Source organism: Strongylocentrotus purpuratus, unplaced genomic scaffold, assembly GCF_000002235.5.
Source record: "Strongylocentrotus purpuratus isolate Spur 01 unplaced genomic scaffold, Spur_5.0 spur5_scaffold_19, whole genome shotgun sequence".
NCBI classification, from domain to species: domain Eukaryota; kingdom Metazoa; phylum Echinodermata; class Echinoidea; order Camarodonta; family Strongylocentrotidae; genus Strongylocentrotus; species Strongylocentrotus purpuratus.
This window is the reverse complement of record NW_022145604.1, coordinates 15,035,695-15,107,783: the sequence shown is the minus strand read 5'-3', so window position 1 is coordinate 15,107,783 and position 72,089 is coordinate 15,035,695. Positions and strand designations below refer to the sequence as shown.

Sequence of the window (72,089 nt, the reverse complement as noted above, 5' to 3'; positions counted from 1 at the left end):
GTGATCCGGGATGGTCCGGGATGTTTTGTTCAAAAAATCGCAACCGCCGACCGTCTCCCCGGACCCAACACGGTACCACTACGGACCGCCCCGGACCGTCCGGGCATAGCCCCGGCAGCAGTACAGATCATTTCAGACCCAGCACGGAGCCGCCACGGACCGTCCCGGATCACCCCGGTGCCAACACGGTGCCAACACGGATCATCCCGGAACGCCCCGGTGCCAACACGGATCGCCCCGGCAGAGCCCCGGATCACCCTGGACCAGCACCGGGGCGTTCCGGGATGATCCGTGTTGGCACCGGGATGGTCCGAAGTCATCCGTGTTCGCACCGTGTTGGCACCGGGGTGGTCCGGGACGGTCCTTGGCGGCTCCGTGCTGGGTCTGGAATGATCTGTACTGCTGCCGGGGCTATGCCCGGACGGTCCGGGGCGGTCCGTAGTGGTACCGTCTTGGGTCCGGACAGACGGTCGGCGGTTGCGATTTTTTTAACAAAACATCCCGGACCATCCCGGATCACCCCAGACCATGGTCCGGGATGGTCCGGAGTGGTCCGTGATCGTCCGTGCTGGTCCGGCTTTAAGCTACAGTCCCATATACGTCCCGGACCGTCCCGGACCATCCCGGACCCCATCCGGGGTGATCCGGGATTCGGTCCGTGTTGACACCGTGTTGGCACCGGGGTGGTCCTGGATGGTCCTGGATGGTCCTGGATGGTCATGGATGGTCCTGGGCGGTCCGGGAGTCGACCCCGGATGTTTTTGACGGTCAAAAACTGCCGGGGTGGTCCGGGACGGTCCGGGACAATAGTTTGATCCGGGGTGATCCGTGTAGCCACCGTGCTGGGCCCGGGGTCATCCGTAGTGGCGCCGGGGCGGTCCGTGTTGATCCGTGGCAGTCCGGGAGTGAGTTGTTGACCGCCCAGGACCATCCAGGACCATCCAGGACCATCCAGGACCATCCAGGACCACCCCGGTGCCAACACGGTGTCAACACGGACCGAATCCCGGATCACCCCGGATGGGGTCCGGGATGGTCCGGGACGGTCCGGGACGTATATGGGACTGTAGCTTAAAAGCATCACACTTTTTTGAACAAAACATCCCGGACCATCCCGGATCACCCCAGACCATGGTCCGGGATGGTCCGGAGTGGTCCGTGCTCGTCCGTGCTGGTCCGGCTTTATATGGGACTGGGGCTTTATATGGGACTGGGGCTTTATTTCTATCAAGTTACAAGCTAAATAATTAATTTTGATTACCCTCTGACCATTTGTTAAATCGCTTTATACCTGGATCTCGTCTGAGTCAACCCTTGCTAGATTCGCTCCGTAACCTCGACAGCGAGCCTGCGCCTCATCCCACCCTTCTAGGGTGGTGTTATCCACTAGATAGACTGCGTCATCCAGTAGGTGCCATTCTTGCTGACTTGTTACTGTATTATGATATGAAAGTGAAAGTTTCGCAATTTGAAGGCGGCTGCATCCTCCGAGCATTTCTATATATGAGAATACCTGACGCAGCAGGATGTTGAAACACCACATTAACACTGCTGCTAATAAAGTTCGAATATTTTCTTAACCCCAATTTATGGAATTATTTTGACAATGATTTATTTCTAATAGATCTAGATAATAGTATACATTCTCAGATTTTATTGAATAATAATTTGCCAGTATTTGTTTTGCGTGACTGCTAAAGCATGTGTATGCTACAGTGCTTATCAACCAGGGGACCTACGCCCTTAAGTAATAAATGACAGCTATGATGATCAATGCCCCACAAAAGGGCACTAATATAGCACGTTGACACGGTTTTGATCCTGGGACCTCACAGTTACGAGGCCATTGCTTTGCCACTGAACCATGACTGTACGCAGCGGGGGCTAGGGTAGGGGACAGTTCCCACAAATAAAAAACCTCAAAGAAAATGCAATAAATTATCAATTATTCATTGAATTCCCCCCTCCCCCCGGTCCCCAACAGAAACAAAAAAATCTTCAGTGTGTCCTTGCCTTGAGCAATAATGCATGGTCGTACAGAGGATTTTTTTTAAATGTTGGGGACCGGGGTAATATGCAATGAATTATTGAGAATTTATTGCATTTTTCTTTGTTTTTTTGTATGTGTGGGAACTGCCCAGTTAACAGCACCCCAAGGTAGGTTAAGCTGAAAGTGATAAACTAGAATTAAATTAAACTGAGAATAAAGAATTTGTTTTCATTTTAAAAAAATACCAGAACAAAAACGCGATAAGTTTTTTTGACGAACATGGATATTTTTCTAAGTATTCTTACCCCCTTGTAAAGACACGATGGCTGCAATGATGAAAGCGACGAACAATGTCTCGTCGGAGGCGAACTTCATGTTAAATTCAAAAATTGATCCGAGTTGATGTCACAAACTATTCACTTATGATTGTATTTCAGAATGTATGCTCATATATATAGACTGGAAAAAATGAATGTTGACGTGTCTCGCGCTGAAATTACCTTAAATAAACTTGGAATCTCCTGTTTTGTTTTCTGGGCTTGTTGACAAGAACTTTCTCTTTCATTTTCAGATAACAAATTTGCTACATCACCCCGTTTTATTTTAGAATAGACGTAACCGTTGCCGTCCATGGTAATGCTTCCGTATTTGGCAATAAAAGACGGAAAGCCTATTTGTAAGGAAAAGAATACCTTCTCAGTTTAATAATTTGTTTTCTGTGTATTTTCTTGAATGCACTGTAGAGGTAAATAATCATCATAATGATGACGACCATTTTGATAAATTATACTAACGTTCATGTTTATCGTCACTTCAGATACCTTTGGTTATCATATTCATATTGTAGTCTGCGTAATGTAAAATCAAGTATATCATGACAAACAGCCGGCCCTTGACACCCCCCCCCCCCTCTTTTGGGCGGTTAAAAAAAAAGAGAAAAAGGAATAAATAATCATGCATATTTATCATTGTTATATTTCAAAATGTATGTATATAGACTGGAAAAAAATGAACGTTAACGTGTCTCGCGCTGAAATGATGTAAAACAAACGTGGAATCTTTCGTTTTAATTCCTGGGCTTGTTGACAAGAACTCTCTCTTTCAGTTTCGAATAAAAAGTTTGCTACTTCACCATGACTTTTTTAATAATAAAAGTAACCGTTTCCTTTCACGTTCATGATTCCATATTTGGCAATGAAATAATTTAATTAATGTATTTCAAAGATGGAAAGCCTATTTGTAAGTGAATAATAACTTCTCAGTTTAATTACTTGTTGTCTGTGTATTTTCCTGAAAGCCCTGTGGAGGAAAATAATCATGACGATGACGATGATGTTGATGAATGATAATAATAATAATATTCATGATGATAATAATAATAATAATAAGAAGAAGAAGAAGAAGAAGAAAAAGAAGAAGAAGAAGAAGAAGAAGAAGAATAGTAGTGATAATTATAATAATGATAATAATGATAACAAATAATTTAAAAAATGTTTTTAACTTTCACATTTTTATTGCTGAAGTATCAACAAAGTGATGTATAGTAGTAGTATTCTTTCACACTTAATGTTGGAATATACAAGAGGCATGGATTTAAGTTCACAAGCACTTTTTTATGACCTGATGAGAATAAATCGAAAGCGCTTGTTCAGTTCAATCCATGCCTTTTGTATATGCCATCAAGCGTTGTGAATTGATTTTGTTTTACTATTTTTACTCTGCATCTTGTTGGATATAGTTTCTCTTAGCATTTCCATAACACAAACACACACGCACACACACGCACACACCACAACTCACACAACACACTTCCAAACTCATACACGAGGCCGCATAAACACACTTTCATTTTACATTTATAATAGTATGTTATAGAAATCAAGTTTTGTTATTATATGTAGATATGTACAAACATTTTGACATGAAGTTATATTTTTTTTTGTATATTGTGTATTACACCTTTCGTTTATATGTTCTTTTTATACAGTTATTTTATTTGGAAAATGCAGAAATAAAATAAAATCAAACCAAATGTGCCTGACATAAGCGCTATACAAGACCACTGTCATAATAATAATATAATATTTGAATTGAGTTGAATTAAGTGATTTCACATGCTTGAATGTATACAGAAGAAAAAAAAACAATGTACAAAAAAGGAGGACATACTACATTTGGAGACTATATTATAAAAATTGCAATCGTTTTGTTAAATTAGTGACAATTAAACAAATTTGATATTTCTAACAGAATTGAAGGTGAGAATATTTCTATGTGACGTGTAAAAAAGGGCCTTATTAAAAAGCGTGGTTTATAATATAGGATTTCTCAGTCACTTTCGTAAGTTGGCCACACAAATTCATTATATGTTCATTCAATTTCGCCGATTCTGTCAACACAGCTGTTATTTTTCGTTCAAATTCGTTTTTTTAGCATTTAACTTCCTAAAGCGTTCATTCAAAAACATTTCATTTTCATTCGAATTAAAACGTGTTTCTTTTTCGTAAAATTTTCATTCAATTTAAAGCGAGACGATTCGCGATTACGTAATAGCGTCTTCCGTGAATTCAAATTCGTTTCTTTGCATACAGTTTCACACGTTTTGCAGACAAATTAAACATGTAAATCTTACCCAGTATGATTATATAAAACCCCGCAAGCTTAGTTCCATGCTAAATCCATTTCAAATTGTATGGGTTGGTAAGCAACAAACATGGTATTTGTCCTCACTATGGGAGTATAATGTATACCTACTAAATCATCACTATTTAGCAACTGAATGATCATGTGTTAAGTATATAAAACCTAGCGACATCAATATAGAATTAGCATGGAACTAACCAAGAGTGTCTTTTTATGAATATGCAATGATATAAGTGCATGCAAAGTGTGTGTTTACAGACTACGGTTGTATTTATTGTAGTGGCGTACCATAATGGTGGGGGGGGGGGGGGGGTTCAATACTCTATACATTGATTTATTTTTAATGTTTTGTTTGGTTTTGTTTTTGATAATTTATTCGATGTTCTTAATCTCTTTCAAGCCATTTATATTTGTGTAAATTATAGTTATAAAGTCTGTATTGAACAGGTTAAGAACAATTTATAAGTATCGGTTCAATCACAATCATAATCACGTCAAAATCTTAATCACCATCACACTGAATCACAATCACGATCACGCTACACAATCATTAATGAGTTTGATACATTGTTTTCTCACTGCGCACACATCTCAATAACTCATGTCATGTGGACATAAACTAAAGAATACACGTATACAATCTAAAATCTTGTTTTGGTTATATACATTTTAATGATCATAATTACATCATGCATGACATTATCATGTTCGTCTACGTATTATCACTTCCAAAAGATGACCGAGTACGATAAAGTCCGCGATGAGAACATCAGTAAGATGATGTCCAATCTTATATCTAGAGTTGTTTAACCCTTTACATGTTGACGGGCAAGACATCTAGGCATGTTATATAACTCATTTGTTTAATTTAGATGAGAAACATGTGCATATACCATGTATACCATAGGTTTGTAAAGATATGCGAATATGAATGAAAACTTTGTTATTTAGAACGACCCAAAGTGAAATTAAATGGTACAGACGTCCGATTTGCCATTGTTGACGAAAATTAATGCAAACTGCGCATTTGTAAGCGGTTGTTAAATTGAATGAAACAAGTGCTAAATCCATTGACCGAAAAAGTAAATCAAATGAAAAAAAGTGTTACTTTGAACGAAATTTACACGCCGGAAGCTTTATTTTGCGAATTTGAATGAACTTTGTACCAAAACGAATGAAAAGTTTACGAAAGTAACCGAGAAATCCTATAGTAAGCCTCTCTTAAAACTTAAGCGCGTCTTAACAGAATTTTGCCGATGTACTATTAAGCGCATTATTAAGCAGAAATATTTTTATGGGAAATATTATAGGTGTATATGTATATTGAACTAACAAAGGAGAAATAAAAAACACACACAACAGCTAAGAACTTTAAAGGCACAAGAACTAGTTATCAAATAAGATTCAAACCGTGAACGGCAAGATAAGTCAGTTCAAAATCAGGTATTGATAAGAACAATTTTTTAAATTTTAGAAATGGCAAGGAAGGGTTAAGATTTTATTTCATTGCTTAGAGAATTCCATAAAATGGGTCTAGGGTAATGAATGGTAGATCTCGAGAATTCATACTCAAAATCTTCTGATTGTCTAGTGTTCTAACTAATAAGAAGTTTTGTTTTTTAAATGAAAACATTATTTTTAAATTGGGTCAATAAATTACTAACAAGTGAATATCTAAAATTGACAACTTAACATTTGTTTGTATCATTCACAGTTAATTGATTGAGTTTTATGAGCAAAAGATTGGTACTTCGGTTATAATTCTTATTGCACGTTTTTGTAAAAAAAAGACAGGATTCGGTTCAAATGCATCTGTGCACAATTACCCCATAAAATATTACAGAAATTAATGTATGGCAAGATCATAGCTTGATTTAACATTCAAAGCACGTTTGATGGAATTATTGTATTCAACCTATTTATTGCACGAATAGAATTACTTAATTTACACGATATATCATTGATACCTTAGAATCGGGTTGAATGAATGATTGGAATTTTGAAGTTTTGAATACGTAATTCAATATCATCAGGACATTTTTTTTTATTTTGGGAATATTATACAACATGTCTTATCAATATTCAATTTCAATTTATTGGCACGAAACCGTTCAAATATCTTTTGTAATTCACTATCTAAGTTTTTATAAAAATTGTTTAAATCATTGTAGAAAATAAAAAAAAGGGTTGTACCGGAGTGTTGGCTCAGTCAGTAGAGCGTCCGCCTCACAACCGGGAGGTCGTGGGTTCGAACACCGGACGCGTCATACCAAAAGTCGTTAAAAGATTGGAGTTGTTGCTACCTTGTTTGGCGTTCAGCAATAAGGGATAGAGCAACGTCGATCTGGCGCTGCTCAGTAGCTGCCGGGCTCACGATCAATTGGGCAAAAAGAATTTCCGTTTCGGTTTAATAAAATTTGGAGTGGACTATTAGGCTATTATTATTATTATTGTTATTATTATTATTATTATTATTTGCAAAAATTATTCAATGTACGGTATTGCTTCCATGCCGAAGATCATTAACATAGATTTAAAGAAACAATGGTCTGAGAACGGAACCTTGTGGGTTTTGTTTGTGGCACTCCATTATTAACATTTTTCATTTGTGAAGAAATATTATCAATGAAAATATATTTCACTCTGGGCTACTCCTCTTTAACTTTTTAAACTAAAATAGAATGGCTGATACATGTAAAAGCCTTTGATAAATCTGCGAAAGTACCAGTTGTAAGGTGTATGTTCTCAAATGATTTTGCTATTGTATTGGTGAATTGAAGTCATGCCTTGTAAGAGGAATGGCCGTTTCTAAACCCAAACTGTCTAGAACATTGTTACACAAGAAAAGGTATCAGGCGTTTAGATACTAACTAGAAACTGATACTGGTCGGTAATTTAGTACTAACTGCTTGTCTCCTTTTTGGTATATATGGATAAACTTTGTTATATTAATGATCTTTCCAATTGCTCATCTCTTCTTAAACTTGTACTTTTTGCTGATGATACCAACATTTTGGTTAGTCATAATGATATTACACAGTTACAAATTATGCTTAATACTGAACTACAAAATGTATCTACATGGTTTAATTTAAAATAAGCTATCTATTAATGTAGACAAAGCAGTTATATATGAACTTCTATAATTTAAAAAGTAACAAAACCAATGCACATGATCTGGTAGTTAACATCAACAAACTTGATATAAAACGAGTAATTTCTACCGTACTTTTAGGTGTAGTAATTGATAGAGACTTATCTTGGAATAGCCAAATTCTTGTCATAACTAATACGACTTCAAAAGGTGTTGGTATCATTAGCAAACTACGTTATCTCTTACCTAAACAAATTCTTCTTCTACTATATAATACATTAGTCTTGCCTCATCTTAGTTATGAAAATATTGTATGGGGAATTACATATCCATCAGAGTCAGATAAACTTTTAACATTACAAAAGAGAGTAGTTAGATGCTGTACTTTATCTGATTTCCATGCACATTCTAAATCTTGATTTCTCAAATTGAAAGTACTTGATATATATCAGTTTAATAAGTATTTAGTAGGATTAATGCTCTTTAGACATGTTTATACATCACTGCTTGAAAATCTGCAAGTGCTATTAACTTTTAACAATGAAATCCACAACTATAACACTCGTCATAGAGAGAAATGTTATTTATTCAAATGTACTTGGTTGGCAGAGATGTTTGTGGTATGCATATAGATACCCAAAAATGTGTCGCAAACATTTTAAGAGCGATTTGCGATGTGGTTTTACAACTCCGTTACTTTGCGCATTTTCTTTTTTCTTTGAAATAAATTTTGAAAAATATCTGCAAGTATATGATTTTACACAGCAACAAAAAAGGAAAAAGAAAAACACGAACAAGAATTTCAGTTAGAAATCAAAGATAACGGTTAGATTTGTGTCTGTATATAAATTATAAATTCAGTACACAATAACGCCCATGTATATCGCCAATGTACTGAATGTCATAGATAATCACTATAGTCGAGTTAGTCCTGAATTTTAACTGCTTCTTAACTGCTTCTAATTTTACTAAAACACACTCACATTTATAAAATGGCGTCGGGGGGGGGGGGGGGGTCATTTGTACTATGATGTGCTACCTACGAACTGGTATATTAAGCTAGAATTTGATGACACAATGTAAACGCGTCACCTTAATATGCTCCCCAAGCCGTTCCTTCAACTCATTGAAGTCTAAATAGCCATTTTCTTCTTACAAAAGGATGCACGCTGATTCTTGGCTTTCGGCATGCTGTAACGCTCTATCAGCCACCCAGGTACACTGGTTGAGAACTTCCAGCAAAGCCACATGTTTTGCCACGTCATAGAAGTGATCCTTCTCTGTGTAGTTCTCGATCTCGAAAACGTATTGGATTTCCAGACTGAGAAGATCTTTTTTGAAATGATTTACCGAACCACACGCCGACGCCTTATGCGTCATGATAAAAATGGGAAGTACTCCTGAACAAAAGAAATCACAAACGAAAAATGCATGTGAAAGATGAAAATGATGCTTTAGAAATTAAAATATCGTGACGTCACTGCAGCTATAGCTTAACTCCACAGATGCTCCCACATGCATGAAGTAGTAAGAACTAACAACAAAACAAGCGTTGCACAAACTGCAATATTCACTCGCTTAATGATGGGGACTGTGCACCCTAAAATGAATATAAAAAGGAAAAAAAAAAAAAAAACACTCTCAGAAATTGGGGGAAAGGGTGAAAAGGAGGGGGGGGAGAGAAAAGATAGAGATAGTTATTCAGAAAAAAGGGTCCATTCCAGGTCTTTTTATCTGATTTTAACTTTTGGTGTTGATTCCGTTAAAGCTCCTTTAATGTGTTGGGAGCCCCTAATTTGCCAAAAATTTGATAGCAAAATTTCACTTAAATTTTTTCATTATGTAAAAGAGGATGTTCTTAAAACAAGCTTCTGCAAAGATTCCCCCCCCCCCCCAAAAAAAAAAAAATAAATAAATAAATAAATAAAATAAAAAAACAAATAATAATAATAATAATAATAATAATAATAATAATATGTTTGATGACAAATATTGAAAAAAGAATACATCATTTTGGCTTTCTGTTGTATGCGGAAAACCTAAATTTTGAATCCTTTCATCAATATTTGTCTTCAAATACATTTGTTTTGAAAAGCCTTGCACAAATGTGTCTTAAATGACATCTTCTTTCACATTATGATACAATTTAAGTGAAATTTTGCCATCAAACTATTGAGGCTCCCAAAACTTTAGGGGGGCTTTAAGCCAACTTGGAGTAGCATGCTCCGCGGTTCTATATAACACAATATGTGAAAGGAAATGTTAGGAATTTCCCGAGTGATAATATTTATTCACTGTGATGCCAACTTTGCTTTGATGTTCATGATTTTATTTTTGCGAGGAATAAATTTTCATTTAATACAATACTTCTGAGAGGAAAAATATTATCACAAACTAAGGTTTATAATCATCATACCTGTCATTTCTTTGATAGTCCGGACAAGGTCGGCTAAATCAGCCGCTTTAACAAGAAGTTTCTCTCCACTATAAACAAAAAAAAAGAAAAGACAATGATAAGGTAATAAAACAAAAAAGTGAAATATATTTTATTTTTAACAAGAAAGTGTTGTGAAAGTTCAAAAATGTAAGCATTTCATGGAAGAATATGCAACGATATTTAAGGAAACACTAATAAGTTCAAACCATTCAACTAATGACAGGGCAGATAGCTACAACTTAATGGAGGTCAATACAAGGACAATTGTGATTTCTGTTTCATTTCTTTTCTTGTTAATATAAATCTTTTTCATTACCCTTTTCAGGTGGGAACAAAGTGTTGAAAAAAACCATTGGCAATTTGAATAACAAAACATGATACTAATACAAACAAATTATGCAAATTATCTGTCATTACACTCTCCGTTACATACAGGGCGTTGCTAGTAGAATGGGGGAGGGGTTTACGAAATTATTGCTTCTTGCCCCACTCGTACTTTAAAAAATAAAAAAATGAATTACAAATGGGGATGCAAAACACCCTTACCTCCCCATCCTCTAACTGCGCCTATAATTTCGGTATATATTGCAAATTAAAATCGTGTACCTGACAACTATTACGGCACAATGAATCTCGAACAGCTTTTTGTCAGATTTTGACATCCGCTTACTCTTCAAGTAAGCAACTAGCCGATCTATTCTGCCTTTATCCCAAACAACTTGTTCACCATCTCGCCGGACTCCTCCTGTGTCGTATGAAAATAACAATTATACTCATTTACACGCATTTTAGCTAAAGACACATATTTGCTTCACTTTATAATATAATGCATTTATTCGTGTTTACTGGAATAATAAGATATGCGGCTCGAAGATGATCTGTTTTGCAGAGAATAAGATGATCATCAACGTGAAACAAAATCAAGGAACATAATATATGGTAAAATCACAGAGACTTTTTCTGAATATAATATGTCACCAATATTGTTTATGAAATAACAATTTATATGGAAGACAGTGTAAACATACGTCGCAGGACCTGTAATTTCTTTGACATCTACGAAGTTTATTTCATCTGTTTCATCTCTTAGATTACAATATTTTTTATCGTAATAATATTTATATACAACTCTGTATAATTGTATATCATATATAAATATATATTGAAAAATGTTAAGAGGAACAATGTCCGACGAGATGCAGAATGAAAATGGTATAAAATACATTAATTCACAACGCAAGGTGGAATACATAAGACACATGGATTGAACTTCACGAGCGCTTTCGTCAGGTGAAGTGAGCATTTCATGGTTTTACATGGATATACATAATATATATAGAGAGAGAGACAGGTACCAACTACACGGTTATATTCAATTGGGAATCAGGATATTAAGCAGTCGTATGGATTAACAGTTGATTTTAGGACTTTGATTGTCCTGTGTTTCCTCTTTTCTTCTTAGGATTGAGTGTAAATATATATATATATATATATATATATATATATAACTTCCATAAGGTTGGAGAGGCTTTCTGTCTGTGATTTCATCTGATGTAGCTGAAAACCACTTAATCCGTCTCTGTGGTCTAGTGGTTAAGGCATAGGGTGTATAGAGCCAAGGACGCGGGTTTAATTTTTCGACGGAGACAGTTTTTTGCAACCTTTGTAGTTACTTCCACACAAAAAAGAGAGAGGGAATAAGGAGAAACAATGGAAAAGCAACGCAAATATATTTATTTCTTTTGATTTATATATACATGTATAAATATCTATATATATTATATACCCATCAATAAAGCGTCCCAAATATAAATCAAAAGTTATTATACTCGCCTATCTGGTATTTAACTTCGCCCATGAACTTTTGGCTGAATTCTGCCATGCCCCGATTGTCACAGACTACCAGATGATCCGTCAAGTCGAAAGCGTCTCGGATCATGGTGGTAGATTGCTGTATCGCGTACCCTTCTGGAGCCGCATGATTCCACGATTCCCCAGTAACATAGAGAAGAGAATTGATGAAGGCCGATTTGCCTACACAAAGTGCCCCAAAAATCCCGATCCTCGTCTTGGTTGGAGGGTTCCTGGGTCGCTTTTCCTCTGATCGAATAGTTTGCCCAGGGCTGTATTTTTTCAACGCAGCTTGCAATTCCGCGACTCGAGTTTCTTGAGGAATATTTCTTCCTGCCATTTTCCTGTAAATTTGTTTCTAATCAGAAAATTTTGCAGACTTTATTTTTCATCTGACTGCCTTATCTACGTAGACCTTTATCGTGCTCTATACTGTATTGGCACCTGCTAAAATACAGCGGATTGCGAAATGACAGTCTAGCCCGCACAGGCATGGGGAATTCCAGGCCAACTTTGAACTTCATGAGTAACATTCATGAGTACCTTTCAGTGTAGAAACATTACTGTCAGAACAGACGATGGCATAGCCTTTCCTGTCCCTTTTTATGGATTGAGAAGGGGGAGGGACACTGATCTTCCTACATAGGAGTTTAATGAGACATCATGTTGTTTATGCGGGGACTTGGCATTCAATGTGAACTGCCTCCCTATTGGTGGCCGGTCTATGCTGCCTACCCTACCCCCTCCCGACAGTAACATTTACATTATTTCTTTACCTTCTAATTTTCTTCTGTTATTTACATTAGCTTAGTCATATTTCTATAATATTTTTTTTAATACAACATTTAGTACTGAGAGCACACGGCATGTTTAAATACTCAACTATGTAATCAATTATATCAAGTCAAGTAGCTGTTATAATTTATATTCAGGAAGTATGAAGTTTTGCATGTTTCACTTCCTCTATGGGTCAAAGGAAATGTCAAGTTCCGAAAGCCGTCCCGTTTTTCTCTTTTGACCTTTCTTTAATACGTTGTGAAACTAAAGTCCCCCTGCTTTCTAATTACATGTATGTTCGAATGTTTAATAGTAAGGAGTTCAAAATATCGCCCATACCCTTTTAATCATGCACAAACTGCAAAAAAGAAACAAGTATTAAATGCTAATTAAGTAAATCACGGCAAGTTGTGCTACCAACAAAAAGAAAACTTAGGTAAATAAGATGTTTTACAATTCTACTGCAATTCGACCTTCAGAGCACTAACCCGACAAAAGTTGAACAGTATCTCTATATTTGCCATTCGACATTATTGTACAAAGTCATTTAATGCCTGCAATACTTGATTGTTAGATTCTCGAAGATGCTTTTGGGGGGGAGGGGGGGGGGGAGCTTCCCCACATTTCCATTCCAGTTTGATTGATCAGTGGGGGGAGGCACATCATGGGTGGCGATTTTTCCGTAACGTCAGCGCGAGAGGCTGCCGTTATGAAAACACGTGACAACATGGAAAGAGTGGAGTGATACAATTCGTGAAAAAAATGTTTAGCGGCGAGTTAACCAGCCGGTGGATAAGCGGGGGGGGGGGGGGGGAAGGAGCACTAAGCACTTTTTTCTTCTTCCAAATTTGTGAGAATATATTTAGCGCCGAATGAACACCCACCCTGACCCCGCGCCCCATTGATTTGCCACTGGGGTGTAAATTGTCTTGATTGCTTATGTAATGATTTGTTTTTGTACGATGTCAGATGACGTCAGAGGTGAGAAGCTCCTTTGTGATATTTTTTTAGTTTACCAATTGTTGTAAGTTTACAATTATTACTCGAAATTTATGTTTTACTTTCACATGTATGGCAATGGCATTTAATGATAGCTTCCTGTAGCCTCTTTGTAAATGTTGGGCACGAAAAGTACGGTCCACAAATTGTAGCGTATGTTCGTTAGGCTAGTTATGCATTGACGTAGCCTTGTACTGTGTACATTCACAGAAAGTGGGAGATTCGAAGCCAATTCAAAATTGCATATCTTATAGAAATATGATTTGTGTATACATTTGTACGAACGTAATTGATTTATAAGCCAGTTTAAAAATGCTGGACGTTTTATATGAATTATAAAAAGTAACATAGGTATAAGATTATGTAAAGGTTTATGATATTTTAGTGGCAAGTTATGTTAATTAGGTGACGGAGTATGAACATTAGGTCAGTTTGACCTGCTGGCTTTGTGTTTTAAGCATTATTTTATCAAACCTGGGCCCTGTTCCATAAAATTTGTTATCAATAACAAATGCTAAATTTCTATGACAAATTTGCTCTCAGCCAATCAGATGCCACGATTTCAGTAGCTTATAACAGTAGCTTGTAACTTGTTATTGATATCAAGTTTTATTAAACGGGGTCCAGCAGGACCTTGTATCAGGCCTTGAGCATAAGATACAAACTTTTATCATAATATATAGGGGTTATGATGAAAGGGGAATTCTGAGTCAAATATGGGACTGGATATAAGGAGAAGAAAATAATCATGCAGAAATGATTTAGAGGATTACTTACACATGTTTAATCGAACTGTACGGCAGAAATTGCCGGCATTATGTGTAAACCATTATTATCTAAGATTAGGCACACACACACACACACGCACACGCACACACAAATACACATACACACAATGCTCGATACCCCACTCTGTCTCATGTGAAGCATGATTTCGGCAAGGTGTCTTTTTTATATTCTGTATTTCCCTCTTTTTCTTCCCTTTATGCGTCATCAATATCTTATCACATTATTTCATTCCATCCTTTGATTTCTGTGTTCGTATCTTACTTTGCAATGCGACAGTCCATGAAACATTATATCCTCCCAATGATCGGCCTCTGTCTTGATGAAGTAACACGATTTCAACATTCAAGTTTTACTGATCGATGTATTCAAAATTACCTTTTTATTAATGCAAACAAAATCCAAGGACATTCTTTAGACGTCTCATTACTTTGATAGCAACAATATTTCATTGGAATGAGATCACTATTTTTTTTATTTAAAAAAAAAAAAATTCTATCACTTTTTTTTTATGGTTTATACTTGAATGAATACCGTGACATCGTGACAAGAATTGGTAATTTTAAAAGTGATTTATGGTTGATGGGGCTTTTTGAAATATAAATAATTCATTCGATTGAGCTACAGACCAATGTCCTTGTGCCATCTCTTCAAGTTCCTTGAGCGCCTCCTCCTGAACAGACTGGGGTCAGTCACAGAACAACACCAGATACCAGAGCAAGCAGGTTTCTGGCCTGGGAGATCGTGCATTGGCCAAGTGCTAAATCTAACCCAGCACATCGAAGAAGGTTTCCAGAAGAACGAACCAACTGGAGTTGTACTCGTCGATCTGACAGCTGCCTACGACACTGAAGATCACCGTGTACTTTTTTGACAAGCTCTATACCATGAAAATGACTTGCATCTGACTAAACTTATCCAAATGCTCCAGGAAAATTGAGGCTTCTATGTTGAGCTCAATGGTAAGCACATCAGATGGAGGAAACAAAGGAATGGTCTATCTCCTTTGCTCTTTAATGTTAACATCGATGACAAACCAGCGTACCCAGGGACAAGAAGCTTCGTATACGCTGATGACCTTGGCATAGAAGCCCAGAGTTCTCACATAGACAAGATAGAAGCAACCCTTTAATCAGCCATAGACAACCTGACAGACTACTACGACAACAACAACCAACTGAAGGCTAACCCTGCCAAGGCCCAAGTTAGCTAGTTCCATTTCCGCAACTTCAATGCTTGGGGGATCGTTCAGTAATTATTCATAATGATGAATAAAGCATGAAGCTTTTTGGATTTTGGGGGTGTTTAACAAAAGAAAATGTCTAGGACAGGATACACGGGTAAATGGAAATACATAAATAAATGTAAAAAAGACAGTGAAGAAAGTTGAAAGAGTGGTGGATCCCACAGTTAAAGAGAAAAGCAGGCGTTAGTTAGAAAAACAAATCTAGAGTCACGATGTCACGGAGTAGAGCCTCTAGATAGTGAAATATTAGCAAGGGGTTTAAGCACTTTTGGGGCTGGGCATGCATAGAAAGACGATTTATTGATACGATGTTTGGTACTTATTTAGCAGAGACAGTTTCAGGTGTGTTTTTAACAATAGTTTGGCCCAGTATGGCAATGTTTTTGTTTTTAGCAAAGGCTATTCCCGTCAAGGGAAGATGGTATTTATTTTGCAGTCGACTTGTTTAATTGTAGGATAAGGGTGTATTTCATTATTTCTGGTGAAAAGTGAGCTGATGGAAGTTAAAGGTTAGTTGTTAAATAGTTGATAGATGAGAATCCTAAGGTTTAGGAGGTAAAGGGCATATATTTTCAGTAGTTTGTTTCTAAGAAAGAAAGTTCCATAATAATAATAATAATAATAATAATAATAATAATAATAATAATAATAATAATAATAATAATAATAAAAATAGTGGTAGTAGTAGTAGAAGTAGTAGGTCGTAGTAGTGGTAGTAGCAGTAGTAGTAGTCGTATCCAAAGGGAAAACGTGCATTTCTTTAAAAGCCATATTGTCATATTGCTCCGATTGTCTCATTTTCGCTCGCGTGAACATTGCCAGCACAAACCATTGACCTCTACCTCCTGTACGGATCATCGCCCATTCCCATTCATTATACGTTACGTACTAAAAGGCTGTATTGTCTGACCGTTCATGAATATCCATGTTTTTGCTTACCTCGGCTAAATTTTTGCTTTTACTAAATTGAAAAACTACGGTGGGGGGTTGGATGAAATGGACATAATGAAATAGGCAGAAGTGATCTATGATAATTCATGCTTTTTATGTTTCGTGTGCTCGACCTGTAATCTTCAATTCGCTTGGCAAACTGAGTCAAAAGTTAGACTTGTTTCACATGTGTATTATAGGCAATGACGAGCTTGCAACCTATTTTGAAAAATTACGGTGGGTGAACTTTCAAAAGTCAATGAGACATGAGGGCTCCAATGAAAGAGCTAGTGATAACGTACGTCGGGGTGGATGTGCTTTTCGTTTAAACAAAAAATGAATTTTTAACGATTTTTAAAAAAAAAACGTCCATAGGCTAACATGTTAGGCTGCTGACCCTGACCATGCTCTGACGATAGGGGGCGTTGTGAAATGAGACTAAACGGAGCAATATGGTTGTTTATCCTTGAAAAACGAGGTCTTGTTATTGATGAGTAGCAACCGACAAAAATGGAATATCGATAACAAAAATATATCCGTTGTCATGCTTCCGGGATCACTGCAAGGTTCATAGTTAACACTTTGTGGTCAACATTATCAGAGTCACAGTACATTGAAGTCATCATATTGGATGTAGAGTCGGCAGTGAACCAACGCTGATGAATGATACAGACCACACCTTGATTCTCTACCAAGCAAAGGGAACTTGCTGCAGTTGCATTCATTTTAATTAGATGTTTTGGGAACATTCAATATCAACCGAGCGCATTTCGTATTTTTGGATAAGCATACACATGATACATAAGGTAAGGTAATGTTTGTAATTCTCTTAGTGCTATAATTCGGTAGCCACTAACACAAGTAATGTTCTGCAATTTGAAATTTGAATTCAGACCTTCATAAACGGTATATCATCGAACTTTATTCATCTGATATATATAAGCTTGTCGGCTTTTTGAGTTATCCTCTCAAGGTGTATTCTTTTCACTGGTAGAATTCTTATCAAATAGAATGGTTAACAAATAAAGTGATTATGAATAAGATTGTCAGCTTCCTGACATTTCTCTTTAAGTGTATTCTTCCGACCGTTACACTTCTCATTTGAATAGAATGATTGACAAATGAAATTCAATAAACTGAAACTAAATGATATCAACGAAGATTAAGTCATTTTTTGCATGGAGAAAGTCAGGCACCATGCATGTGATTAGGGTGACCTAATCATGTAGAAGACTGATAAAATCGGGGGACTTTAAGTAATGATATAGGCCTATTTCTATTTTTAAATCCCATATTATGTGTCGAATATCCAGATTCTAATCTTTATCAAGTGCACTTGATCTAATTTTTCACTCCGGGCAGAACTTCATCCTATTTATATGGAGAACAAAATAATATATGTGTTCATAAATAAACATTGATATATATATATATATATATATATATATATACATAACCTTAAATGTTGTATTAACAGGACATCTATATATAACCCTAAATGGTACATTAACAGGTCACCATAAAAACTGGTATATTACCCTTACCCTAACCCTAACGCTAACCCTAGATTCAAAACAATATAACTAATTAAAATAATGACTATTAGCTAATGGCTACTATTGACATTTTAGAAAACAAAATATGTAATATTTCATTCTTAAAGGTAAAGAATTTCATCAAACATAGACCCATTAAGAATTGAAAATACTGTTATTAATAGAACTGAGTCATTAATTTTCTTACGCATTCGTATTCATGAGTCACTTGACTGGAAGTATCACATTGCTAATATATCTTCTATAAAGCAAGAAGCATAGGTGTTTTATCCAAACTCATGTGTTTTTACCCACCCATCTATATTGATAACCTATGTATTTAAACAAACGTGCAATACGACTGATAACAAAGTGACTTCGTAATCCCGTTGAACAGGTAACTTCTGCTCCTTGTTGAGGAAAGAAATATCACGAGAGTTCAAAATAAAAGGAAATAACATCCACCTCGTATTGAAGCCGTTTCCCTCTCTTTATTTTAAACTAAGTTCTCGATTTATTTTGATTATCAATGTCTTGCAGGGCTCTATCCTTCTTTACTGATACGATAGCAACAATTGAGGATTATGAACATAGGGTTACCTATAAAGATGGTCAGCAGATATAAGAAGCTATTCATCTTCCTTCTTGTCGTCGTCGCTTTGTACTACTCGATGATGAGTTATGACCATGACGACATGACTGTACCCACGGTATCAAATGGTGAGTTTATGAGTTTAATTTATTTGATCAGATTCTAATTGATCTAATTTAATCTGTTAATCGTCATCGTCATCATTCATATAACGCGTCATTTATATACATGACGACATATAGCCGCTCCTTTCGAAGAAACACGCCCTTAGTAAGCGCAATCGAAATAGGGTCAGGGATGCTCCTTGGAGAATTCACATATAATTTGGTCACACTTGGACGAGACACAATCCGGTGATCGAATTTTTAATTGACTTGATTTAGTTTGATTTCTGTACCACACCCCTACCTTTACAATGAGGAGTTGCCCTTAAACCATTGGGCAGTAACGTATGTTTCAGCTTGACCTATCTTGTTGCGTTTCATTATTTCTGACGAGTGGAGGAATAAAAGCATACAAACATGATTGACCTCTTTCGTTAGCTATAGGCCTATCATAATGAAGATGTTCAATTTTCTTCTCATAATTAGGCCCCAGTCATTAGAAGGCGATTTTTCCTGTCACTTTACGGGGTTGGTAGAATATTTCATTTCAACCGAGAGCTTTCTAATACAGTGACCTTGTTATTGTCATCATTACTTTTTTTGTTTTCATGAATATTATCACCGTTTTATTATTAATATTATTAAAATTACACTCCTTATTATTATCACAATTACCATCATCATCATCACCATCATCATCGCCATCACTACTACCATCTTCATCATTATCTATTATTTTGTGTAAATAAATTGCAATTATCTTACTTGCAGAATTAGAGCTACGTCGACTGAAGGAAGAACAAACTCTCCCAGAGAACGTCATCCCAAACCTCTGTTCCTTTCTACATATTAAAGACATGCACATGATATCCAATCATGGTATGTATTACTAGGGCTACTCTTATAAAGAGTTGCGATTGATCCAAATCAATTACAAGTTTGCAGTCTCAAATCTCTTATATACATAGTTGTGTTAATCGCAAGGCCTGTGTCTCACCATGGACCTGGTCTCATGTAAGGCAACTTAACCAGTGCAACCAATGTCCTCGGGAAGGGTCTTCTTTTCCTTTAAGTATTTGTATTTTGTTTTCGACTGATACTTTGTAATTATTTATTTTGTTAATTTGTAGTATTATGTATATTTTGCATATTGTAAACTGGCCCCATGGAAGACCAGCAGCAGCAATTATAGTTGCAGCTGAATATGGGCTACCAGCCGTATACGATCCCTTTTTCTCTGTGGGATTATTTTATATATATTTGTATCTGATTTTATTATACGGAAATAAAAACAACAAACAACAACAGTTCACACCCAGGACCTTTTCCTTTGATTATTAGATAAAGCGACCTAGGTATTATGTATCATACGAGCGGGTTTGTCAGGATGATGCCGAATAAGAAAGGACGGGATCTAGGAACCTGGATTGATACAATAACAATTAATTATATTAATGAAAACGCTGACAAAAATACAAGGACACCCTCAAAGAAGAAGAAGAAATATGATCAAAGAGAGAGATGAATTAATTTGTTGTAATAAAAGATATTGGTGATAATAGTCACCAATTTGAAAACAGGACTCGAATTCGACTTATTGCCATATACCGCTGAACAAAGCAACATCAACAACATCCTCGAGATTCTAGTTTCATGATTAGTTTCACTGTCTACTTCTTTTGTTTCATTTATTAAACATATGAATAGGCCTACATTATATACATTACCACATGTGAAGTATACTCCGGCAAAGTTTATTCAGAGTATAGCCGACACACTCGTGTCCGTAGAAGATTAGTTTATATCCAGAGGATTATTATCATCTGCTTCTTTTGTTTCAGTTGTCAAAACACATAACCGCATAACTTGACCTCACATGAAGATGAAGATTACCAATACAAAGTATATACAGACAGCACACCACTAGAGGGCAGTTTATGTACTAACCTAGAAATATAGAAACAATCATAATTTTAGGCCTACACAATTTTGTATCTTGTATTGTATCTACACCGCCATTCATCTTTCATACTTCATTCATGTCCCAAGAATGTTTAAATATTAATGAGAACGTATGGTTTAATAATGAATGAAAAATGTTATGGTTTAAAAAGTTATTGAGAATGTATGGTTTACAATCAACGGGACATCAAAAACAGGAAGAGAGTTGTCCAATGATCACTTCATACTATAATACGAGTCACAAGATTCTATCATGTCCATAAGTAGCCATGAATCAATCTCTTTCAGTTTCTATCTGAAAATAAAATCAATATTTCCCCGTTAAATTACTTGTCTTAGAATACAAGAGGAAGTGTTATTCACAATAATTTTTACTTTAACTTGATTTGTTTGAAGAAAATTAGAACATAGTAAAAACAAATAGATGTATGCACTACTATCTAAGCAAAAACGTTGTAGATTAGAATCATTATTGGCTCCAAACCTAGTCCCGTATTTATATACAACCCAAAGAGGCTTTCGTAGTGGAAAATTTAATTTGTATAAATTTTATGGTTCTTTAGCAGCGTTCCTAAATATCACGGTGCATTCCAGAATAATCAAGAGAATCTCCACACATTTGGAGATGTCGTTGTATAGGGGTTCATTCACCTAACTCTCCGTCCAAGGGTTGAGGGTTCGAATCCCAGGCCGGCACTAATGTCCTTTGGCAAGACAATAATCCACGTGTTTATAATGTAAATAATTACGCAGCAAACCTGGAAAGCAAGTTTTGTAAGGGTTTGAGCCCCTTTTCGAATGAGTATAATATTCAGAAGAGAGCGAAAGGCATATATTGTGTAAAAGGAAGAATAGGGCTGCTTTTCTTATAGTCAAACGGGATTGAAAGAACCAGAATGTGTGTTTTTAAATATTGCCCTATAACGCATTTAAATCTTGTTCTGTTGATATTTTTACCTGTTTTTCTTTTCTATTCATCAGAAAATAAAGAGTGCACGTTCCCAACCAACGAAAATTCAAGTGGTAAGAAAAGAGAACTTTTACCTATTTAAGGCGTAAAAAAAAAATGCTGTATTGCCCCTGCCGACCCCAAATCTTAAAATCTACGGTCGGCTTTTTAATAACAAATTTGAAAAAAGTATTTTGTTTGTTCAATTGTTTGAAATCATAAAATTATTCCCAATTTCGTCTTTTGCCCTAGTTTCGAAATCCTGCTAGCGTAAACCAATATACCCAGGCCACGTGTACGTTGATGTACTATGCACTGCACCAGCTAGAAACCAGCGAGAATTGGGCGATCGATGCTCCCGGTTTTGGTTTTTGTGTTTCAAATTATAATTCAGACCGACCGACCGAGGTTCTGGCACTTAAAGGGCAATACAACATATTGTGATTTTTAGGCCTAATACTTGTCTCTGTGTGTATCTCTGCTAAAAATAATGTCTCTTTATCTTTATCTGTGTCTTAATGGTTCACATGACCGATATTGTTGGTCCCGTGGGCTGTCGGTCTTTTGGGATGTCCCGGTTTCTAATGTCGAGAGTTGCAATCAGTGTTAATCAATCACATGTGTTGATAAGAAATAAAAACATCTGTGTCTGTCAATGCGTGGATCATGTCCACGCCATCTGAAACTGTTAAGGTTCTTTTTTTTTGCCCCCGTGTGAACTCGATTATGACTCATGTTTTTTTTTTTTTTTTTTTTTTTTTTTTTTTTTTTTTACTTATGGACACACTTCCAAAACATAACTTGTCTTTAAATTATTTTCCTCTTAATCTATCAATTCCCTTGCCTCAGCTACCAACTACATCGCCAATATCACGGAATCCGATTTCCTAACGACAGAAAAGACAGTTTTCAAGAATCTTGCAGAGAAGGCCCGAAATATAACGCGCCAAGCCGATGAGCAATTGAAACAGATCCTGAGGGTTCGCGGAATGGACGCCAACAAGTATCTTTACATTCGAAACCGTACAGCAGATCTGGAGCAGGCTGTAAAGAATAGAATGGGGATAGAGATTGGCTCTTATCTGTACTTTCCTGGAGGGCACTGGGTCCCACTGAACTGCAGAGCCAAATGGAAGGTTTGTACTCTTTAAAGACCGTCACCACTACTGGGCCAGAAGGGATTAGACCACACAGAGAGCCATCGAGGTCACTGTGACAGGTGGCTATCTCATTAACTCAGCTCTCATTTAACATAAGAAAAAGAGGATCATGGGGGATCAACAGGCACCGATTGGGGAAGTTTTCTATATAGAGGGAGCAAGTAGCTACAAGTATGGCAGTGTGCCTTTAAAGGGTTGGTTACACCGGATATTATATGGAAAGTCTGCGTTTAAGTGAATCCAACAATGGCATCGAGTCAGACGAGTCGTACAAAACGTAGATGATGTAGCCAGGGGTTAATACTATTTGTCTGATCGTTTTAATTCGTAGTAGCTCTGTGAACCCGCATTAAATGTATAGAACAACACAAATAATGTCTTTACTCGTTTTGATTAATCTGTGAAAACCCCATAAAACTGAAAGGACATTACTTTCAAACGATAATGACCATGAAGGTAAATACATAGTACTGTGAATCGACTTTTGTTTAATTTTAATTTTTTAATCAACAGGTAGCATTGATCATTCCTTACAGGAATCGGAGTTATAACCTAAATATCCTTCTGAGAAACTTAATACCCTTCTTACAGAGTCAGGAGTTGGAGTTTGGAATATTTATCGCGGAACAGGTACGTTCAAAGAGAATTAATTGAAATGAAAAGTGCCACAACTGTTCATAGATACTCAGATATCTGAATCATGTTAGTTGATTAAATGGTACATTAAAAGATAAATTATTCAAATGAAAAATCATTTTCATGAGTGTCATAGCTAATTTCATGGAATTTCTTATTCACTTATCAGCACAAGTGTTGAATCGACGTGTACAAGGGAGCTGAGAAATGACGTCATCTCCAAAATGTAGCAACTCTTGATATATAATTATGGCTTTAAAGATAATTGGTTGTATCCAGCAATAAACAAATGTTGTGGACTGTTGTGGAGTCACCATTCGTTGACTTTTAAGTATTGAATTATGTTTATTTTGATAACTTTATTATCAGAATCCTCTAATACCATCAACAAAATGTCCCGTCATGCAAACCATAATTATTAGTATATAAGTTTGGTAAAATCTTCCCTAACATTGGATAAAAATAAAGAGAGAACACGCCACGTTTGCTGGAGTTTATGGAGTGAAAATGGACCCCACAATGGGAAAAATGTACCCAATATAGGGTGAAATTTTACCCAACAAAAGTGCATGTTCACATTTACATAATCTCTGAGAGTGTAACGTTGCTGCCGTGACGTTTAATCATCAATCTTTATTTTTACAATCATGAATATTCAGGGTTCCTCTGAAGTAATGAACCGAGGTCTAATGAAGAATATAGGCTATCAGATGGCGAAGTTGAGTGGAACAATCTGGGACTGCTACGTGTTTCATGATGTCGACTATGTTCCTATTAATTCTACGAACTACTATGGGTGTGATGACTACCCCAAACATTATGCCACCAAGCTTGAAGAATTCAAATATGAGTGAGAATTTATACAAATTACAAATAAAGTTAAATTAATTACGACAGGATTAAGTTGCTGTAGTTCCTTTTGTCATTAAGTGCTCAATTGATAGATTTATCATTTATCATATATTAATGTTGCTATGATAATAACAGTCATATGTCTTGAAATTTTCTTTTTTGTTTGTATTTCTGAAAAAATCATGTTCTTTGTACTAGCTACGCATAATTTCCAATACTGAATGTCTTGCTTTTCAAATAAAAATAAAATTACCAAAACAAAATCATTGAAGGCCTGTTTTTTCTTATTCATGGCCTTGTGTAATTTATAAATTGATGATTTTGAAATTCATGAACTATTTCAAGATTAGGCAGAACCATCACTAAAAGGGTAACAATAAATGTGTAATTAATTCTGGCTACTGGTATCTTCAACATAAGCCTTGAATAAAATTAAAGGAGAAACCCAGAACCTGAAAACTAAACAATTTTGGTGTATATCTAGATTGGTGTTGTCCAGATACCTGTATCTTTCACATAGCCTTGAAGAAAAGTACAAGAGAAACCCAAAACCTGAAAACTAAACAATTTTGGTGTAAATCTGGATTTCTGCTGTCCAGATTGAAATAATTGGTTGTTCCAGGTGTTAAATAGATACCGGTAGGAAGGAATTCCTTGAATGCTGTGAGCACTGACAGGTATCTTGGACAGAGGAGACGGGGTACTATTGGGGACTTTTATATTTACACGTCGACATAGTGGACTGCTACGTGTGACGTGCTTTTAAGGCAATGCGACGTCCTTTTAAGGCACTATGTCTTAATGGTTCACACGTCGACATAGTGGACTGCTACGTATGACGTAGCCTTAAAAGGACGTCACACGTAGCAGTCCACAATGTCTACGTGCAAATCTAAAAATCCTTAGTGGAGCGCCTTTAGTACCTTGCGTGGTGGATACCTGCAAATTATAAGTATATCCAATATCACTATTATTGTTATACATGTGTATTATCAAAATTAACATTTTGGAGGATATTTTCAAAGTGTGCACCTTTTTGATACGCACTGTATAATGTAACCCCGCACTGTATAAAGGTTTATTCAACAATTTTATTTTAAACCGTTTATTGCTCCTCTTCTGCCATAAAAGTGTGATATCCACTTCTATTTATCCTGCAGTGCTATTAATTTCCTATCATTTGTTTGTATTCTTTATAGCAACCCCTACATGAAAGATTTTGGAGGTGTCGTGGGATTAACTGGGCTGCAAATGGATAAGATTAACGGCTACTCCAACATGTATTGGGGATGGGGCGGCGAGGATACCGATTTGTATAAGAGGGTAACATTCATCAAATTTAAAGTCACCAAAGCAACAGACGGATATTACCGTGATCTACCTCATCAGAAGAAAACAGAGAGAGAAGAATGCAAACAAAGGTAAGCTCCAGTTTGTAGAGGTGCCGTGGTATAGTGGTTCGCTAAATGGACTTCAAATACCCATTTTAATCTTGATTCTTATAGTCCAATATTTACCCGTCATTATTAATCTTGTTCCAAATTGAAGACTGAGTAATATTATAACGTCAACCTTGAATAGTTTTTTTCTATTTGTTGGCTCTATTCACCAAATTTGTTTTTATGTTTCATGGTGAAATTAAATTTATCTTGAACATTAAGGTAATGAATAGATTAATGAATGAATGAATGAAAAAATTAATCTCTCTTTCTCTCTCTCTCTCTCTCTCTCTCTTACTCAACATCTCTACAGATACTGTCTTTCTGCCCTTGCATTAACCCGGATGAAAACCGATGGACTTTCACAGATCCGTTATGAAAACTCCGCCAATTTTTCTCTCTCCACATTATATACCAAAATAAGCGTTGATGTGGTCAAAACAGCAGCCTGGAATCAATTCAAATTATGTCGCAAGTACCACTAAATAAAGTTATGTGACATCCTCATCCCCACTACGTAAGAAATTATGTACACTCATTTTATTTGATATAAATAAACTACAAATATGTTTCCTTATGCAAAGATTCAATACCCAAACTTTGTCTATACATTATAATGAATATGTTTTCTTTAAATTCCCAGATTCATAGTTACCCTACAAGAAATGCAAACAAGTGTTATCGGTGGTCATATATTAATGATTTTTCAAGAAACTCTCTGAGAATGTTGGGTCCAGTTCTTTGGAATAATGTAAATTGTAACCAATTTAATATTTCATTTAATAATACTTTCAGGAGGCAATATAAGAAACATTTAATTTGTTCCTATTGATTACTTTTAATTTGTTAAATATCTCTTCTTAAATTATCCGGTGGAACCATATCATACTGCTTGATGCTCTTCGTTCGTTCGTTCGTTCGTGTCTCCTTAGATCAAGATTACTGTAATCATTTTCTTATTATCCACTTTTGTCTTTTTATGTACTCTGTCATTACTGAATTTTGTATTATATGGTTTACTTGTCCCCTTTCTTTAACTTGTTTCTCATTAAATGCTATTATACTTGATTGATTTTTGTCTTTTTAATCGTTTGACTGAAATGTCATAGTTTTATGATGTTTTGATTGGCCATTGACTGTTCATACAAATTGTTCAATTGATGTCGGAATTTGGAATTAAATTGAATCGAACTCAAAGAGAAATGATAGCTGGTTTGCTGCAGACGTCGTGATTCTTATACTCGCATGTGCAATTTGAGGTCTTGCTGTACGAGATATGGATGATTGGGCTGAAGATGATGAAATATTCGAAGGAAGAAAAAGAGGAATGGTGAAGAAGGACATTATGTCCATGACCAACGGTTAAAATGAAAAGATAGATTGATTTGTAAGCAGGTCTAGACTCTTATCGAGTTCTTAAAACAAGCAACGTGCCTTGAATGGAGCATAAACCAGTTTCCTATTGGCTATGTTCATAAAATTTAGTCTACAGTTTGGATCCTTGAATAGACACTGTGTTACCTCAACGTCGTATCTGTTTTGGGTTTGGGTCTGTTCCGTATGCTGGGAGTGCAGATGGGCGGCTACCATTCGGAGCTCTAAGCAGTCATATATTGATATTACGAAATGTCCATTTTGTCGTATTCCTTGATTCAAATCATTTTAGAAATCCGGAAAATTATTTGTTGACAACATAACTTAAATTCCAAACTCTAGCTTCCCTTCGAAGAGTATCATCTGTTCGCTCCAGGCTCGGACCCCCCCAACCTGGCCAAAGAAAGTTTTAAAAAGTCAGGCCCTAACCCTGGTAACCACAAATTTCTCTTTGGGGGGGGGGGGGGCTAGAGGCAACATGACAACTCAATAAAAAAAAATGGGCCAGGAATAACACAGTTCTGTTTGTTTAAAGCAATGCTTGCATTTTCATTATTTGATTAAACGAATTCGTTTTCACTGGCTGCCTGCCGTAGCAACAGACAGAGTCGACAAAAGACTTACAGTAACTCCGTTTCATTGACGATCAGCCATACATCAAGTTTTTCGTCTTCTTTGTGCATGCATGGCTGATCGTCAAATCGTCAAGTCTTTTGTTATAACAGTTGCAGCTGCAGCTGCTGTGACAAGCGCAAATGTGGTTCATCAATGCCACTTTCAAAATTGTCAGGCTGCCATCCGTTCAACTGCTGCTGGTGCACGCTTACTACGAAATCGGAGCTTCCATCAAGCAAGTTGCCCTCGCTTACATCCTGATGTCTAACAAGAGGAAGAGAGCGTACAGGGAGGCCATTCAAGAGCTAAGGGATGCACTACCAGGACCAGCTGCCGTGGAGGAGATCATGGTAGATTTTGAGGCAGCTCTATGGAAGGTTCTTCCACGAATCTTTCCACAGGTAATTACAAAAATACACCACAGACGAGGTGACAAGAACCCTTCTGCAAAAGATCATGACTCTGCCTTTCCTCCTTATCAACGAAGTGGTGCCAACATTCCAACTGCTTCGACAGCAGAGAAATGCGCCACTATTAGATGAGGTAAATGCGCATACCGATATAACCTACAGGTTGACTATCCGTCGTCAGGAGATAGTCAACCAGTTCGAAACGTCGAGCTACTGCCGCCACTCATCTTCTCTAAGCGCTATAGTTCTCCTTAGAACTATAAGCTAAGAAAGATAACCAACAGTCTTTTTCAAGTCTACACCAACGGTCCTTTTCAGGACTACACACCCTCAAGAAAGATTACCTAGAGTCCTTTTCAGGACTCTCTCTCACATGGTGAACCCGCAAGCCTACTGTATAACTTTTTATTTGAGATTTTATCTTGAGGTCGCCATTATATTCAAGCCTCTCTTATGTTGGTGGTCTCCTGCACTTTTCCGCAAATAGTTAGAATAATACTTCAAATTCGTAATACTTTACAATAGACACAGCACCGGACTAATGTCCTTTTGCAAGGCATTAATCTATATTTGCTACTATATACCCAGGAGAGAAATCGGGACCTGGTAGGATGACGAAAACGTTTGTGTTTGAATTTTATTAGTAAACTTCATTCATTTACATGAACATTTTGTTTCACAATACATTGTTTGTAAATGCCATATGCCCTTATGATAACCATATGGTAGGAACTTACTTCGGGGAGTGGAGATGGTGCATATTGTGTACGAATGCTGCCGATGACCGGGGTAATAATATCTGTAAAGCGCTTAGAGACGGTATGTGGTATTAAGCGTTCATAAAACCAGATTATTATATAAATACTAAGTTAGTTATTACATGTAAAGCACATTTTCACATGCATTTGTTATTGTTTGCATATTTGTATTTGTATTATTGAAAAAAAATGTGAAAAATAAAATAAGATCAAATGAGACTTGCGGTTTAAAATACAAGCATATATCATGAATTATTTTAAAGATGAATAAGTGTTTGTTTTAAGTTTAATGATTACTATTTCCCTCAAGTTATATGGCTTATATACCTCCCTCGTGATTGTTTGGCGCAGTTTTTATTGGCATATTACATTTTAATTTGTATGTACTGATTTAATTTGTTCATTTATTTCCATCTCCATAGGTCATAGATCATTACAATATGATACATAAAAAATACATGCAATCATACATGCTAACAATATCAAAGAGACCAAATTTGCCAGTCGTAAATGAGAAAAAGGGAAAATAAGGCCAAAAGGCCTTGTAAAATAAGTTCCCTGAAAGTAAACTTTAAAAATATCATGTTTTTTTTAACTTATTCTGTTACTGATGATATCATTTTCATTACTTTTATGGAACATGTAATTTATGTAGTTAACCATTGTGTTCCTCTTTCAAGAAGTATAAACCAATTAATGCATTATTCGATTTGACATGACAAAGTTTCCTCGGTGGTAGAGGGAGTATTGTATAGTGGTAGTAATATAGGTCAGGGCCCCGTCTTATAAAGAGCTGCGATTGATACGAATGAATCGAAAGTCCTCTAATTAAAGGCAAGTGTGAAGTCCTTTATCTCTAATGTAAATGGCTGTGATTGATATTTATCGCAACTGTTTATAACAGGGACTTTGTAGAATATTTTTAGATTTTTAGATATGACAAATTCTTAAGGAACATAAATTCTGACAAGTCAACTTTTCACATACTTCATGAAATTACAGAAATTATAAATGGAATTAATGATTTAGTTAAATGTTTATATAAGTATGTGTGTGTGTGTGTGTGTGTGTTTATATACACAATGTTACCGTCTTTTCTTCAAGGTAATAAGCCTAATTACTTTCTTGTGAACTATTTCAAGAATCAAGTTTTAATATATTTTATAGTTGCAACCTTACAGCTGAATTTTTACTGAATTTACATATTTAAAAAAACATTTGGAAATTTAAAATTCGAGGGAACATAACTGCAGATCCATATACAATGCAATGACGGAAACAAGTGTACAAACATTGTGAAACCATTGAAATTTAATTAAAATTGAAACCAGTTGAGAGTAATCTAGGAATTCAAAAATCAAGTAATTTTGGAATTTTCAATAAAAAGACAATTTCAATCATGACTGCAAATTATTTTCAATCCTTAAACATGTGTATATTGTGAATAATGAAAATTATTGCGCTATTTCAACTACATAATAATTGCACATTGCCTTTAGAAACCTTATCAAGTGTTGTCATTATCACTTGATAAAGACGTAATATACTTGACAAATCTTAACCAAATAAAAACTGTTGGAATTTAAACATGAAACGGAGTTTCTTCATCATTTTTTAGCATCATATTATGCCAACATATGAATTTAATATCGCAGATATATTAATGTGTGTATGTCTATAAATACGAAGGTGCCCAGCTTTAAAATGTCGCCGGCGTATCTAGAAGTAGGGATGACACACACACGCACCCACACCAGTTACCACACACACATAGATCACTCACCCCGGCCGAAATAATAACACTGCAACTAAGAATCTGGAGGAAACCTGCTGAAAGGGGAAGTCCACCATGATATTAAACTGGTTTGAATAGAAACAGAAAATGAGAGAAACAGGTCTGTGAAAGTTTTAGCAAAAAACGATTACAATTTATAAAGTCAAGCATTTTTGAACGTGTGATCAATCAACCACAAATTGGCAACTCTGTGACGCATCTTGCGAGGTCCCTTCCCATTTTCCCTGTACCATAATACTGAAATACATAAAATATTTTAATTATATTTAATATTGAAAATGATATTAAGAAAATACTATTTCATACATTCACCCTATAAATGATTATCTCAGATGTGTTTTTATACAACCCCTGTATGAAACAAGTCAATTCCGTTATTAATAACTAAGACAATAACAGTTTATGACGTTTTTCGTCATATAACAGAGCGAATTGGAAAAGATAGTTCATACTGTAGCTATGTCTCTGAGTAAACTACGTTGATAGCTACATAGAAAGACTTTGAACCCAGTTAATTACAATTAATTTCCCGTATGTTTTATGTTTATGGAATCAGAAACAGGAAATCACAACCGGATCATCTCCTAACATAAGATAAAGAGCTTCAAATACATAAAGCTTTACTGTTGATGAAAAAACCTTAAAGGGCAAGTCCACTCCGATAATAACTTAACTTCAATAGAAGCAGACAAATGAGACATACCAACCCCAAAAATAGTTTGAGCAAAATCGGATAGTTAATAAGAAAGTTATGCATTTTTATTGACATGAAAACTTTGAAAATTGTAAGACACTAGGCAACTTACTCATGAGTCTGTGACGTCATTGCCTCACTATCCACTAATCGCTTTCTTTATATTGATAATATCAATTTCCATCTCCCCCCTAAAATCTTTAAGTACTCACACCAGCATCCAATCTATATTGATAGCAATATGTTTTTGTGAGGATGCACTAATATAGAGTAATTTTTTCCTGTTTAATCAGGAGACAAATATGAATTTTGATATACTATTTATATAAAAATCCATAATTATGAATATACAAAATTCAGAAAATAGTATAATTTCTTCAAATTTCATAACAGATTTTGTGATATGTCAGACACGCAATATGATACAAATCATATAACCTCTGCAAAGGCATGGGGAAATCCATTTTTGAGGGATAAAAAAGGAAATTAAATATACTATGTCCCTTTTGCGGCCAACATCAAATTCTGTAGAACTTTGCAGGAATTATGAATATGTCATGTATGTCCTATCTGTGATAGTTAAACGTTAGCAGTGTTATTATATTCAATGTAAGCAAGGAAACCCGTTTACTTGCTACACTTCCTTGTCAGACACTATTGAGTGACTGACTGACATCTTTTTTCTTTGGTAATAACATACATAAAATGAGCTGGAACAGGTACATGAGTTTTGTATATCAATAACCCACTAATTTAATGGCAAAAGTTAAACTGATTGAATCTTTATGCAGCACAAAACGTACGATCATTCGGTACAAGGGTCTGAAATCAGACTTTTACTGAGGTGATTGCAATCACTTATGTCGATTCGACAACTAATGGGTGATATTTTCCCACAAAAAGCCATTTTTAAACCCTTTTATTATGTGGCAAGTTCTAAGTATTGTCTTTAAAAATGCCGAATTTAAATTTTTCATTTTTTTAAACCTGCAAATGGGTCATAGTTCTTTTAATGGGATAAAAATATTTAAAGCAATTGATAAATAGGGAGGCAATGACGTCAAAAATTTATAACCAAATTGTCAATTTGTGAAGTAATTTTCTAAGTTCGATAGTTTTTCGTACTTTAAAAACAATCCATAACTTATTGTCCGATTTTACTCTATTTTTGGCTCTGTTTCTCTTGTTTTCTGCATCTATTAAAAGCATATAATTTTTTGGATTAGATTTCGCATATCCTTTGTAAAAATGAAAGAAAATATTATAATAAGAACAAATATATAGATAATCCTCTCATTAATGACAGCTTGATTTTCTTTAAAAAAATATACTTTACCAGTGACAGTGCCAATATTGAGGGAAGCGATATAAAAAGAAGAACATTGTACTAGTATGTACATGTACAAGTTATTGAGGTTTATGTAGAAGAGAGAAGTGAAAACCGAAGAAGAGATACAAAATAATAACTCTACAGAACTGATGAAATTCATAAAGGCTATGTGAAGGTTTCACTTTCATTGACTGATTTTAGCTATATCTTTTACAGTTAATTAATTTGGAAAGATTTTATTAACAGCTGTATGCAAACAAATTGTATAACAAATTCATACTTAGTTACGATTTGAAATAGATGCAAGACATTTTAAAGTTTAATGAATCATCTATCATTTATTTTGTAGTACATACATCAATGTATCATGAATTCAGATGCATTTACAATAATATTACTTTTACATATCAAGTATGGAGTATAAAGTATAAATCAATGATAATCCTCGTTTCATGAAATTGTCCACACAATTTCAAGAACTATTATTTTTTACAATTTTCGTGCACCTACAATAATATCACACTAAAAAGTATAAACCAATAATAGTCATTACGATGAACTCAATGCCCCAGTTCAGGAAAACGTTCATGAAACTAGTAGGCAACTGGTACCAGTTAAAACCAGTAGTCAACTGGTACCAGATGAAACCAGTAGGTTCAAATGGTTTTTCATATGGAAATTGAAACAACGCTAATTGGCACCAGTTGATTTACCAGTTGAATTACCAGTTGAATTACCAGTTGAATTACCAGTTGATTTACCAGTTGATTTACCAGTTAAATTTCCAGTTGATTTACCCGTTGATTTACTAGTTGAATTACCAGTTGAATTACCAGTTGATTTACCAGTTGATGTACCAGTGGACTATCCAGTAATCAATCAACTGATAATCAATCATCATTATTATTATCTGGCCACCCTTGACCACATATACTAATTCTTGCAATTACCCCATCACAATGATCTTTTGAAGTAGATTACAGATGTGTATTATGTGAGTTGACATTTATAGCTCGTGCATACATATATACAAATTTATACACTTTATTTCCTGGTTAGTAATTACTTATATCAATATATCTGATTTTACGTCTTAAATTAGATGAAAAACATGATCAGACATGTGAAATATATTTGTCAATGATTAACTAAGAAAATATAAATCACAAAATTTATGTGCATTGTCACATTTGCTTGACAGATCATGATAATTATATTTTCTGTGAAAACATGCAAATTAATCATGAATATGCACAAGATACATTGAACTGGTTTTTCAACTGGTAAATCAACTGGTATTCTACAGATTTTCAACTGGTAAATCAAATGGTAATCATACTGGTTTTAAACTATTAAAATCAACTGGTTATCATCTACTGGTTTTCAACTGGTAAATCAACTGGTAATCATACTGGTTTTCAACTGGTAAAACCAACTGGTTATCATCTACTGGTTTTCAACTGGTAAATCAACTGGTAATCATACTAGTTTTCAACTGGTAAAACCAACTGGTTATCATCTACTAGTTTTCAACTGGTAAATCAACTGGTAATCATACTAGTTTTCAACTGGTAAATCAACTGGTAATCATACTGGTTTTCAACTGGTAAAACCAACTGGTTATCATCTACTGGTTTTCAACTGGTAAATCAACTGGTAATCATCTACTGGTTTTTCAACTGGTAAATCAACTGGTGATCGCCTACTGGTTTTCAACTGGTAAATAAACTGGTAATCATCTACTGGTTTTGAACTAGTAAATCAACTGGTACTCGTACTGGTTCTCAATTTGTAAATCAACTGGTAATCGTACTGGTTTTCAACTGGCAATCGTACTGGTTTTCAACTTGTAAATCAACTGGTAATCGTACTGGTTTTCAACTGGTAATCATCTACTGGCTTTCAACTGGGAAATCAACTGGTAATCATCTACTGGTTTTCAACTGGTAAATCAACTGGTAATTATCTACTGGTTTCAACTGGTAAATCAACTGGTAATCATCTACTGGTTTTCAACTGGTAAAGCAACTGGTAAATCAACTGGTATATCAAATGATCTCAGATGTCAACTGGTATGTCTACTGGTTTCCAAATTGTATCAACTGGTACCAGTTGAGACCAGTTGAGACCAGTTCAAACTAGTATATACCAGTTGGAAATCCTTACTGGTTTCAACTGGAATTTCGACCTTGGTGTGAAACAGATACCTTCGTTAGAAAAGGAGATGCATTACCTTCTCACTGGTTTATGCGATCAATTGAACAAGCTAATATTCCATTGAGACAAATTAGGCCTGCAATATGAGGAATTCCATCTTTTTCTTCTGATGGCTTATACAATAAATCTCTTCTCGTAAAACAAAATCTTGTCTCCGTTACACGCTACAAGATGACCAGATGGAGTTACGAGGCATGGGTTAGCCAAGTAGCATCTGTCTGATTTCTCGTACTCAACGATCCTCCTTGCCTGTATGATGCCTTCACTTGACACCTGATCAACTGCGTAGATATTACGCTCTTTATCCCAGTATGTGTTGTAGAGTGTGTCTGTCAGTTTGTCAACACGACACCGTAACGCACACCACTCATCACGGTGCACGACAACCTTCTTTTGTCCTGATCGTGAGATGAGAGTGAATTCCTTATCACCTGTCTTCACAACGATATGACCTGATGACAAGGTTTGTATCCCACCCATTACCACCTTGCCCTGCATCGTAATATTGTTTACTATCATACCATCATTAGGGTCAATGACGTAGATATTAGACCGAATGTACTGAGTAGCGAGGATCATCCCATCCCTATCAACTTCAACGTACACACTAGGATTAGCAGTAGAGTTATTCCCCGGTATGGTGATGTCTCTAATCACCTTCCATTGTCTGTCATAGAGAGTGATGCATCCATCCAATCTGCAAACCGTGGAGTCTCGTCCCCCCTTACCACATACTATTACGTTGCTGTCTATGGGGGCGCATGATGTAATGCTCACCTTACTATCTCCTACCAGGGATACTTTCTCTGTGTGTTCAGTGCTGATATTGTTAACGTACGTGACATTGGTATCTACGTCCCGCACACATATCTCATCTTTACTGGTCAAACCACACACCCAAGGCTTATTAACAATCGTTGGAATGTGTGTTGACTTGACAAGCTCCCATTTACCGATATAGCCATCAATTCTCCCGTAGTGTTCTCCACCTACTTCACCCTCGATAAACTTCACTTTCTGAACTTGACGCTGTATATGGTCAAGACAGTCGCTAACATATTGATGAACAATCAAACTTACATTGTTATCTAGGATTGCAAGTACTTGAGGAGCTTCTTTCACTAATGATTTGTCATCTTGTTTGATTCGTTTGATCCTGGCATCAATATCATTTATAGTGTTGATTGCATGCTGATTCTTACTTATAAGATCTTTTATCTTTTCAGCAATCACTTTGCTGATTGCCTTTGTCTTCGACTCGACCTTTGTTTGGCTTTCTTTTATGATAAGTTGTCGCTGTTTTGCTTCTTCGTTACATGATTTGATCCGTTTTTCTCTCTTGATGTTGATCTTTAGTATGTCTTCATCCGCCTCCTCGTTTATCAAACAAATTTTATCCCGTTTCTGGTCTTTCACGCTCTTCATTTTACTCTCGAACGAAGCGTTAGCCGCACCATCGATTGACTGAAGATGGTTTCTTGCATCAGCTGTACAAGCTTGTATTTTAGAGTCAAGATCTTGTAACTGTGGATTCGATTCCTCTATTTCAAGCCGTTTGTCATCCAGTTTCGTGACCAGCTCCAATATGACATCTCCGATATTGTCAAGGTTACATGGTTTCTGGTGATCTTTGATAGCACATCTGTCACAGACGGGTAATCCATGTTCTTTACAGTAAAAAGCGATTGGCTCACCGTGTATGTCACATGACCATGTCATATCATGGCCTTTTCTAGCGCGTAGGTTGACCTTTTCATCTCTCTCTGCTGGGAAATCGGACGCCATGACGAGGTGCAAGTTGTAGCAAGTAACCTGCATCGTTAACAATAATACCAATAAAATTACAGCTACGACTTTAGGAGAAGATATGATAGGGAAGCGGATCGGAAAAAAAGAGTCAAATACATGAACGAGGATGGAGGGAAAATAAGTGGAAGTAGAAACATAACCTTTAAAGATAAACTCCAGCTAGTTCTGGTAAAAAAAAAATATTAAAAAAAAATTCTCACAGAATCAAACGAAACTTACACTGAATGTTCAAGATTACAAATAAATGACATGTGCCAAACAATTTCGGAAGAAAATTAATGTATACTGGCTGAGTAATGAGCATAGAAAGACAAGGACATCAAGGTAGTACTAGCCCCGACACCATGTGTGTTGTCCCATATATAGCTTTCTGTGTACAGTGCTTGTTAATTTACCAAGACTCGGTCAAATATATTATGATTTTGATGACTCCAGAACCTTGCAGTGCACACCAATACTTACATGCTACATGATCAACTGTTTCTGATCCTTTCCACACCTTTTCTTTCACAATGCAATCGCATTACCAGTACTAAAGTTTTTCTTTAATACAATATTAAGCATTTCACGCACAATTTATTTTACTTCATCTATTTTTTTAAATATTGTTTTGTCTACTATTCTTATTGCTTGTCACAACATGACTGATATATTCATACTGAGTCAGGCAAATATGAATAATGTCATGTCTTATTCACTTTGATCATTGCATTCGTATTGTAGTGCGTCCTTATTAAACTCGTCACGTATTTGAAATAAAACAATATTAAATAACAGCATTACTTATTTAACTTCTTTTGTTTCTAAATTTGTATCATAATAATAACAAACAATAATAGTTATAATCATAAATGAAAGATATTACTTACTAACAATCTGCTGTATTATTCCGTTGCGATGATGACTTCTCCACCATTAAAAAAACGAATTGGTATTACGGTGTACAGTTTGAATGTATAACAATGAAAGGAAAGTGAAAGTGAAAGGAAATGGGATTGTTTGTGAAATATCCGGCATTCACCCGCTAAAAAGGAAGGCCTATATGATCTACTCATTGAAAACATAGTCCACAGTTCAAAGTTCAAAGTGTTGTGTTTATTATGTACGGTGGTTAGTAAATAAAATCTTCAAGACAAGATGACATAAAGCGCTCTTAGCCCAGCGAATGTCATGTTGGATTTCTTAAATCCATTGTCTTGATATAGTATTTTGTAAACGAGAAATTGTCTCTTTCTCACCCCCCCCCCCCCACCCCTTTCTCCTCCCCCTCTCTCTCTCTCTCTCTCTCTCTCTTTCTCTCTCTCTCTCTATCTCCCTCTCTCTCTCACACAAACATTTTTTCTCTCCGCGCCTCTTTATGTCTATGTCACCCTGTCTCTAAGTCTGTCGTTTATGCTATACAACTTGCTTCCTCCCACTTAAAACATAGACACGCCACAAAGGACAAATATTGAAGAAAACTAACACTAACTTTTATTCTTAACTCATCGAGCTGTTAGTAAATAAAGACATAAACAATCAATATTTAATTTACCAGTACGTACTTGCCAGATTTTACAAATGTACATCAATACAAAAATAGGTTTATGTATTCGTTATAGCTTTTTTGCTTCAAATACGTAAACATTAACCATTGTATTTTAATACTGTCCATGGCTAAACTGAAAGATAACGTCATTTTGTAGTTGAAATTTATAACTGAATATACAGGTTTCATGTTCAGTAAAATTGTGCAAGTTTTATTTACAGGCACAATGTTATTCTCATTATTAAAAAGCCCACTTAGTACACTATTTCACAAAATAAGCCAACTGAAAAGCGCATAACAAACTCGACTTTTCCAATGGCTAGCATGATTAGCAGAAAATGAAAAGCAGAAAGAAAATGAAAAGATAAACCTACATGAGTTAACTGTATATGTACAGTGCCATTACGTATGTATGGGATTAGAAATGAGTAAAAATGAATTTACTCTCTGATTTTGGTAAACGTTCCTGAAATCTTCAAAATATTTCCGTGAATAAAGTTCCCTTGTTTTCCAATCTATTTGACTGAGTCATAACGCTACAATCACATCACGTGATAGTCATGGAGCCTGTCTCGACCTTGGAAAGTTATAGGGCTTCGATCCTCTCACTCCCTCTTAAAACCTCGAGCAAAAAATTTTATTTGGTAAAAAGGGATACCCTTTGACAGGACTTTGCATGGGAAACGAAAATCTGTTTGTTTTTTTTTTGGTTTTTTTTTGGCATCAGGGATTTGTACTTATTAAGCGAAAATATAGGTGAGGTAGCCATGAACAAGGCCAAGAAAAAATATGGGGCTATATGCAATTATTTTCAAATGAACAATATTACCCCTTGATTTTGATTTTAAAAATTCCCCCCCCCCTCCCCCACCAAGACCTGAGTTTAGATAGGCACTGTTTGCATCGATTTTCATGTGAAATGTAACTCTGATGGTAAGGGGGAAGGGAGTTGGTAGTGTAATTAGCTGTGTGCTTGTTAATGGTTGTGTGTGTATGGTTGTGTGGGTCTGTGTAAATGAAATGATATACAAAATAAACAAAAAGGTCTGTATCCTACTAAGTCGGTTAAACCAGACGCTGCATGTAAGATCATGATTTTTTTTGTATAGTCACTTAGTTCTCCAAACTTCCTTCGTTAACCCGATTTGAACAAAAGGTTAATCCCAACGTCATGTTTATATTTGGGTAGAATGGTCCACCGTGTTGTGTCGTTATGGTCGGTGTTGTTGTTTTTTCCTATGGATTATGTGTAAATCAAAAAGTGAAAAAGGGTAAACTGACCAAGTGTAATAATGTATGGGAAAGCACGTTTGTCGTTCGATCGTTCGTTCGTTCGCTTGTTTTTTTACATTTTCAGATAATACAAAAAATAAATATATAAATACCATGTAATACATACAAAATAAAGACATCATGTTCTTATACAAAATATTTTTAAATATCTAAACAACTGTGACTTAATGAATTCATAATAAGTTAGGTAATATGAGAAGAAAATGATATAAAAAATACAAATAAAGTTTGGCAACATTTATTATACTTTCCAGCATAAGAAATACACAACCCCCTGAATAGTAAGGTATATTTATAATAATGAGTCATATCAATATTGATGAAATTTGATCGGTTAAAAAATAAATAAAGGATTGGGACATAACGTCTGTTTCTAAGATTTCTTGAACATTCTCAATTAATTTCGTTTTGTATGATGTCTGAGAGAGAAAGTGTTTCAATTATCAGGTTAAGTTGGTTCAGACGCCTGAACTAACGAACAGAACTATTTTTATAACATGATAAGTTTTTTTCGGCAAAACGTAACAATATAAAATGTCATATTTATTTCAATGTATTTACTTATGAATGGGGCAAGTACTTAAGTACCTGTCTTTCAGCAAAATTATTTACCTAAATTTTGGGAGCGATTATGAAAAATTGCACCTTCTAATATCACTTTTCCTTAGACGCCTGTACAAAATCTGGTAAACAATGTCTTTTTTCTCAGAAGTACAAATTAAGTTCCTGTTAGAATTAAACTCTTCATATAAAAACATAAATACAATAGAAGAATGATATCAAATAACAACAACATAAAAAATAATAATGGCCAGGGTCCCTGAGAAGCAAGACTGCTTGTAATCGGGACCCTACATACAAGTACATTATAATAGAAATATAAAGTTAAATGCACACACACACATACAAGCGCACACATACACTCATACACATGATAGAGCAAAGACATAAGAGGAAGGAAAAAATACATGATAAAGAGCTACTAAGAGAGATTGAGATTATTTAAAGATGTGAATAAATGTAACTTGGACAATGATTTGAATTTGGACAGTGTATTGCTATTTCTTATGTCACTACTCAACAAATTCCATTCTTGTACCCCTATTAATCTGATTGAATAACGAACAAAATTAAAGAAAGATTTATGTAAATCTTGATGTTGTCTGGTTGAATGAGTATGAATGTTTGAGTTTAGATACGTTCAGCATACTTCCTTTAGTGATCAGTTACCAGTGGAAATGGTTTATTCATCATCACTAAAATGAGGTACAGTGGAACCTGTCTCAGCGGCCAAACTTCTATAAAGCCACTTTTCTACAATGACAATGCACAATTTATATCGTCTCCCTCCAAAAAGAAATGTGTGCTATTAAACCTGTCTAGAAACGCCACCTGTCTACAGTAGACACGTTATCTGTTTCCGTGAATGGCCTTTATAAACAGGCTCGACTCTAGAACTTTCCATCATGGTTGTGCAATTACATACATGTATGTCTATCATTAAAACAACATTGCCAAACATATCATGATTTCGTATCTCAGTACCAGCACATACTATAAACAGCTGTCTGATATTATTTCGTTCGTCCTATTTCTTGTATCACTTATTTTTACTAAGCTACAAAATAATTTTCTGTAGATTCCCGATAAATTGTATAGAAAGTTTAGATGCACTGAAACTCAACATGATAAAAATCTATAAAATAAATGCACAGGCACACACACACATACACACACACACACGCGCGCGCACACATACTTGTTAATCCTTCTAATCGGGGACTATTTTTTTTTAAATGCTTCCGGGGACGTTTTCAATTTTGCCACATAAATCCTCCGAAATGCGGACGTAGTCTACAAAATATATAGATAAATGAATAAAAATATTTCCCACAATGATGCATGCCAAATGTAATAATTGCACAGACAAATACGCCTAAAACAATATAGATACAAATATAAGAATCAGGAATAAAACTAGTCATACATGCAACAGGGGATGGTCCCCAGTCTGATTCAGGAGATTGATTGGCAAAGGTATTAGGAAATATCAATTTATATAATAATAAAAATAATAATATTCATTTTTTTTATAGCGCTTAAAAGATCTACGACGTCTCTAAACGCTTTACAGATATATTATTACCCGGTCATTGGATTCAGGCTTGCCTGCACACAATGTATGCACATTTTCCAGTCCCTGGGGAGCATTCTATCCAGGCATCATACAGAGGCTCACAATATATGCTAAGCAAACCACATTAACTTTCGCATCCTATCGGGTACCCATTTAGCACCTGGGCGGAGAGTGGCAAATGTAGATCAACGTCTTGTCTGCCAAAGGACGTTCGTGCCGGGCTGGGATTTGAACTCCGGACCTTGCGAAAAGAGACGGTCCCACTCTGACTGAGCAAAGTGTCGTAGGTTGCGAGTAAGACATCATTCTTGTACATGGAACAGGGGACCGCATGCATCCTTCAGTTTTACTTTTTATAAAGATTGTACAGTAATATTCTTCTCATTTCGACATTATCAGCCGCTCCTTCTTTATTTCGTTCCCTTTACTAATAAATATAAGGTATATGTGAGAGGGGGGGGGGGTAGAAAGTTAGACGTAGTCTGTATACTGTATTTATTTTTATGAAATTTGTCTCTCTGATCACCCCCTCCCCCCCCCCCCAGCTCAGACCTTTTCTTTATTAAGTTTGTCGCTTTTTTTGTTTGATTATAATTATCGTTTGGCTTAAGTATAATGTCCGACGTATAGTACCGCCAATATAGCATAATAATCAATAAAGGGATGATAACGGCATACAAGTGAATGGCGGAATAGACAACATTATGAAAGATGAAGATGGAATACGACATAGACAGTGATACCGAGAGACAGAGAGAGGGGGGGGGGGTAGAAAGTTGGACGTAGTCTGTATACTGTATTTATTTGTATGATATTTGTCTCTCTTAATAATTATTGTACAGTAATATTTGTTGTAAATAAAAAGGGAAGTTTCATTCTTTCTCTTATAATGTTGTCCCCTTTTTCTAGATTACTCTTTTGTGCGAATTAGTGTCCGACGTATACAATTTCCTGCGATAACATAAAACGTTTCATTTCATTTTGATGCAACAGAGATTTACATTCAAAATTTAATTTGTATAATTATCGTACAGTAATGTTCTTCTCATTTCGACAGTATCAGCCGTTTGTTGGCATTCCCTTCAATTCATGTAATGTATATTTGTACATCATCAGGGATATGTTATAATAATTAATCTCAAAGAAGGAATAATACCGGCGTACAAGCAAATGGAGGAATAGAATTTTTTTTTGAAAGATGAAGATGGAAAACGAAATTTACAGATAGACAGAAAGACAAAGAGACAGACAAAGAGGGAGAGAGAGGGAGAGAGAGAGAGAGAGAGAGGGGGATAGAAAGTTGTACGTAGTCTGTATACTTTATTTATCTTTATGATATTTGTCTCTCCGATCACCCCCATCTGCTCCGATTTGTTTTCTTTAGTTTGTCTCTTTAAAAAAAAAAATTATAATGTCCGACACATAATAAACATTTTTTTAATATATCGATTTGACGCAACAGAGCTTTACATAGTATATGTGTACATCATCAGGGATATGTTATAATAATTAATCTCAAGGAACAAATGATGCCGGCTTACAAGCAAATGGCGGAATAGAAAAAAAATTTGAAAGATGAAGATGGAAAACGACATTGACAGATAGACAGAGAGACAGCTAGAAAGACAGGAGCAGGGAGAGGGAGAGAGAGATAGAGAGGGGGGGGGTATAGAAAGTTAGACTTATTTGTACTGTATTACTGTATTTATTATTATGATATCTTTCTGTCTGTCCCCCCCTCCCCCAAACTCTGATTTGTTCTTTAGTTCGTCTCTTTTTTTGTCTGTTTATATCTTTTTAGTAAAGTATAATATAATGTCCGACGTATAATAAATACTAAATTATAAACATTTGTATAATTATTGTACAGTAATATTCTTCTCATTTCGACATTATCAGCTGCCCGTTTTCTATTTCGTTTCCTATAATAAATATAATGTATATATGTGTACATCAGCAGGGATATGTTATAATAATGTAAACGAAGGAATGATGCCGGCATACAATCAAATGGCGGAACAATATTGGCAGATATATCTGCCAATACAGTATCCAAAGATTATTTGCTTGACATATTTTTGACAATTATAGTATGTTAGTATTTATTGACAAAGTATACAAACAAATATGACACAGACATATTTGCAAGTATTTGGGACTTTATATATAGAAGACGCGAAAAGAGCTATATCTTTGTCTTTGGCCCATTATCCTACAGCTAAGTTACGTAAGAGGAGCAATGAACGTGACCGAAGGTAAGGTCATTGTCATGGTAATAAACTCCAACAATAGAAGAGCGGATGTCAGGTTAAGGGTATAATTGGTGGCATTCTGGCATTCAGCATGTATATACTACATATATAACCCTGTTTTTTTTTTTTTTTTTTTTTTTTTTGGGGGGGGGGGGGTCTTGTTGTTTTTGCAGTTGCTTTTGTTTAAAGAATTTTAATGGGATCACGTTCCGACATACTCATAAATAAAAATTGTTAATCATATAACGTAGAACCAGATTTTACCCTATCTGAAATAATCCTTCAAAGATATACAACCATGCAAGATAAAGCAATGAACAAGAATATGTGATAAGATAAAATGTCACAGACAAAAAGATGATTATGAGAAATTGTTTCTCTCTCTTTTTCTTTCTCTTTATGTATTTCTACCCTCCCCCCTCTCTCTCTCTCTTTCGCTATTTCTATATGTCTCTCTCTCTCTCTCTTCATAATCATCTTTTTGTCTGTGACATTTTATCTTATCACATATTCTTGTTCATTGCTTTATCTTGCATGGTTGTATATCTTTGAAGGATTATTTCAGATAGGGTAAAATCTGGTTCTACGTTATATGATTAACAATTTTTATTTATGAGTATGTCGGAACGTGATCCCATTAAAATTCTTTAAACAAAAGCAACTGCAAAAACAACAAGACCCCCCCCCAAAAAAAAAAACAACAACAAAAAAAAACAAAAAAAAAACAGGGTTATATATGTAGTATATACATGCTGAATGCCAGAATGCCACCAATTATACCCTTAACCTGACATCCGCTCTTCTATTGTTGGAGTTTATAACCATGACAATGACCTTACCTTCGGTCACGTTCATTGCTCCTCTTACGTAACTTAGCTGTAGGATAATGGGCCAAAGACAAAGATATAGCTCTTTTCGCGTCTTCTATATATAAAGTCCCAAATACTTGCAAATATGTCTGTGTCATATTTGTTTGTATACTTTGTCAATAAATACTAACATACTATAATTGTCAAAAATTGTCAATACATTGATACATATTGATAATTATATAGCGCCAATACATAAACATACTCAAAACGCTTTAATAATAATAGTGGGTTCTTGTATAGCGCTCATGTCAGTCAGATTTGACCCTCCTGGCGCTCCCGATTATTATCCTAGCCCGGCTTTAGCACGGCTGCCATACGGCGCTCTAGCATTTCAAGGAATAAATCCCTACCAGGTACCCATTTCATTCACCTGGGTGGAGTGTGGCAAATGTAGATCAATGTCTTGCCTAAGGACATTAGTGCGGCGGCGGGACTCGAACCGCGGACCTTGTGATCGACAGTCCGGCGACGCATCCACTCGACCACAAAACCTCTACATTAGTAAATAAATACAGAATAATTATTTTGCTCTCCAAGCAATAGTTACAAACTATTTTGTTTCCCCTATATCATCTTCCGCTAGAATCCTCTCTTTTCATGTTTATTTATTATTTTCTTGTCCTTATCTCCCTCTCCATGATTTTTCTGTTTGTGTAGGGTATTCTTGCTATTTGTTGTTGTTTATGAGTCAGAGATAATGTTTCATTCTTTCTCTTATAATGTTGTCCACCTACTTGAGCAAAAGGATGTGATATTGCAAAATGTCCCAAACAAAGAGATGATTATGAGAAATTATTTTTTCTCTCTCTCTCTCTCTTTCTCTCTCTCTCTCTCTCTCTCTCGCTTTCTCAGCGCCAAATTCCATCTTCATCTCTGGTACTGTTTCCATTCCGCTATTTGATTTTCCTTTCCTTTCGATCTTGAGATAAATGAATAACAAAACACGGAACGAGCGCCTTGTGATATCGAAATAAGAATAATAATACTGGACAATAATTATAAAAAGTAAAACTTTTGAATGTAAATCATGATAACAAAATGGAAACTAAAGAGGAATCCAGAGCGGGTGGGGTGGGATTCATCGGAGAGACAAAGTAAAACGTATAACGTCCTACGTATATTAGTACCGAAAATATACCATAATAAACATTTGTTCGTATCATTTTGATGCAACAGAGATTTACAATCAAAAGAGGTACTTTTTATAATTACAGTAACATTGTTCTCATTTATCAGGCGTGTTTTATTTCTCCATATCAAGGTTATGGTATAGTTTTCTCAAGATCGAAAGGAATACTTTCGTAATAAAAGCAAATAGCGGAGCGGAAAACCGTACCAGAGATGAGGATGAAAAAGTGTGCTGAGAAAGCGAGCGAGAAAGGGAGGGAGAAATGGAGAGAGAAATGGAGAGAGAGAGAGAGAGAAACAATCATTTCTCATGTCATGTTTTCGTCTGGGACATTTTATTAAATAACTTTTTTTTATTATTCTTTTATCTTTCAATAATTGTTATATCTTGCAATGAATATTTCAGATAGGGTCAAATCTAGTTCTACATTATAACTATGATCAGCTATATTTATTAAGGAGTACGTCAAAACGCGAGCTCATTAACAATCGCGGAACAGAAAACACTATTAGAGGTGAAGATGACTAATTTTAATCAGCCGATTACATAATCATGTTTTGTTAAGATTTCCTTTTCTTCATATTGATAGAAAAACCAAAGAAACCGAATATGAATTGTGAATCAGGTGCATTAAAATTGGCTACACAAATCTGCATCCTTTTAAATATGAACGCCATTTCCATGGCAACACGCGACTTATATTCAGAATACAGTTTGGATATATTTCTAAAGAAAAAATGGGACAATATAAAACTGTTTCCCTCAACTTTGGCGCCATATAAAGCATGGTGACATACCTTTATTTAGTCTGGTGTATCAAGGTAAGGTGTGTATCCGTGATCTTTGTGGTTTCAAGGAAAACGTCTTTGCCAAGAGAACACGAGGGGTTGAAAAGACGCTGTTTACTATTCCATCTATAATTACGTATTTTATCTTGCATGATTTTTTAATTTGAATTGTTCATAATTATTGGTGACATTTTTTATTTTTCAGTCCCCTTAAGTGGGTTGTATACATTTTGGTCCTTTAATTGCCTCGCTGGAATGTATCCAAGACCGGTCCCCAAATTGCACTGTAAGCACGTATGGTACCAGGTAACACACTCTTCATAGATGTGCAACAAATAAGGACAGTCTCCAGTTGATGTCAATGAAACAGATGTGACTATCATGTAACATACTTTTCACATACAGATGTACATGCAACAGGGGACGGTCCCCAGTCTGATTAAGAGACTCCTCTTGTACACTCTACTCATACTGTATGTAAAAGCAACATGGGACTTCCCCAGCCGGATTGTACACTTGTTGCTATCAAAGTACCAACAACAAGTTCATGTTTATTTCATTTATATTTTACACATTTATCAATATTTTCCCCCCTAAAAACCACCTTAGTTTGAAAGTATACATGCAGTACTTTTCATTTCAGTTGAATCTCCAGAGCACAGCTCATTCCCACTACTGCACAATACCCAGAAGTCTATCTGTATTACATCAGATTAATGATCAATTGCAAATCCTAAGATGTTATGTCATTAATGTACAGGTTGAATAAAAACTGCCACGTGCTGCAGCTTAGACACATATTTGATGATTTAAGCACTATATAAAACGGATTATTATTATTGAACGTAGATGTGGAAATTCAATTTGTAGATGGTATAATATTTATTATACTGGCTGTATATAATTAAGCATTTTGTTTGCTTGGGTGTTCACTTGATGGTATCATGCATTTGAGTCTTAGATTAACCTTTTGTTTTGAATAAAGTCAACACATTATTTTACTCTTATATATATATATATATATATATATATGTATACCTGCAATCACACTTATAGATCATTAATAGACCCGTTTACTAACACATTCAAATTTTATGCATACTTTTTGGAAGGAAAAGAGGTTGTTCTAGACAACCTGACAGATTGCCAGACATAGCAACAAGTACGTATACAAACTGGATTCCAAGTACTGTAGTTCATTCATTAATGACAGATTAATGGAATACCTGTTACTAGGTCATCCCAAGTAAAGAAAAAAAAATCCATATTTGAATCACTTAGTAAACATGTCTATTTGAGACACACTCAGTGTTTTTGCAGAGCAAACTGCTTATGGTGACTTGATTACCTGAATGTTCTTCTGAACCATCTGTACATTGAATTCTCTTCCTATTAGTAAGATTCTGTGTATAGTAGAAATCACATAAAACCACTGGACATTCAGCTCGATATCAACATTCCAGCACAGTGCAATCACCACAATCACATAACATGAAGCACTGAATTAGCACAGGACTCTCTTTAGCATAACATTTAGAGTTGTTTTAGAAAACAAGGGAGTTTTAAAGTTTGAAGATGCCAGGTGGCAGCTTGTGCAATAGGCCTGTTTACTAACATTTTGAAATGTTATGGATACTTTTTGAATATGGTTGTTCTTGACAACCTGAAAGTTTTCCAGACTTAACAACACGTAATAATGCATGCAAACTGGGTTCCAAGTATAGCACTTCAATCATTAATGATGGGTAATAATGGAATACCTCATTACTATGTCATCCCCAGAGAAGAAAAATCCATAAATTTGAATCACTTAGTAAACAGGTTTATTGGTAGATAATCATTTTATTTATGAATATGAAATAACCTCTTTCCTACTCCACTTTCCTAAAGGTTTTAAAATCATTACAGACTGATACTCACAAGTAGAAATAAATAACTAGACACTCAACTTGCAAGATGTAAATGTAATAATGATTTATGAACATTTAATAACACAATTGCCCAGTCCAGCAAGTATGTTTTCAATCAAGAAATGAATATGAAAAAATAACAGACCAGAAAACACTCAACAAATTATGAACACTGTCAAACATGATCATCTTTTTCTTTTCACAGGAAATCACATCAAGCATTCATTTAAAAAGTTAAACATGTTTATACATGGTGGGATCTGCCTTGAAAACTAGGTGAAATATTGCATTTCAGAACATGAAATATGCATGTATTGTGTTACCCCCAGTTCTGTTTAGAGATAAAACATTTAAATAAACACTGAAAGGTAAAGTAAATAACCTCATGCAAACATGGAAAGATCCAATAGGTGATCCTCGTCTGAGCATACACCTACATCTTTGGGAAACTGACCAGAAGAATCTAATCTTAATAATAAACAACTTTACTCTTATATAAAATAATAATCACTGCTATTTCTCCAAAGACATTCAATCAAGGAGTGGGAGTAGCAGCACAACATACTAATTTCTTTCCAGTTCTGTTACCTTATGAACAAACTGAGAAACCTCCTTCCAAAAACGAAATTGTAGATAAACTTTTGTAAGCATATAAGGACTTTAATAAGGAAAATATTGGGGAAAATCTTCCTCATATGTCTATAAATCTCTATATGTATACCATAATTTCAAAACCTGGGTCTGTGCTAGGGACTAACTTCATTTTCTCAAAATAAGTTTTATTTTCAACTACAAAGGCACTCATGGACACTCTTTTGGCTCAATAATTTTTAGTAAATGTTGAAATGATTTGTTCAGTTTTTCCAAATCCGGCCCCACCCTGAGACAACTACTAAAAGGAATAAAAATGACCCCTTAAATTAATTCCTGACAAGTTTGGTTGGAATTAAATGTAATTTCAAATAAACTGTAAGACAAGTCCCATTTGATTTCTAAACCCCTATATATTAATTCCTCTATTGACCAACATTGGCCACCACATGTGACGAACTACTTTATTTTCAAACAATATAGCACAGTACAAGCATGGTTGACCCTAATTAGGCCAGGCTATTTTGGCCTTATGGCAGGGGAGGGAGGTTTCTGAGGCCCGCGTGAGATGTCGTCCATCGACCGAACGATCAAGACTAATATTAGCAGGGACGATGCCTGCATTGTATAATCTACAAAATCGTAGGCCCTACATGTATATAAATTTTTTCTTCTTAAAGAAATCATTTTATTAAAAAAAATTATGCTAATTTATGCGTGAAATCAGAGTTGCTGCCTCCAAATCACAACATATCACTCCAAATACATTAATTTTTGTTCACGATACTCTTTATAGTATTCTTAGCAAATGTGCTTTAAAAAAAAATCATGGTATCAACTAAACACATTGTGCATTGAAAGTACGCATGAAATCACATTTATGAGAAACTTAATTGCATGCCTGGACGTAGTAAATATGGTCTGAAACGATGTGCAAGATTAAAACTAGAAAAAGTGTGTTGTGTCCATAGGAAACAGATGCCCCCACTTAATGTGGTTATATAGTAAGCATTTATTAGTTTTTTGGTCTGAAAAAGAGATGTTGATTTCATTCTCGATCCTGCATTTTTTTTAAACTGAATCAAATTCAGATGCACATTTATGTATTACAAAACCAATAAATCAACTAGTGACATACCAACAAATTAAAATCCATCAAACATTTCTGAAGTTATATGGAGGGGAAACACATTTTTGACTAATTTGCATATAATGAAGTGTGACCTTTGACCTGCAGACTCGAAATTCGAATTTGACACCTACCTTTACACCCAAAATCATTAAAACCCGTGCAATATTTTTCAAGTTATCGCACGGAAACCAATTTGCATAAAAATTTATGAGTTGTGACCTTTGACTTGTGACCTGTGGACTCCGAATTCAAATTTGACCTGTCTTTTATTGTGATCTACCTACACACCAAAATTATTAGAATCTGTCAAATATTGAACAAGTTATCGCTCAGAAACCAATTTGGGGATGAAGAGACAGACAGGTGCAACGCTTAATGCCCTCTCTAGACTTTGTCTGCAGGGGCTGGTGGGAAACAGCCCCACCCCACCCCACTCCCCCAGGCCTAGTTAGGGTTAACTTTGTTCTATAATTCCTAGATGTGAAGAAAAATTGTGAAAAATACCTTTACTACTTGTAAAGGGGTCTTTATTAATAGCTACTTGCTGGCCAGGATGCCATTGTTAAAAAACTAAGTCCCCCCCCAAAAAAAAAATAAAAAATAAAAAATAAAAAATAAAAAATAAAAAAAAAAAAAAAATAAAAAAAATAATAATAAGTCAAAATGAAAGAATGTGTTTCCATAAAGAAGACAAACATGAAAACAGATGACGGGGGGTGCAAAATGGGGAGCATAGCTCACTTGCCTCTGGTGCAGGAGACCCTTTACATTAGTTTACTGCAAAATACATCATGGTAAAAAACTGGTTTATGTTAATGTAGCTAAGAGTAAGAAACTTATACACTGTAGAACACACTAGGAATCCCCACTCCAAATAGAGCTTGATAATGTGACAAATGAAACACAGCTAGATACCAGAGTACAGTAATACATATATGAATGATTGGAAATTGATTATGGAAATTAATTATGGTGATACAGTAAGGAATATCCCAGAACATCCAAATAATTTCTCCAAAACAATTGCTCATAATGCAAGCAAGAAATATCTATAACAGTGATTAACATTTATGGCAGGAGGTAATCAGGACAATGAGGTAAAATTACATGTGTTATAAAATCCATTTCTTTCTCTTCTAAGGTTAATAGCATGTCATCGCTTTTTGCATAGGTAAACTGAACCAAAAATAACCAAAATGTTTCATTCTTAAATGAACCTTAATCAATATAATTTATATTGACTCCATTTACATGGTTCTTAAATAATAAAATGGTAAATAGTACAGAACAATTTTATCATATATATTTATAGTTGGAAATAATTCTCAACACTTGGATTATTAATGTCTTTGATCATGGTAAAAGATTTATATACTGTATTATCAATACCCATATAATAGTTCAAGCATTAAGATGATATTTCCTACTAGTGGAATATAATGCGACAGAAGATGTGTAAATGTATGAGATAGGTCTTTTGACAAAAACAGGTCTCCTAGCAATACTAACACTATGCTAGTGACATACGGTCGTCCCCGCCTCACTAGCAGCCTTAGGCTAGCTAGGTTCCCACTGCCAATCTATGAACTTGATGGAGACTGATCAAACTATACTATTTTTGGCCTGGTTGGGTTTGCTTAGCAAGAGCAATCATCTCATATCTCACATTAAAGAAATTAAAGAATAAAAAAAGTAGAGAAGACTGGGACATCCAGTATTGGTGCAGAGAGGATACAGGGAGAATCTATAATTGTACATGACCCAACACCTCAAAATTAAAAGCAAGTCACAAATGCACCACAGGAGAAATCCTTTTACAGAAATCCTTTTACAGAAATCCTTTATTCCCCTTGTATTTTAGATAATTTCTAATAAAGTCTTTAACTTGCGTCCAAGTACGCTTGTGAAGAACTGCCTTTTTGTTAAGACATTGCTGAATCACACCTTTACCTGGAAGTCTGTTTTGGAAAATCTCACGGTGAAAGGTTTCATGGACAGCAGCTTTTTCGTCAGGAGTCCAGGGTCGCTTGATCTGATTCCTCTTACCGGTACTCAACTTTTCAGGTACTGCTTTCACTCTCTTGGGGCCTGCTAAAAAAAAATGAACAAAATAAAGGTATGGTAAGTTCATTTTAAAATTAACAAAGGAATGCCATCAAATCTTTCAAAAGGTTAGAATTAGTCAATTCTAATTACATTCTGTGCCTGGAACATAAAAGATTGATTGTATTTTTTTTACAGGGCACATACATGTATGTAGCAGATTTAAATCACAAGTTATTATTTTGGTCTTTTGATTGTCCCTTTTATACTCAATAGGGTTTATCATTTAAAAAGCACTTTGATCTTATAACACCCCTCTGTCATTCATAATCTCAAAAAGCATATCGGTATTGCCATTTCTTTCAGCATTCATCAATTTCCTCTTCTTTTTACCTCTCTTCTGTAATTTGCGTCTTGTCTTCTGTAGGTCCTGTGTGTACTCGATGACCTTTTCCTCAGCTGATGTTGTAGGGGAACAACCTAAAAATAAGAATAAATGTTGAATAAACAGTAAAATTAAAAAATACAGTAAACATCTTGTCAATATTGGGTGAAAATTATCAAAGTTATTGCATTTTGAATTTTTGTATTATTTTGTGAAACAGTGATATGCGTAATGTAACATTGGCTCACTAATACAGCCTGTTTTATGCATATCACTGTTTCATGTAACAATTAAAAGTTTCAAGATGCTCTAACTTTGTCACTTTTCATCTGATTTTAATGAAATTTTCACTGTTTTGCTTGTTTAATTGTGCTGTACTTATTCAAATCACTATGATACCAGTGTGGACTCTGATAACTCATTATGCAACCATGGGTTCCCTATGTACAACATTGTACTTGGAGGGCAAATTTGCTGCTTTTTGCAGCAAATTGTAAAGGTTATACGTTTTACTGCAATTGTTCGGGAATTTCTGAACAGCAAAATTTTCCTATAATATGAGGATTCCAGTAATGTTATGTTCTCTCAAAAGAAATTGCTTTGTAATTGTAAAAATATTCTATTATCTTAACATGTGGATTTGATCTGATAGGTTGTAACTAACTGATCCATGTTAAATCAAACTGTTCATATTTAAGCATACCTTTTCATGCCCATCTAGGTTATTTTGTAAGCTTTCCACTCAATTATCTTGGACCAAGTGATATAGTGATATTACGGCACAAGACTAAATCCATAACACAGAAAAAGTTTAACTGTATGTAAGCTGGGCAAGCAAAGCGGTCCAATTACCATACAGGACAATGGCAAGGCAGTATGTTGTGCCTGGAGATTATTATTTCTTTTTCATTACTGTTCATGCTGCTTATAATCCAATACAATATTCTTACTGAAATGTAATATTGTGATGCAACAGGGGATGGTCCCCATTCTAATTGAGCAGACTGACGTCTTATACTTTCAGATGACACACATTTCATATACATGCTACAGGGGATGGTCCCCAGTCTGATTCAGGAGACCAATGTGTAAAGGTATCAGGTGACACATAATATTTATGTACATGCAACAGAGGACAGTCTCCAGTCTGATTGAGCAGATTAATGATGGGGCAAAGGTATCAAAAAATATCAATGTATATATGCGAAAAGGGACCGTCCCACTCTGACTGAGCAAAAATAAGTATCAGGTAACACACATTCCATGTACATGCAACTACATGAGACAGTCCCTAGTCTAGTTGTAAATAGTATAATAAAAATTAAATATTATTATTATTATTAGTTGTGCAGATTTATGTCTTTTTTTAAGCTATCCGATGTCACAATTTTGTTTACAGTAAACTCTGCCTAAGCCGAATAATCACCTAAGTCAAAGCAATTTTTTAGATCAGATTATACAAGACATGTGTTATTTACCTCTCTCATAAGTCAAATTTCTCCTCAGTCAAACAGATTTCTGTGGTCCCAAGAGATTTGACTAAGGCAGAGTTACCTGTACATGCAAAAGGGAACTGTCCCCAGTCTGATTGAGGGGATTGAGGTGCCGGATAACACATTCTTCATATTTGTGCAACAGGGGACAGTCCCAAGTGGATGTCCATGGAACAGATATGACCATCATGTAACATACTTTTCACATATAAGTGTACATGCAACAGGGAACGGTCCCCAGTGTAATTGAACAGATTGATGTGATATGCTATCCGATAACGACATATTTTATGTAGGTCTTCATGCAACAGGGGACGGTCCCCAGTCTGATAAAGAGGAGTGTGTGTAAAGGTATACACCCTATCCATACTGTATGTACCGTCACAAGCAACAGGGGACTTCCCCAGCCAGATTGTACACTGTTGCGTATCAAAGTACAAAAGTTGATGTTTATTTATTTGATTTTTTACACATTTCTGAATATTTTTTTCTTCCAACAAACGCCACCTTCATCATTCATAACCTCAAAAAGCATACTGCCATTTCTTTCAGCATTCATCAATTTCCTCTTCTTTTTACCTCTCTTCTGTAATTTGCGTCTTGTCTTCTGTAGGTCCTGTGTGTACTCGATGACCTTTTCCTCAGATGATGTTGTAGGGGAACAACCTAAAATATAAGAATAAATGTTGAATAGACAGTAAAATTAAAAAATACAGTAAAAATCTTGTCAATAATTGTTTTATGCATATCACTGTTTCATGTTACAATTAAAAGTTTCAAGATGCTCTAACTTTGTCATTATTCATCTGATTTTGAAGATTTTTTTTAGTTTTACTTGTTTAATTGTTCTCTATGTACTCAAGTCAATTTCATATATATATATATATATATATATTTTTTTTTTATATATAGAAACCTGTATAGTATCTGTAAAATCTCTTCTGAAAAGCACCCCTAAAAAGGGATCAAAGGTCCTCATTTTGGTATTTTGCAACCTATTTTAACAGTTCCTAAACTATTGGGAATCCAATTTCCTACCCTTTTTGCGGATCTGTCCTTCTCATCAGCTCTTAATTTGACAACCTTTTTTCTTAATTTTGCTGTTTTTGATACCCTAAATGCGAAACCCGGGTTACGCCCCTAATGATGAAAAAGTACCTTTTATCTGTTGTTGTGTTCGTGCTTGCTATTAATATAGGTCTCAATGAGACATAACCCCCCCCCCCCTTTCGTACACAGGCCAACAGAGAAATGAATTATTCTTTCTACTAGCAGGAATGAGTCCAGCCAGCCTATATGGACATTAATGCACTGTGATCTAATAATGAGTTAATGCCACACGAATCAACATTAAGTACACACCTCACAAACGTAACTATCCACTATCCTATTCAACTTGCACCATCATGTAATATTTGGAACCATAGCACTCATAAACATTTAATATTTGTATAATATATAAGGGCACTAAAGAATATAGCATATGTGTGAAGATCAGAATAGGAATGAACATGTTTCCCCCTCTTTGCAATGCAACCATTTCTCAAGAAAAGATTTTAAACAATTAAGCTTTAGATTTTTACAACAGCATTTTGAATGTCTACTGAATTTTTGTTATGCTTAACAGTGCTTCTTTGTTGAGTTATTTATGGAATCTAAATTTTTCAGAATCTTGAACTGTTTCAAATTAACTCTCCATCCTCTTGTACTGTTGAAGACATTCAGATCCCTCAAATAATAATAATAATAATGTCAACTTGTAAAGAACACATATCCATTATAAAAGACTGCTCAAGGCGCTCTTGTAATATATCTACATAATTATACAATATTAATAACTACAACATAAACAAATGGTGCTTAAGTTTCTTCTTAAATATTTCAATTGATGATGATTGTCTCATTTCTAATGGTAAAGTTTACCATAATTTGCGTGCAACGTTAGCAAAAGCCAGCTGTCCCCCATTTGTTATTGGTTTTGGGTGTACATAACACAAACTGAACTTACCACTGACATCCGCAATATTCTCATTGTCATCATTTGGCTCAAGAGGGTCTTCCAAAATTACCTCTGTAAGGGTGATGATGATGCATGAAAAAGACCAACAAAAAGATGGATGAAATAAATATTGATGCCTCACACATTCAGTTATCTGTTCCAAAAAGTAAGTTTTAAAAATGCAACAATTTTTTGTGAAGTCAATCAACTTGATATGCATCGTCATATTGCACTAAAAATTACAACAAAAACGTTTTTTAAAAAGCATGATGGAATTTTGCATGGTTCCTCCCACTTGAAAAGAAAATCAATCTTTAAATCTAAAATTTACCAATTAGAAATAATCAAAGTGGCACAGCATGGGGGAATTAGGACAATGCATTGTGGGGGTATGCTTTTGAACATAACAGTGGTGTTCCCTGGTAATGCACTGTATTTTATAATCCCACAAGCTACATCACTGAATAATCATTCCATTTGACCAAGAAGTTAGAAAATCAATTTTGGGGCATGTAATTATCCTTGTGGCTAATGCAAAGTTAATTAGAATTTGGACTTTATCAACAGAAGCTTCTTCTCTTTCGTTTTCTTTCACTTTTTTTTTTGGGGGGGGGGGGGGGGGCTGGAAAGAGATATAGAGAGCTATGGCTCAATTATGCAATAAATGAGTCTTTCATCGAGTATGTTTCATCTTCTGTTCCCATTATTATGTGGAAAGGCATATACATATGAACGGCAAACTGTAAATTTTTGCTTTTGCACCTTGGAAGAGAAAAACAAATGTGTTCACCCATGCATAAAGTTTCTTTATGTGTTCACCTACAAGGTGAAAAGAGCATTAATTTCCTTTAATTTGACGTACAATATATTGAGTTTTATGAAAGTCTACTATGACAAAACTGAACTTTAAAAAGTGTTTATTGTTGTTGAGTGTACATTGTATATATATATATATATTTTTTTTTTTTATGTATGTGCTGCAATATAAATTTGCCAGAGATGTTTAATAATTCTGTTCAAGTATTTTATCAAATCTGTAGCATTCTAGATATAGTAATATTGCAAAAACATTTATAAAAAAGGATACAGTATAATGGCTTAGGAGGAAAACAGATTTGTCCCACCACACAGATATTGCTTAGAATTGTATTTGTCCTTTTATAGCTTCAAAGGCTTACTGAGAGAAGAAGTTTAATATGAAAGATGCCACTGTTTTGTGAAATAATCTAGTAGTTGTAGATCAACTTGAAGGTACAATATACATATAAACATACCTTCCCCTTTATCCAACTGGATGTCATCAAGTCCCTTTCCACTCAGACAACTTAGATCTCCACTGTCTAACTGCAGCAAAACCTTTGAAACCTTGGCCAGTTGTAAAGTCTCGTCTGGTAGACGATAGTATTCTCTGTGAACATGAATATCATGCCCCAAGAACTTTGCAAGGATGTCTTCCTCATTCCGTTCTAGATTCATCAGTTGAGAGACTGTTCCTATATGCTTCCGAAGTCTTGTTGATCTAAGAAACTCTGGTCTACTTGCTCCACAAAGATCAGCATGCTTGCGAAGAGTATCACATCCTCTGATGTGTCCATTGCTATGCAACATTGCAAAGACAAATTTGTTGTCATCCAAAACCCCAGCTTTCTCTCTGTTGTGATTGAGTAGATCCAAGCTATCCTTCATTACCTCAGTTAGCAACATAGGAACAGTGCGGCCCTTCTTCCCTACGATTTCTATGCGCCATAACATCTTGCACAGTTCTTGTTCCCACTTTGACAAGCCTTCCAACAGAGTTAGGCCCTCAGAACCTTTTCTGCATTTATGAAGGTCTTCTACTCTCATCTTAGAAACCTCCCCTGATCTCTTGCGGTTGAATACCAACAATAAAGTCAGGGTAACTTCAGACAGATGTTTCCAATGTTGCTGAATGTTCGATGGATCACTGAGTAGATTTTGTTTCCCATGTTTCATTTCTTTCTTCAGGAATGATGCCAGGGTCTGAATGTCAGTTGTTATTGGCAAGAATTGGGGGTTGTTCCTCTTGTTTTGCGTAAGTGTGCGTAGGGCATGGGACGAAACCTGCTCATGCCAGTTCATGTCCAGGAGCTTGGAGAAGTTATTGCATCTGTCCTCAAGGACCTTATCACCTGCCATTATACCTTCTGCTAGCAATATATTACAGACCTTCTTCATGGTATGTCCAAGTTTGAGTGCTAAACTTGGAGTGACATACAAATGCCTCTTCCCGTCAAACCCAGCTACTGTTCTTGTAGCCTCCACCACATCTCTGAACTTGCTCGGGTCAATTAAATCAGCCAAAGATGTAGTACTGTTCTTCGTTTTTCGTCTGTATTGTAATACCATTCTTCCAACCTCTCTCAATTTATTTCGGATGTGATTATACTGCTCACTATCATGTCCCAACTTGAGAGCAAACTTGTCAGCCAATTTCTTCATGAGAGGGTCATTCTTAATGAAGCTTCCAACACCTTCCTCATCATCTCTCAATCCAGCAAATATAGCACGAACTGCCTCGGAGCCCTCAAAAGGTAACATCATTTTACCAGCTTTGACACGATTTCTTCGCATGCGCTTCCTGACTGGTTCATCTGTCTTCTCATCAAACACACAACTATGCTTCCACAGGTCTCTTTTTGCAAAAAAGCCATAGCAGGTATTGCACGGTACATATTTATCACAGTCAGCATCTTTTTTGTTGGGTCGGTATACTGGTATCAGTACACCTTCCTTGTTTTTTAGCACCTCTGCATTGTGAAGGAAGTTGCCATAGTTTCGCATCTTTGTTAACAACTTGTTGTCTTGTGTTGCTAACCATTCAACAACTTGGGGTTCATTTTTATGTGCCTTAAACTCCCTTAAATGTCTTGGAAATTTCATAACATACCGTTGGCAAAATGGGCAATATGTCCCTTTGTTGTATTTTCTTCCATTTGTATTGTCTGTGCACATAACTGTTGGCTGCTCATCTACAGTAGATGGATCTTGCGTGTTTATCACAGTGACAGAATGCCCTGCATCTCTTGAATCTTGTGTAAGGTCAGGATCCTGTTTATCTCCATCTACTGGATCTGGTGCAAAGTCAGTATCATTGTCCCAATCGTCTGCTGAATCTGGTGCAAAGTCAGTACTATCACTGTCATCTTCATCTGCTGAATCTGGTGCAAAGTCAGAATCTTTATCATCATCATCTACTGGATCTGGGGCAAAGTCATCATTGTCATCATCTGCTGAATCTGGTGCAAAGTCATCATCATTGTCATCATCTGCTGGATCTGGTGCAACATCAGGAGTCTGTTTATCTTCATCTGCTGAATCTAGTGTACAGTCAGGGGTCTGTTTATCTCTATATCTTGAATTTGGTGCAACATCAGGATTCTGTTTATCTCTATCTCCTGAATCTGGTGCAACATCAGGATCCTGTTTATCTCTATCTCCTGAATCTGGTGCAACATCAGGATCCTGTTTATCTCTATCTCTTGAATCTGGTGCAACATCAGGATTCTGTTTATCTCTATCTCCTGAATCTGGTGCAACATCAGGATCCTGTTTATCTCTATCTCTTGAATCTGGTGCAACATCAGGATTCTGTTTATCTCTATCTCCTGAATCTGGTGTAACATCAGGATCCTGTTTATCTCTATCTCCTGAATCTGGTGCAACATCAGGATCCTGTTTATCTCTATCTCTTGAATCTGGTGCAACATCAGGATTCTGTTTATCTCTATCTCCTGAATCTGGTGTAACATCAGGATTCTGTTTATCTCTATCTCCTGAATCTGGTGCAACATCAGGATCCTGTTTATCTCTATCTCCTGAATCTGGTGCAACATCAGAATCCTGTTTACCACTATCTCCTGAATCTGGTGCAACATCAGGATTCTGTTTATCTCTATCTCCTGAATCTGGTGCAACATCAGGATTCTGTTTATCTCTATCTCCTGAATCTGGTGCAACATCAGGATCTTGTTTATCTCGATCTCCTGAATCTGGTGCAAATTCAGGATCTGTGTGAATAACATCCTCCAATGGTGTCAAAATGCCTGGTTCATCTTCATTTCTGCCTCTAGATGCTGCTGAACCACCCTGTTCATTCTCATCTCTGCATTTATATCCAGATTCTTTGATACATGCCTTCCCTTTGTCATTCTTACCATTACAGCATTCAATAATGGCTTCATTTATATGCTGTAATCTCTTGAAATTTGATAACCCTGAATTTAAGCCACCATCGTCTTCAGAATCCAGTACAGTTTCATAGTTCCCATCATCTTCATTCCTGGAATCTACACTCAATGCTATCTTGTTATATAGTTTTTCTTTTTTTCTCCATGAGAGACCTTTCGCAGCATAGTCGTATCGAATCTCTTCTCCTTGCTCAATATCACGTAGAGAGAATAAACACAAATGTAGTGTTCCAGAACAGCTAATGATCTTTCTCATCCTTGCATTGCAAGAGCGTTTTGATGGAGCACTATCATTCACAAGACGAGCTAAATGGTTGGTGTCAGATGCATCAATGCTGAAAAGAAAATAGGAAAAAAGAAAGAAAAAATACACACTTAATTCATTCCAAGAGGTACATGCAATGCACAAAACACTCAAATCACTTAAACCTTATCAAAGTATCTGTATATTGTAATTCAAATTCCAGCATTTTCATTTGCATGATTTTCTTGAAAAATAATGTAGTCAACTCTGCTGAGGTCAAACCAGTAGAATTCAGGAACAATGAACTGTATAGACTGTCAACTTGGAAGATTGGGGGCGATTGTTTGACTTAAACATCATAAGCGATCATTATTAGAGATATTATACATATCAGTATATATAATTCTTTGTCATTTACCACCGCCACTCCTACCCACTTGTGTTTCCATCGTGTACAATTATAATGTATTGTAAGTGTGGTTTCTAATATATTGATGTAATTTTTATATATTTTTGTCCATAGTGTTTTTTGCGTGGTTTCTTCTTATTCTTCTTATGTTTCACTTCATAGCGATTAGTCAGAGTGACCAATATCAATCTGTCGCTCTGTCGCTAAGACACACACACAAAAAAAAAAAGGAAATGGCTAATTTCCACAGATTTTTTTCCGCCTTTTGCTTCTATCAGCGGAAAAGAAAATCCAAAATCCGGGAAAAAGTAGAAACCCGTGAATACGCAAAAAATTGTCATGCCTGAAGCTTTCTACACAATTTGAACATAAGTTTGCCGCTTTTGTGTATTCATTAGCATAGTTACTGCAACTAGGGGACGATCCCCAGTCTAGCATACTCTTTGCAGCTTTTGTGTAATCTTTAGCATCATTACTGCAAAGGGGGACGATCCCCAGTCTAGGTACATTGTGCTCTAAGCTTTATACACAACTTAATTGAACATGAGTTTGCCACTTTTGTGTATTCACTAGCAAAGTTACTGCAAAAGGGAACAGTCCCCAGTCTAGGTACATTGTGCTCTAAGCTTTATACACAATTTGAACATGAGTTTGCCGCTTTTGTGTATTCACTAGCATATTACTGCAAAAGGGGATGGTCCCCAGTCAGGTTACAATGCACTTTAAGCGTTGAATAAAAATCATCAGAATAATTATTTACTTTTACATGTATTTCTACCAAGATTGATAACTTTCATGAAATATGAACAAATAATACAAATTGATTTATTAATTCTCATATTAAGTAGTGAAAACACAATTAAAGTCTACTGACCTAAAATGACCTTTCACCTTGAATTTGTGACCTGTAATTTGTGTCATATGATTGTGGTACTTGATAACCCTTGGGTTCGTTTCATGGAATTTGACACGGTACTTTAGAAATTATGCTAAAAATTCAAAATCTTGATGTTAATTCATGCAACAAGAAAGTTTAAGTTTGCAGACCTGAAATTACATTTGACCTTGACTTTGTCACCTAAAAACTAATCACATGTTTGGTGATACTTGCATGATTACCCTTATGTTCAAGTTTTATGGAACAGGAATGTATACTTTCAAAATGTTGATAAAAATTCAAAATCTTAACCTTTGGTAAGTTTTGATGTTGATGCCACAACATAGTCTAAGTTTGTTGACCTGAAATGACCTTGATTGACTTTAACTTTGCGACCTGAAATTCTACTCACATGATTGGGGATACTTCAAAATTCTTTAGTCTACATGTAAGTTTAATTGAATAAGGACTTATACTTTCAAAATTATATCAAAAATTCCAAAACTAACTTTGGGTAAAGTTTGTGATGTTGACACTGCCACCGCCGCCACCAGAAAAGCAACGAGCTACATGTATGTCTACTGCACAGAAGAATGGGGAATCTAGTGCATGCATGTATCAACTTTTGTGGTGACATGTGAATTACAGTATTAGAGCAATATATCTCTCAGAATAAATACAGAGCTCTTTCTATCATACAACAGCCATGAACACCAAAGAGATTAAATACATGTAGTTATCAACATTTGTATTTTTTTTTAAAAAGGATTAAAAAAAACCCTCATTTAGAGTGTCAGACTGGCCAAATTATTGTGCTTCTTTATGCCTCGGATAACAACTTCCAAAATTCTATGTATTCTATTATTCAATATATTGACAATAGCTACATCGATCATGGTCAGACAGCACAAGTATCAGTTGTCAGATTATTACATTCCGTTTATGTTCGTTTGTACTCTCATACCCAATAGGGGGTCAAAGAGTCAGTACAATTCTACAAATTCTACAATGAACTATGAAACTATAAGTATAAGGCAACAGAATATCTTTTGAATTTAAATGCTTACCATTACAAGACAGCAGGAAATGTAGGGAAAAGAAGATAGGTATTTGTAGAACAGGACACAATGAAAAAATTTACAAGTACAAATGACAAAATAATACAAAAAGAATGATGACAGTAAAGACAATTAAAAACATTAAAACTGCACAGAACAAATAAAAAACATCTACATGTGTATGAGATGCCTGGACAGAGATAGCAGAATGAGAGGGCTGTGGTAAAGGTGATGGAACAGAGGGTGCATGAGACAGACTAGGAGCTGAAACGAGTGATAATGAATGTTGATGAAGAGAAATTGATGATGGATGAGATGATAAAGAAGGGCAAGATGAATTGTCACATGTAGATGGTGGAAAATGAGAAGACACAGGAGTTGGTGGAGGTGCTAGGGGGGTATCATCACTCTCAGTCTCATCACTCATATAGGTAGAGCTGTGGGGAACACAAAAAAAAAATGTAACCTAGATAACACCAAAATCTAGTTTCCTTGCTGCCCCCCCCCCCCCCCGGCCCCCCATCAAAAATGTAGGAAGTATTAGGTAAATGTATTTTTAGTTATATACGTTTTTGGTCATTGTTTACCTCTTATCCTACGTACACTGCAAATATTGAAATTTAAAAAAATAATAGTTTATTTATTAAATGATACGCCAGTACATATTACACATGTCAGCTCCACTGAGGGGACGGTCCCTATGGTCAGGTTACATTGTGCTCTAAGCTTATACTATTTGAACATGAGTATGCTGCTTTTGTGTATTCACTAGCATATTACTACAAAAGGGGACGGTCCCCAGTCTGGTTATTGCACTTTAAGCTTATATATACACAATTTTAACATGAGTTTGCCGCTTTTGTGTATTCATGCACTAGCATAGTTACTTTACTGCAAATGGGGACGGTCGATCCCCAGTCAGGTTATTGCACTTTAAGCTACACTATTGCCCTTCAAGCTTACACAATTTGAACATGAGTTTGGCGCTTTTGTGTATTCACTAGCATAGTTACTGCAAAAGGGGACGGTCCCCAGTCCATCTTTGCTGCATTGTGAGCTAAGCTTATTTGAACATGAGATTGCCGCTTTTGTGTATTCACTAGCATAGTTACTGCAAAAGGGGACGGTCCCCAGTCAGGTTACATTAATTGCACTCTTTAACTTATACACAATTTGAACATGAGTTTGCCGCTTTTGTGTATTCACTAGCATAGTTACTGCAAAAGGGGACGGTCCCCAGTCCATCTTTGCTGCGACCTAAGCTTATTTGAACATGAGTTTGCCACTTTTGTGTATTCACTAGCATAGTTACTGCAAAAGGGGACGGTCCCCATTCAGGTTACATTAATTGCACTCTTTAACTTATACACAATTTGAACATAAGTTGGCCGCTTTTGTGTATTCACTAGCTACTGCAAAAGGGGACGGTCCCCAGTCCATCTTTGCTGCATTGTGATCGAAGCTTATTTGAACATGAGTTTGCCGCTTTTGTGTATTCACTAGCATATAGTTACTGCAAAAGGGGACGGCCGGTCCCCAGTCAGGTTACATATAATAGCATTCTTTAACTTATACACAATTTGAACATGAGTTTGCCGCTTTTGTGTATTCACTAGCATAGTTACTGCAAAAGGGGACGGTCCCCAGTCGATCTTCGCTGCATTGTGACCTATAAGCTTATTTGAACATGAGTTTGCCACTTTTGTGTATTCACTAGCATAGTTACTGCAAAAGGGGACGGTCCCCAGTCAGGTTACATTAATTGCACTCTTTAACTTATACACAATTTGAACATGAGTTTGGACGCATTTTTGTATTCAGCATAGTTACTGCAAAAGGGGACGGTCCCCATTCAGGTACATTAATAGCACTCTTTAACTTATACACAATTTGAACATGGGTTTGCAGCTTTTGTGTATTCACTAGCATAGTTACTGCAAAAGGGGACGGTCCCCAGTCCATCCTTGCTGCATTAGTAATCTAAGCTTATTTGAACATGAGTTTGCCACTTTTGTGTATTGATTAGCATATTTATTGCAAAAGGGGACGGTCTCCAGTCTGGCTTCATTTCCCTCTAGGCTTTACACACAACTTGCATCCTGTGCATGTTGCTTTTTTCTTTAATTTTAGTATGATCATGATCATGAGTTGGAGGTCATCCATGCAACATTACAGTGTATCTCTACAAAGTAATTTAGGTCTAAATATCTCTAGCTCTTTTTCTCTCCCATGCATCTATTGGTCATTTATTTATTTATTTATACATTTTGTTGCTACATGTAATTTCTTTGCTTGTCATCAGGAATAATCTTACTTTCTTTAGTATTCTGCTCTCTGTTTAAGAGAATAATTTCACACTTGGTGTTCCGACAGACTGTCAACAATTACAATGGTATTTAAGGCAAATCACAAATCCCTCTTTATTTGTTGAGTGATTCTGATTTTCTTTTCTTTTGTAGACCTTACTACATGTCTGTGTGGTCAAATTGATATCGGATCGGAACAATCCTGATTTGCTAAAATGATTGATGGTTTGATACTTGGCCCCAAGTTCTAGGATGACATACTGCTTTCCAAATTGAATCATTTCATATCATTATCGATATATATCTTTTAACACAACAAAAAACTCCCCCTTACCAAAAAAGCATAAATTTTTAACAAAATTTGTTGAGCAAAAACAATTAAAATTATTACTGGTTAAGGCAAAAATGTCACTTTTCAAAAGTCACAATAGTCAATTTAATTTTTTTTTTTTTTTGGGGGGGGGGGGGTGTCTGTGAAACCAAACTTTGGCGAAGTTGCTTTCTTCCATTGTTTGACCGCGTCACGCCTACATGTATCCCCGACACTTATTTTATCACGGTTGGCTGACACCATTTTTTTGGGGAAAAAAGTAATGTTCAGCTTTCTTTAATCTACACAATCTATTCAGTTTATGGAAAGAATTGGCATCAACCAACACGAGTCAGCATATCACATGTGAAAATACCGGGTAGTCGTTTTTCGAGCATTATTTAAATAGTACATTTTTAGCATTTCATGCTTCATACAGTACATGCAGTTAAAAACGTGCTCACTCAACCATGATAAACATCAACAGCGCTTACATGTAAACAACACCAAAAAGGGCTTGTTTATACAAAATTAATCTAGTTTGAACTGGGGGGGGGGGTACTTTTGTGTTGTGTTGTTTTTTATCAACAAACACATTCCATAGTTATACTATTACATGCAATTATTGTATTATAACCCGTCGATAAGTACACTGAATAGTAAACAATTTTGGAATGCAAGTATGTTTTATATACAGTGCATCCCAGAAAAAACGAAACCGAGAAGTATCGATGTTCTATCATAACTTAATCACAACTATAATTAATGAATGATACATATTTGGAAAGCTTAGAGTCTCCTCTTTCATGTGATGCTACTCAGATAATGCATATTTCACGTGTGAGTGATTAAAAGCAATTTGAAGGAAGGAAACCAAAAAGACATTTGGCGGGCGGTATCTGAGTTTCTGCCCTTTCATATGACACCTCAATCAGGAAAAATGAGCGAGGAATGACAAAGTTCTGTTTGTTTAAAGTAGTGCTTGCATTTCCATAATTTTATTAAACAAATTCGTTTTCACTGGCTGCCTGCCGTATCAATAAACGAAATTAACAAAAGACTTAACTCCGCTTCGTTGACAATCAGCCGTAGACGAGAGTCTTTATGCATGGCTGATTGTCAACGAAACGGAGTTAAGTCTTTTGTCAAATCTGCTTTTTGCTACGGCAGGCACCCAGTGAAAACGAATTCGTTTGTTAAAATTATGAAAATGAAAGGGCTACTTTAAACAAACAGAACTTTGTTATTCCTGGCTCATTTTTCTTGATTGAGGTATCATATGAACGGAGCAGACAATGAAGTTTTCTAAAAATTTTACAAGCACTTTGATGACCATCCATAAGGGCCATTCCGGAAATACTGTGAGAGTGTAGTTTCGAAAGAAGGGTTTTTGCTATGTTACATGGACAAGAACATTTTGTAACAGATATTATTCTTACCACATTGTTTTACCCTCATGCTGGAAGAAAAATTGGTAGCTGTGGTGACTTGTATATTCCCTCCTCCCAGCTTCTTGCTCACTTATAGTCTCTCCCTTGTACTCCAGTAGAAATGCACCTTTCGGGAAGTCTTTAACAGCAAATAATCCATGTCCTGAATAGGGCAGCAACATTTAATATTGCAAGAAATTAAACAGAAGTGAGGTAATAATGTACCTATAAGATTCTTACATTCTAAAATTAAAAAAAAGAAGGTTGTGGGGAAAAATTTAAAATTTAAATTTAATTTAAAGGTTAATTTATGTAGCATCATGTTACACTTTAAATCAAAATCTATTCATTCAACCCAAGATTTTGATTTTCCCAAAGTTAGGAAATGCAATGTATGGAAATGCTTTCTCACCATGGTAGTAATAATCCCCACATTTAGCTAAATATTAATATACAGACAATTCCCCTTTTCAGCTCCAAATTTACATACTGTCATGGGAACACTAATACAAATACTTTTGGGGTTTACTCTGTCTGAATTGGTTTGAACCAAGATCTAATGTACAATATAAATGTACATGTAGAGTCTAGGTGGAAAGACAACACTGATGATGCCTCATCGCAGTAGCCTGAACTATAGAAACTGAAGAATGGTAAATTTGGAAGAAGAAAAAATAGAAAGCAAAGTATCTATCCATGAAGAATAATTAATAATATATCAAGAGAATATGACACAGGAAAATGGTGTTCTTCATTTCTAAGTATAGTATTGACCGAAAATCTATAAATACATACCAACTTCAGAGTTGAGAAACTTTGGTTCAAATCCTTCTGGGTCTTCATATTTGTTCCCCAGGTACTTCTCATAATTTCCTGGTGTACACTTTCTTCCTTTTGATCTTGTAACTCTTCCTGCCATTACTGAAAAAAAGCAAAAGGTACAGTCAAGCACAGTATTTCATTTATCTACCACATTTATAACACACGGACATTTTAAAACATTCTAAAAAAATTTCATCTAGATTTTGGGGACTTTTTTGTGAAAATATTTCAAAAACGTTTTTCTTGGACGTTAAAAAGAAACCTTTTTTTCTTCATTATGTCCATCGTCCAACGTCTATATCAACAAGACTGCACAGTTAAAAAAATGCCACCACCATAGAGCAAATTTACAAACAAAAACAGAAGCAATTTTTCAAATACATGTTTGACCCTTTGATCTTAGTTCTCAGGTTCCTAAAATCTTATTAGTTCATTGGCTCTGCGAGATTCATACATGTCCTGAGTTTGATGGTTAATCTATCCTTCTGTTCTAAGTCTTTAAGTCTTTATGAAAAGCTTTTCTATGAACCCCCCCCCCCTACAACAAAAGAATTGGAGATCATAAAGGTACAAAATCATTAATATTCACAATGTTTCAGTTTCTGACCAAACCACCCCAGAATCACCTCTGAGGTGAAGAAAGATTGATATTTCTCAACTAGATTGTAGGCTTACACAACGTGTATAATGAGCTACTCTAAATCTCATTTTTATCCCCCCCCCCCCCCCCCCCCCGTTTATCAAAAAATAATCAGTTCCTGTTATAAAGCAAAGAAATTTTACCTACTCCTTCAGGATTCTTGTTGGTATAAGAGGTCTACAATCATTGTTATAACATCATTCAAGGCTAGTATGTCCTCCTTGTATCCCACGATGATAATTAAGAGTGCTTGCATTAATGATTCAACCTGAATTTCAAAAGTTTCCTGATCCTCAACAGGTTCCAAATCCAGTTGTTGATCCTGTTGATTGAAAAGCAAAGAACAGAACAAAATAATGAAAATTTCTAGTATTAGTCAACTATGCTATTGAAATTATTCATAAGAAAAAATAAATGTCATTGACAAAATAAATAGGACCAACACTCTCTCAAAAGTAGTGTTTGTTTTATTACATCCTACAATCTACTCTCTGAATGCTATATGGTAAATTGTTCAAGTCTGGAGTAGGTCTACTCTTTTTGAGATGTCTTAGCAATCTACAAATGTGTATATGGACTGACCAACAATCCAAAAAATCATATGTACTGTAGCTGCTCATCATGGTAAAGAAGATGAAAGAATATTCAGATTAATATAATAATAATAATAATAATAATAATAATAATAATACATATGATTTATAAGGCGCCAAATCCACTTGATAGTCAAATGCTCAAGGCGCAGCTTGTGCAAAAGATGAAATACATACATGATACATTTATAAAAAGTGCGATAGGAAAGGTACAGACATGAAAGGTTATGGTAATCAATTATAAAGCTAAATTAAACAGATATTTCTTAAGATTGTTTTTTAACACTTCAGCAGAACTGCTATTCTTAATCCATTGAGGGAGAGTATTCCATAATGAAGGTCCAGCATGAGCGAAGGTTCGCTCCCCCACTTTGTTTTAACCCTAGGAGTAACAAGTAAGCCAGAGTTTTGAGAACGTAGCTGTCTAGAAGGAAAGTAATGCTTAATCAAGCCGATGTTATACTGCAGAGCAGAGCCATGTATACAGTGAAATAATAGCAAAATAGCAAAATATGTTGATGATCAGACATGAGATACTGTATATATACACATGAAGGACCAATTGCAGTACAACGATTTTTGCCCCCCCCCCAATTAAGATTGCACTACAACCATGTAAAATATGCATTTTAATGCTCTAAAATGCAATGTTTAAGCATTCACAAATCAAAGTTCTCTTATTCAGTAGTTAGGCTCCCTCAAAGAGACTACAGTTAATGCAAAGTTTGTCAGTTTTGAGAATTTCTCTCAAAAAGGACAAGTTTTAAGACTGAAGAGTTGTTTTCGTGCAAAAGGCATGGGCCCCATCACGGAAATTTGCTCTTACGTCATTCATAACATTGCCCTGCCTGGTCTCTGACCTCCCACGCCATCCGATGCTACCATCAGTGAATACATGTAATCTTGTCCAATACCAATAATGAAAGATAATGATGGGAAACAATTTATAACGTGGTCGAATAAAGCATTATTAGTTTTCTTTCTTTTTATTCTTAATGACAAATTCAAGAGCTTACACTCGATGGTGTTCCCCCCCCCCCCCAAAAAAAGAAAAAAGCTGGGACCCTTCCGATGCGCCTGTATGTATACTGTATGCTGGAAGGGATTTACTGGGGAAAATGTCTGTTCACATCAGTTTGTCACGTTCTGCATCCTCACAATTTTTAAGTAAATGAATTTTTGGGATATCTTGCAATAGCAGTCTACTTATACTTGATTATAAAGAGTTAAATGATGGAATTATTCTCACAGAGATTTCTATTAGTAAATAATAACATTGTGGTGTCAAATTCCAAATTTTAGCAAAAACTGACATAAAATAGTTATCCAACTGTCAAAATATAACCTAGATCTACATGTAGTGAATCCACTTTTGGACTTTTGTCTGCAAAATACTACCACCCAGATACTAGAAGAGGAATTAAAAAAAAAAACCTAGCTTTTGAGTAAAGTTACATCTAGAATAATTGACTTCAGAATTCACATCTCTTTTGTAAATATTTACCTCTATCTCCAATAAATAACATACATGTAGTCTAGATCTAGATCTAGTGAATGAGAAAAGATTAAGGTCCAAAACCAACTTTTCCAAAAGATTTACATCCAACTTTCAAAAGTAAAACATATCGACACATTTGTTATTGGATTTGAACATTTTATCCCTAACGTTACGGCTAGGTTGAAAAATAGTGGACACTACAATAAGTCAATAGTCATACCCATGAAAGGGGCCAATGGCAATGCAATAAGCCAATAGGCATTAACAATTTGTGTCTTTTTCAAAAAGTAAAACTGACCAGCTTAAAATCGATTTAGATCTAGACCTAGACTAGGCCTAAAGAAAAAATATTGCTCAGAGCTGTCCTTCAAGTTTTAAAACTTTGCATAGACCTAGAATCTAGAAAACAATTTTTTTTGTCAATGACCAAATCCCTATTTTGGCGCACTTTGTCTTTGGCTCTCACTAGGGGTTGATTCTGAAAATAAATCTCTAATCTTTGGTGTTAAGATAAAATCAGTATTCTGAAAATTGTCTTACCTAGACTAGATCTAGACTCCTAGATCTAGATCTAGAGTCTATTCTAATTTGTTTTGGATTTCTGATGCAAACATATTGTGCCTATCTAGACCTACACAAGTAGGTCTAGGTCTATAGGCCCTATAAGAATAATTAGGCCTAAATCTAGATCTATATCCTCTAGACTCTAGAGTCTATAGACTCTATCACAACAAATATGCAACGAAACGACAAATCTAGATCTAGACTCTAGACCTAGATTCTAGATCTAATGGGGAAAAAAGCATGAGAAAAGAGGAACTATCTTGAAGCAGAGCTTGTTTAAGCGCAAGGAGGATATATCTCTTTGGTTGAAGTGTTAGTTCCTCAGCTGTTTTACAATAATAGAAAAGTTACGACAATTTTCAGAATACCACCCCTGGCTCAATTTTGACGGCATCGATCTGGCCCACTGTGTGGCTGTGCACTGCTAGCCGATCGGCGATGGTGGCCATGCTCATGGATATGGGGCACGGCCGTAGGCGAAGTTGTGTTAAATTTTCTAGGCCTATTCATATCTACCGTAGACTCTAGGGTCTAGATCGAAGTTAGAGTGTAGATTCTAATCTTTCCCATTCCCGTACTAGGCCTACTACAAGT

The 72,089-nt window shown here is 35.6% G+C and overlaps 1 protein-coding gene across 3 annotated transcripts; it reads right to left on the bottom strand.

Annotated features, from left to right (window-relative positions):
* Positions 1–52,247: 52,247 nt before the first annotated feature.
* Positions 52,248–69,489, bottom strand: LOC100891939. 3 transcript variants are annotated; one of them, XM_030990395.1, is made up of 8 exons: positions 68,984–69,489; positions 68,174–68,299; positions 67,388–67,541; positions 57,811–61,079; positions 56,546–56,608; positions 55,117–55,203; positions 53,053–53,139; positions 52,248–52,707 (listed from the first exon to the last, which is right to left on the bottom strand). In XM_030990395.1, exons 2-8 carry the CDS (start codon positions 68,295–68,297, stop codon positions 52,445–52,447), a joined length of 4,047 nt encoding a protein of 1,348 aa, XP_030846255.1. In that variant the 5' UTR covers positions 68,298–68,299; positions 68,984–69,489; the 3' UTR covers positions 52,248–52,444. The 3 variants fall into 3 exon arrangements, with proteins under 3 accessions (XP_030846255.1, XP_030846258.1, XP_030846257.1); XM_030990398.1 differs by having other exon boundaries at positions 52,248–52,704; XM_030990397.1 differs by having other exon boundaries at positions 68,988–69,489.
* Between the last annotated feature and the right edge of the window lie 2,600 nt (positions 69,490–72,089).

Excerpts from the sequence above, each read along its gene's own strand:
- LOC100891939 (XM_030990395.1), bottom strand. The coding sequence starts at position 68,297 with ATGGCAGGAAGAGTTACAAGATCAAAAGGAAGAAAGTGTACACCAGGA. Across the intron at positions 67,542-68,173 it reads GTTTCTCAACTCTGAAGTTG|GACATGGATTATTTGCTGTT; the intron begins GTATGTATTTAT and ends TGCCCTATTCAG. Across the intron at positions 55,204-56,545 it reads GAATATTGCGGATGTCAGTG|GTTGTTCCCCTACAACATCA; the intron begins GTAAGTTCAGTT and ends CTTATATTTTAG.